Source organism: Melospiza melodia, chromosome 5 (genome assembly GCF_035770615.1).
Source record: "Melospiza melodia melodia isolate bMelMel2 chromosome 5, bMelMel2.pri, whole genome shotgun sequence".
Classification (NCBI taxonomy): domain Eukaryota; kingdom Metazoa; phylum Chordata; class Aves; order Passeriformes; family Passerellidae; genus Melospiza; species Melospiza melodia.
Window position 1 is genome coordinate 51,166,268 of NC_086198.1, and position 71,360 is coordinate 51,237,627.

The following is a 71,360-nucleotide window of genomic DNA, read 5'->3' on the forward strand; positions in this document are numbered from 1 at the left end:
TTTTGTTTGCCAGAGAAAAAGGCTGTTGTTTGTGTTTCGGGGCCTGTGGCTGGCAGTGGACGGCTGGCTCCTGAAAATCCATGATACGCAGCATGGTTCCCAGACCCAAGGTGGCACCAGTGCCAAGTAGGGCTGGTTTCATAGTACCCAGTGGCTCCTGCAATCTGCCATCCAGAAGAGGGGCAGTTGAGTTTTGTTTTCCAGAGAAAAGGGCCGTGGTTTGTGTTTGGGGCCTATGGCTGAGAGTGACCGGCTGACCCCTGAAAATCCACTATACGCCGGATGGTTCCCAGATCCAAGGTGGCACCAGTGCCATGTTGTGCTGGTGTGATAGTCCCAAGTGGCTCCTGCAATCTGCCATCCAGAAGTGGGGCAGCTGAATTTTGTTTGCCAGAGAAAAAGGCTGTGGTTTTTGTTTGGGGGCCTATGGCTGGGAGTGGCCGGCTGGCTCCTGAAAATCCATGATACGCAGCATGGTTCCCAGACCCAAGGTGGCACCAGTGCCAAGTGGGGCTGGTTTCACAGTGTCAAGTGCCTCCTGCAATCTCCCATCCAGAAGCGGGGCAGCTGAGTTTTGTTTGCCTGTGAAACGGGCCGTTGTTTTTGATTGGGGTCTGTGGCCGAGAGTGTTCAGCTGGCTCCTGACAATCCACAATACGCAGGATGGTTCCCAGACCCAAGGTGGCACCAGTGCCAAGTCGTGCTGGTTTGATAGTACCAAGTGGCTCCTGCAATCTGCCATCCAGAAGCGGTGCAGCTGAGTTTTGTTTGCCAGAGGAAAGGGCCGTGGGTTGTGTTCGGGGGCATATGGCTGGGAGTGGCCGGCTGTCTCATTAAAAAGATCGATACGCACGATGGTTCCCAGACCCAAGGTGGCACCAGTGCCAAGTCGGGCTGTTTTTATAGTACCAAGTGCGTCCTGCAATTTGCCATCCAGAAGAGGGGCAGTTGAGTTTTGTTTGCCAGAGAAAAGCGCCGTTGTTTGTGTTTGGGGGCTTGTGGCTGGGAGTGGCCGACTGGCGCCTTAGAATCTGCGATACGCAGCATGGTTCCCAGACCCAAGGTGGCACCAGTTCCAAGTTGGGCTGGTTTGATAGTAGCAAGTGGCTCCTGCAATTTGCCATCCAGAAGCGGGGTAGCTTACTTTTGTTTGCCAGGGAAACGGGCCGAGGTTTGTGACTGGGGGCCTATGGCTGGGAGTGACCGGCTGGCTCCTGGAAAGCTACGATAGGCAGGATGGTGACCAGACCCATGGTGGCACCAGTGCCAAGTTGGGCTGGTTTGATAGTACCAAGAGGCTCCTGCAATCTGCCATCAAAAAGTTGGCAGGCGAGTTTTGTTTTCCAGGGAAAAGCGCCGTTGTTTGTGTCTGGGGGCCTGTGGCTGGAGTGACCGGCTGGCTCCTTAGAATCCACGATACGCAGGATGGTTCCCAGACCAGAGGTGGCACCAGCGCCAAGTCGGGCTGGTTTTATAGTACCAAGTGGTTCCTGCAATCTGCCATCCAGAAGCGGGGCAGCTTACTTTTGTGTGCCAGGGAAACGGGCCGAGGTTTGTGTCTGGGGGCCTATGGCTGGGAGTGACCGGCGAGGTCCTGAAAAGCTACGATAGGCAGGATGGTGACCACATCCATTGTGGCACCAGTGACAAGTTGGGCTGCTTTGATAGTACCAAGTGGCTCCTGCAATCCGCCATCAAAAAGTTGGCAGGCGAGTTTTGTTTTCCAGGGAAAAGCGCCGTTGTTTGTGTTTGGGGGTCTGTGGGTGGGAGTGGCCGGCTGGCTCCTTAGAACACACGATACGCAGGATGGTTCCCAGACCCAAGGTGGCACCAGTGCCACGTCGGGCTGGTTTGATGGTGAAAAGTGGCTCCTGCAATCTGCCATCCTGAAGCGGGGTAGCTTACATTTGTGTACCAGGGAAACGGGCCGAGGTTTATGACTGGGGGCCTAGGGCTAGGAGTGACCGGCTGGCTCCTGAAAAGCAACAATAGGCAGGATGGTTCCCAGACCCAAGGTGGCACCAGTGCCAAGTTGGGCTGGTTTGATGGTACCAACTGGCTCCTGCAATCTGCCATCTAAAAGTTGTCAGGCGAGTTTTGTTTTCCAGGGAAAAGCGCCGTTGATTTTGTTTGGAGGCCGGTGGCTGGCAGTGGCTGCCTGTCGTCTTAGAATCCGGGTTACGCAGCATGGTTCCCAGAGCCAAGGTGGCACCAGTGTCAAGTTGGGCTGGTTTGATAGTACCAAGTGGCTCCTGCAATCTGCCATCCAGAAGCGGGGCAGCTTACTTTTGTTTGCCAGGGAAACGGGCCGAGGTATTTGTCTGGGGACCTATGGCTGGGAGTGACCGGCTGGCTCCTGAAAAGCTACGATAGGCAGGATGGTGTCCAGACCCATGGTGGCACCAGTGCCAAGTTGGGCTGGTTTGATAGTACCAAGTGGCTCCTGCAATCTGCCATCAAAAAGTTGGCAGGCCAGTTTTGTTTTCCAGGGAAAAGCGCCGTTGTTTTTGTTTGGGGGACTGTGGCTGGGAGTGGCCGGCTGGCGCCCTAGAACACACGATACGCAGGATGGTTCCCAGACCCAAGGTGGCACCAGTGCCAAGTCGGGCTGGTTTGATAACACCAAGTGGCTCCTGCAATCTGCCATCCAGAAGCAGGGCAGCTTACTTTTGTTTTCCAGGGAAACGGACCGAGGTTTTTGTCTGGGGGCCTATGGCTGGGAGTGACCGGCTGGCTCCTGAAAAGCTACGATAGGCAGGATGGTGACCAGACCCATGGTGGCACCAGTGCCAAGTTGGGCTGGTTTGATAGTACCAAGTGGCTCCTGCAATCTGCCATCAAAATGTTGGCAGGCGACTTTTGTTTTCCAGGGAAAAGCGCCGTTGTTTGTGTTTGGGGGCCTGTGGCTGGGAGTGGCCGGCTGGCTCCTTAGAATCCACAATACGCAGCATGGTTCCCAGACCAGAGGTGGCACCAGTGCCAAGTCGGGCTGGTTTGATGGTGCAAAGTGGCTCCTGCAATCTGCCATCCAGAAGTGCGGTAGCTTACTTTTGTGTGCCAGGGAAACAGGCCGAGGTTTGTGTCTGGGGGCCTATGGCTGGGAGTGACCGGCTGGCTCCTGAAAAGCTACGATAGGCAGGATGGTGACCAGACCCATGGTGGCACCAGTGCCAAGTTGGGCTGGTTTGATAGTACCAAGTGGCTCCTGCAATCTGCCATCAAAAAGTTGGCAGGCGAGTTTTGTTTTCCAGGGAAAAGCGCCGTTGTGTGTGTTTTTGGGCCTGTGGCTGGGAGTGGCCAGCTGGCTCCTTAGAATCCACGATACGCAGGATGGTTCCCAGACCCAAGGTGGCACCAGTGCCAAGTCGGGCTGGTTTGTTAGTACCAAGTGGTTCCTGCAATCTGCCATCCAGAAGCGGGGCAGCTGAATTTTGTTTGCCAGAGAAAAAGGCTGTTGTTTGTGTTTCGGGGCCTGTGGCTGGCAGTGGACGGCTGGCTCCTGAAAATCCATGATACGCAGCATGGTTCCCAGACCCAAGGTGGCACCAGTGCCAAGTAGGGCTGGTTTCATAGTACCCAGTGGCTCCTGCAATCTCCCATCAGGAAGAGGGGCAGTTGAGTTTTGTTTTCCAGAGAAAAGGGCCGTGGTTTGTGTTTGGGGCCTATGGCTGGGAGTGGCCGGCTGGCTCCTTAGAATCCACGATACGCAGGATGGTTCCCAGACCTGACGTGGCACCAGTGCCAAGTCGGGCTGGTTTTATAGTACCAAGTGGTTCCTGCAATCTGCCATCCAGAAGCGGGGCAGCTTACTTTTGTTTGCCAGGGAAACGGGCCGAGGTTTTTGTCTGGGTGCCTATGGCTGGGAGTGACCTGCTAGGTCCTGAAAAGCTACGATAGGCAGGATGGTGACCATATCCATGGTGGCACCAGTGCCAAGTTGGGCTGGTTTGATAGTACCAAGTGGCTCCTGCAATCTGCCATCAAAAAGTTGGCAGGCGAGTTTGTTATTTAGGGAAAAGCGCCGTTGTTTGTGTTTGGGGGCCTGTGGCTGGGAGTGGCCGGTTGGCTCCTTAGAATCCACGATACGCAGGATGGTTCCCAGACCAGAGGTGGCACCAGTGCCAAGTCAGGCTGGTCTGATAGTACCAATTGCGTCCTGCAATCTGCCATCCAGAAGCTGGGCAGCTTAATTTTGTTTGCCAGGGAAACGGGCCGAGGTTTGTGTTTGGGGGCCTGTGGCTGGGAGTTGCCGACTGGCTCCTTAGAACCCATGATACGCAGGATGGTTCCCAGACCAGAGGTGGCACCAGTGCCAAGTTGGGCTAGTTTGATAGTACCAAGTGGCTTCTGCAATCTGCCATCCAGAAGCGGGGCAGCTTACTTTTGTTTGCCAGGGAAACGGGCCGTTGTTTGTGTTTGGGGGCCTGTGGCTGGGAGTTGCCGACTGGCTCCTTAGAATCCACGATACGCGGGATGGTTCCCAGACCAGAGGTGGCACCAGTGCCTAGTCGGGCTGGTTTGATAGTACCAAGTGGCTCCTGCAATCTGCCATCCAGAAGCGGGGCAGCTTACTTTTGTTTTCCAGGGAAAAGCGCCGTTGTTTGTGTTTGGGGGCCTGTGGGTGGGAGTGGCCGGATGGCTCCTTAGAATCCACGATACGCAGGATGGTTCCCAGACCAGAGGTGGCACCAGTGCCAAGTCGGGCTGGTTTGATAGTACCAAGTGGCTCCTGCAATCTGCCATCCAGAAGCGGGGCAGCTTACTTTTGTTTGCCAGGGAAACGGGCCGAGGTTTGTGTCTCATGGCCTATGGCTGGGAGTGACCGGCTGGCTCCTGAAAAGTTACAATAGGCAGGATGGTGACCAGACCCATGGTGGCACCAGTGCCAAGTCGGGCTGGTTTGATAGTACCAAGTGGCTCCTGCAATCTTCCATGAAAAAGTTGGCAGGCGAGTTTTGTTTTCCAGGGAAAAGCGCCGTTGTTTGTGTTTGGGGGCCTGTGGCTGGGAGTGGCCGGCTGGCTCCTTAGAATCTACGATACGCAGCATGGTATCTAGACCCAAGGTGGCACCAGTGCCAAGTTGGGCTGGTTTGATAATACCAAGTGGTTCCTGCAAACTCCATCAAAAAGTTGGCAGGCGTGTTTTGTTTTCCAGGGAACAGCGCCGTTGATTTTGTTTGGGGGCCTGTGGCTGGGAGTGGCCGGCTGGCTCCTTAGAATCCACGATACGCAGGATGGTTCCCAGACCCAAGGTGGCACCAGTGCCAAGTCGGGCTGGTTTGATTACACCAAGTGGCTCCTGCAATCTGCCATCCAGAAGTGAGGCAGCTAAGTTTTGTTTGCGAGAAAAAAGGCCGTGGTTTTTGTTGGGGGCCTGTGGCTGGGAGTAGCCGGCTGGCTCCTTAAAATCCACGATAGGCAGGATGGTTCCCAGACCCAAGGTGGCACCAGTGCCAAGTTGGGCTGGTTTGATAGTACCAAGTGGCTCCTGCAATCTGCCATCCAGAAGCGGGGCAGCTGAGTTTTGTTTGCCAGAGAAAAAGGCTGTGGTTTTTGTTTGGGGGCCTGTGGCTGGCAGTGGCCGGCTGGCTCCTGAAAATCCACGATACGCAGCATGGTTCCCAGACCCAAGGTGGCACCAGTACAAAGTGGGGCTCGTTTGACAGTGTCAAGTGCCTCCTGCAATCTCCCATCCAGAAGCGGGGCAGCTGAGTTTTTTTTGCCAGGGAAACGGACCTTTGTTTTTGATTGGGGTCTGTGGCCGAGAGTGGTCGGCTGTCTCCTGACAATCCACAATACGCAGGATGGTTCCCAGACCAAAGGTGGCACCAGTGCCAAGTCGGGCTGGTTTGATAGTACCAAGTGCCTCCTGCAATCTGCCATCCAGAAGCGGGGCAGCTGAGTTTTGTTTGCCAGAGAAAAGGGCCATGGGTTGTGTTAGGGGCATATGGCTGGGAGTGGCCACCTGGCTCCTTAAAATGCACGATACGCCGCATGGTAACCAGACGCAAGGTGGCACCAGTGCCAAGTCGGGCTGTTTTTGTAGTACCCAGTGGCTCCTGCAATTTGCCATCCAGAAGCGGGGCAGCTAAATTTTGTTTGCTAGAGAAAAGGGCTGTGGTTTGTGTTTGGGGGCCTATGGCCGAGAGTGGTAGGCTGGCCCCTGAAAATCAAAGATAGGCAGGATGGTTCCCAGATCCAAGGTGGCACCAGTGCCAAGTAAGGCTGGTTGTATGGTTCAAAGTGACTCCTGCAATCTGCCATCCAGAAGCGGGACAGCTGAGTTTTTTTTGCCAGAGAAAAGGTCCGTGGTTTCTTTTTGGGGCATACGGCTGGGAATTGCCGGCTGGCTCCTTAAAATGCTCGATACGCAGGATGGTTCCCAGAGCCAAGGTGGCACCACTGCCAAGTCGGGCTCTTTTTGTAGTACCAAGTGCGTCCTGCAATTTGCCATCCAGAAGAGGGGCAGGCGAGTTTTGTTTTCCAGGGAAAAGCGCCGTTGTTTGTGTTTGGGGGCCTGTGGCTGGGAGTGGCCGGGTGGCTCCTTAGAATCCAAAATACGCAGCATGGTTCCCAGACCAGAGGTGGCACCAGTGCCGAGTCGGGCTAGTTTGATGGTGCAAAGTGGCTCCTGCAATATGCCATCCAGAAGCGGGGCAGCTTGCTTTTGTTTGCCAGGGAAACGGGCCGAGCTTTGTGTTTGGGAGCATATGGCTGGGAATGACCGGCTGGCCCCTGAAAATCCACGATACGCCGGATGGTTCCCAGATCCAAGGTGGTACCATTACCAAGTCGGGCTGGTTTGATAGTCCCAAGTGGCTCCTGCAAACTGCCATCCAGAAGCGGGGCAGCTGAGTTTTGTTTGCCAGGGAAATGGGCCGTTGTTTGTGTTTGGGGGCCTGTGGCTGGGAGTGTTCGGCTGGTTCCTGAATATGTACGATACGCAGGATTGTTCCCAGATCCAAGGTGGCAGCAGTGCCATGTTGTGCTGCTGTGATAGTCCCAAGTGGCTCCTGCAATCTGCCATCCAGAAGTGGGGCAGCTGATTTTTGTTTGCCAGAGAAAAGGTCCGTGGTTTGTGTTTGGGGGCATATGGCTGAGAGTGGCCGGCTGGCCCCTGAAAATCCACGATACACAGGATGGTTCCCAGATCCAAGGTGGCACCTGTGCCAAGTCGGGCTGATTTGATAGTACTAAGTAGCTCCTGCAATCTGTCATCCAGAAGCGGGGCAGCTTACTTTTGTTTGCCAGGGAAACGGGCCGAGGTTTCTGTTTGGGGGCCTATGGCTGGGAGTGACCGGCTGGCTCCTGAAAAGCTACAATAGGCAGGATGGTTCCCAGAGCCAAGGTGGCACCAGTGCCAAGTTGGGCTGGTTTGATAGTACCAAGTGGCTCCTGCAATCTGCCATCCAGAAGCAGGGCAGCTGAGTTTTGTTTGCCAGAGAAAAGGGCTTGGTTTGTGTTTGGGGGCATATGGCTGGGTGTGGCCAGCTGGCTCCTTAAAATGCACGATATGCAACATGGCTCCCAGACCCATAGTGGCACCAGTGCCAAGTCGGGCTGGTTTGATAGTACCAAGTGGCTCCTGCAATCTTCCATGATCACGTGGAGAAATACTTTCTGGTTTCAGCCATATGCTCTTTCTTCTCTCCCTCAACCTCTTTATCACCTCTCATCTGGTTCACATGCGCTGTCTTCAAGGTCCACAGGCTACTTTTCACAGAATCTTCTGGCCTGATGAAGTAAGAATGATGAATAGAACAGAGCTGGGATCTATTTTCCAGTTTGGATAAAATGCATTCTGCACACAAATCCAAGGAGAACGGGCTGCCTCAATGCCCAGAAAATCTTTCACTCCTGCTAGTGTTCTACGTCAACCGCAACTTAGTCTGAAAGAAAAGCTTTTTCTCTGAGAGCATCTGAGAGGTTTGCATGAAGCACTGATATCTGACATATGCAATTTTGAATAGGAGAGGAAAAAGAAAATGGCAAGGAGTTTTTAATTTTAGTGGTTTCAATTTTAATTTCCGTGCACTTTTTCAAAACTTGTCAGCTCAAATGCCCATCAACATCTTTTAGTCATCTGTAAGTCAGTATTCATATAAAATGTGCTTCAAATCCAAAGAATTTCAAATTTGCACTCCAAGCTTCTATGCCTAGATTTATGATTTCCTACACATATTAGATGAAAGGAAGGCCTTTTTTACTGTGGGAGTGCTGGAACACTGGAACAGGTTGCCCAGAGAAGTTGTGGGTGTCCCATCCCTGAAAGTATTCAAGGTCACCTTGGACGGGGCTTGGAGCAGCAACAAAGGAGAAGCTTGATGGTAGAGAAACAAAGTTGGACTATAGAAGAAACTCGGATTGAAGTATAGGATCAAGTTTTCTCTCAGCTCTTGGGGTAAATTCAAAGTTGTACAAAATGACATTTATCTGTGCTATTCACTACTGTAACAGAAAGTTTCATGAAAACTGTACAGAAGATAGTAAATTTTAAAAGAGATAAGAATTACAGCATAAAATCCATGGGATAGGTTACAACATGAGACACTCTCTAAGAGAAAATCTCTGTGTTTCAGCACTTCATCGGGGTAAGATTTCATGAAGTGCCAAAGAAGGCGGCAAAATATCATTCGGGACATTATTTACTGGAATTCAGCCTGGCCATTAGTAGGAACTGCCTTTGAACATATCATGTAGATATACCACACACGCTTTCCCTTCACTGAAAAATTACTGTTTACAACAAATAAGCAATTGACGATCAAAATTGATTGAAAGCATCTTAAACATGTCAAGTATTTCATTGTAGATGATCTGTGATCCAAATGCTTCTTCCACCTTCGAGAGGGACAGAAGAATTCTTCCATATCATGATGGTTTAAAATTGTATCAACCAATGTTTTCTGCTGAAAAGATATCATCTATTTTTTTCTATTTTTGGAAGAAAATATTCCTAGACATACAACAGGTGAGAACTAAGTAATTTTAAAGAAACAAATGAAATGAAAATATTCTGTAAATAGAATGAAATGAAAAGCTGTGTTTTAAATAGGAGCTAAATATTAAACAGAATTTTTGTACCAGGCATTTGAATTACTGCACCAGCTCTTTTGCCCATCAAGAGAGGCATTTAGCATTTCAGTCTTTTCCAAGGTGTTCATGATCTGCTATGCTGATCTCTGTGTGTGCCTAGGTGTGTGTGGAGGGGGGGGCATATGAAGGGGAGTGTGTATGTTTGCTTTACAATTGTTGTGGCAGATTCATGCCTCAGCTCCACATTTTGTTTTAAAAAGGTCACACCGAGTGGATATGAAGTTTACTATCAACAAGAGATCGATTCCCAAATCATCCATTTGACTCTCCCTTATAAATCATGTGCTTTGTTGCATATTTTATCAAATATACTTTCAAGCCAGATGGAGGAAGGAGGATGTGGGAATCCCTCCACCATCTTGCAACTTTTATGTAAGTAGGTTTTCAAGAAAATCATCATTTCTCTTTTAAATATGTCTGGAACAGGCATGATGGTAGTGTCAACCTGTTGGAGTTTTTGTTGCTGGAAGAAGTTGTACAAAAGGATTGGTTTTTACATTGACCAGTTACTGAATCAAGCGCAGGAATACATTGGAAATTTAGCTGGGGGTTCCTTTTCCCAGCAGACTACTTCTAGAACGAGCTTGTACACTGAAGCTGACTCTTTTGCTCTCTTTTTGTTTCTTTCCTATTTTCTTGGCTTCTTTGCCACTATCTAGACAATTTTGGAACTTTGTTCCCAACTAAAATGGTTTCAATAGTCTGATTGTGATCATACATTTTTACAAGGAATTTTTAAAATCTTTCCTCGAGTCCAGAAAGTCAAGGACTTAGATCTTTTTCTTCCCTTATCAATATTGCCATGAAATTGATAAATAAAGACCAACTCTTTATTTTTGTTTTTAACCCACGTAGATAATTCCCATCCATTAATCCATTTTGTGGACCAATAGCTGCCATTCTGATGGAAGCTGTCACTTCTTAACAATAGGCATTCTGTGACTATGTTGACTGCACTTTGGGTGAAGAACCTAACTGGTCTTAGATATACATAGGGAGAAATTTGCTCAGCCAGTGTCAGTCTTAAGCATGCGTATCAGAAGATCTTTCTAGAGCTGGGAATTTTCCCATGAAAGGGATTCAGTTAGGGAAGAGACACTTGTGCCAGAGTTTTACATTCTTCTTGAACACTGCTTAAGGAACTTAGATGCCATGTCCATTTGGATCTCTGTCTGCACAGAACTTTGTCATGCCAGTGCTTTGAAATGCATCTTGAAGAGAATTCACTAGCACAGAATGAAAGAGAGTGGAAGGGGTTGGTGGGGCTAACCAGGCCCAACCCCCCTGCCTAAACCAGGATACCTAGAGCCTCTTGCCCAGGATTCTATCTGGGTGTACTTTTAATGTCTTCAAAGATCCAGGCTCCACAATCTTTCTGGGCAGTCTGTGCCGTGGTTCAGTCACCCTGACAGTAAAGAAACATTTACTGATGTTCAAAGGCAATCTCCTGTATTTCAGTGTGTGCCCACTGCCTCTTGTCTTTTCCCTCAGCATCACTGAAAAGACACTGATTCCCTCCCCTTTGCACTATTGCTTCCATATGTATGTGTGATGCCATGTAGAGGTATGTCAAAAACCTCCCTGAAGCCCAGGCAGATAATATTCCCTTCATCTACCAGTCAAGTTGATTCATCAGAGGAGTTTAAAGTGATGTTCAGCATGAAATTCCCCTGAAAAATCATGCTAACTACATTATTTGGTCATCTGTCATGTGCCTGGCAAGGATTTCCAGGAAGAGCTGCTTCATCAACTTCCTGGGGATAAAAAAGAGGCTGGCTGGTTTGTACTATGGCGAGTCCTCTTAATTGCCTTTTTTGAAGATGGGTGTCATTTGCTAACATCCACTCTTTAGCCTCTCTTGTCGTCTACATCTTAGCAAAACGCTTTTCCACTATGTCTGGCTAGGAAAAACTGTGCCAGCACAGAAAACATCTCCCATCGTGTTCTAGAAGTTGCACGGATGTCTGCCAAGTGTTTGGCAGGAAGAAAAGAAAAGTTGTCCAAAACAGCTTCCAATCGAATGTTCATGTGATTGGAAAAGTCAGGAGAGTGCAAAGGTACTGTTTTCTATCAGTTGGCAAGGTGCGCACACAATCCCAGTGTTGTACAGCTTGCTTCTTCACCTTCCCGAAGCTGCCGCTCTCGCCGGCTGCCGGAGCCCAAGAAGCGGCTTCTTCGCGCAAAGACGATTGTGCCGCTCACAGGGCTCTCCTTAGCGCGGCTTCTGTCGAAAGACGCCCGGCAGCGGCTCTTACCTCCGGAGAGCATCCTACCTTCGTCTTTAGCTCCTCTTCTCATCTACACCTCGGCAAAACGCTTTTCCACTATGTCTGGCTAGGAAAAACTGTGCCAGCACAGAAAACATCTCCCATCGTGTTCTAGAAGTTGCACGGATGTCTGCCAAGTGTTTGGCAGGAAGAAAAGAAAAGTTGTCCAAAACAGCTTCCAATCGAATGTTCCTGTGATTGGAAAAGTCAGGAGAGTGCAAAGGTACTGTTTTCTATCAGTTGGCAAGGTGCGCACACAATCCCAGTGTTGTACAGCTTGCTTCTTCACCTTCCCGAAGCTGCCGCTCTCGCCGGCTGCCGGAGCCCAAGAAGCGGCTTCTTCGTGCAAAGACGATTGTGCCGCTCACAGGGCTCTCCTTAGCGCGGCTTCTGCCGAAAGACGCCCGGCAGCGGCTCTTACCTCCGGAGAGCATCCTACCTTCGTCTTTAGCTCCTCTTCTCATCTACACCTCGGCAAAACGCTTTTCCACTATGTCTGGCTAGGAAAAACTGTGCCAGCACAGAAAACATCTCCCATCGTGTTCTAGAAGTTGCACGGATGTCTGCCAAGTGTTTGGCAGGAAGAAAAGAAAAGTTGTCCAAAACAGCTTCCAATCGAATGTTCCTGTGATTGGAAAAGTCAGGAGAGTGCAAAGGTACTGTTTTCTATCAGTTGGCAAGGTGCGCACACAATCCCAGTGTTGTACAGCTTGCTTCTTCACCTTCCCGAAGCTGCCGCTCTCGCCGGCTGCCGGAGCCCAAGAAGCGGCTTCTTCGCGCAAAGACGATTGTGCCGCTCACAGTGCTCTCCTTAGCGCGGCTTCTGCCGAAAGACGCCCGGCAGCGGCTCTTACCTCCGGAGAGCATCCTACCTTCGTCTTTCGCGTCTTTTGTAGTCTACATCTTAGCAAAACGCTTTTCCACTATGTCTGGCTAGGAAAAACTGTGCCAGCACAGAAAACATCTCCCATCGTGTTCTAGAAGTTGCACGGATGTCTGCCAAGTGTTTGGCAGGAAGAAAAGAAAAGTTGTCCAAAACAGCTTCCAATCGAATGTTCCTGTGATTGGAAAAGTCAGGAGAGTGCAAAGGTACTGTTTTCTATCAGTTGGCAAGGTGCGCACACAATCCCAGTGTTGTACAGCTTGCTTCTTCACCTTCCCGAAGCTGCCGCTCTCGCCGGCTGCCGGAGCCCAAGAAGCGGCTTCTTCGCGCAAAGACGATTGTGCCGCTCACAGGGCTCTCCTTAGCGCGGCTTCTGCCGAAAGACGCCCGGCAGCGGCTCTTACCTCCGGAGAGCATCCTACCTTCGTCTTTAGCTCCTCTTCTCATCTACACCTCGGCAAAACGCTTTTCCACTATGTCTGGCTAGGAAAAACTGTGCCAGCACAGAAAACATCTCCCATCGTGTTCTAGAAGTTGCACGGATGTCTGCCAAGTGTTTGGCAGGAAGAAAAGAAAAGTTGTCCAAAACAGCTTCCAATCGAATGTTCCTGTGATTGGAAAAGTCAGGAGAGTGCAAAGGTACTGTTTTCTATCAGTTGGCAAGGTGCGCACACAATCCCAGTGTTGTACAGCTTGCTTCTTCACCTTCCCGAAGCTGCCGCTCTCGCCGGCTGCCGGAGCCCAAGAAGCGGCTTCTTCGCGCAAAGACGATTGTGCCGCTCACAGGGCTCTCCTTAGCGCGGCTTCTGCCGAAAGACGCCCGGCAGCGGCTCTTACCTCCGGAGAGCATCCTACCTTCGTCTTTCGCGTCTTTTGTAGTCTACATCTTAGCAAAACGCTTTTCCACTATGTCTGGCTAGGAAAAACTGTGCCAGCACAGAAAACATCTCCCATCGTGTTCTAGAAGTTGCACGGATGTCTGCCAAGTGTTTGGCAGGAAGAAAAGTTGTCCAAAACAGCTTCCAATCGAATGTTCCTGTGATTGGAAAAGTCAGGAGAGTGCAAAGGTACTGTTTTCTATCAGTTGGCAAGGTGCGCACACAATCCCAGTGTTGTACAGCTTGCTTCTTCACCTTCCCGAAGCTGCCGCTCTCGCCGGCTGCCGGAGCCCAAGAAGCGGCTTCTTCGCGCAAAGACGATTGTGCCGCTCACAGTGCTCTCCTTAGCGCGGCTTCTGCCGAAAGACGCCCGGCAGCGGCTCTTACCTCCGGAGAGCATCCTACCTTCGTCTTTCGCGTCTTTTGTAGTCTACATCTTAGCAAAACGCTTTTCCACTATGTCTGGCTAGGAAAAACTGTGCCAGCACAGAAAACATCTCCCATCGTGTTCTAGAAGTTGCACGGATGTCTGCCAAGTGTTTGGCAGGAAGAAAAGAAAAGTTGTCCAAAACGCTTCCAATCGAATGTTCCTGTGATTGGAAAATTCAGGAGAGTGCAAAGGTACTGTTTTCTATCAGTTGGCAAGGTGCGCACACAATCCCAGTGTTGTACAGCTTGCTTCTTCACCTTCCCGAAGCTGCCGCTCTCGCCGGCTGCCGGAGCCCAAGAAGCGGCTTCTTCGCGCAAAGACGATTGTGCCGCTCACAGTGCTCTCCTTAGCGCGGCTTCTGCCGAAAGACGCCCGGCAGCGGCTCTTACCTCCTGAGAGTGGCAGCTTCGGGAATGTGAAGAAGCAAGCTGTACAACACTGGGATTGTGTGCGCACCTTGCCAACTGATAGAAAACAGTACCTTTGCACTCTCCTGACTTTTCCAATCACATGAACATTCGATTGGAAGCTGTTTTGGACAACTTTTCTTTTCTTCCTGCCAAACACTTGGCAGACATCCGTGCAACTTCTAGAACACGATGGGAGATGTTTTCTGTGCTGGCACAGTTTTTCCTAGCCAGACATAGTGGAAAAGCGTTTTGCTAAGATGTAGACTACATAAGACGCGAAAGACGAAGGTAGGATGCTCTCCGGAGGTAAGAGCCGCTGCCGGGCGTCTTTCGGCAGAAGCCGCGCTAAGGAGAGCACTGTGAGCGGCACAATCGTCTTTGCGCGAAGAAGCCGCTTCTTGGGCTCCGGCAGCCGGCGAGAGCGGCAGCTTCGGGAAGGTGAAGAAGCAAGCTGTACAACACTGGGATTGTGTGCGCACCTTGCCAACTGATAGAAAACAGTACCTTTGCACTCTCCTGACTTTTCCAATCACAGGAACATTCGATTGGAAGCTGTTTTGGACAACTTTTCTTTTCTTCCTGCCAAACACTTGGCAGACATCCGTGCAACTTCTAGAACACGATGGGAGATGTTTTCTGTGCTGGCACAGTTTTTCCTAGCCAGACATAGTGGAAAAGCTTTTTGCCGAGGTGTAGATGAGAAGAGGAGCTAAAGACGAAGGTAGGATGCTCTCCGGAGGTAAGAGCCGCTGCCGGGCGTCTTTCGGCAGAAGCCGCGCTAAGGAGAGCCCTGTGAGCGGCACAATCGTCTTTGCGCGAAGAAGCCGCTTCTTGAGCTCCGGCAGCCGGCGAGAGCGGCAGCTTCGGGAAGGTGAAGAAGCAAGCTGTACAACACTGGGATTGTGTGCGCACCTTGCCAACTGATAGAAAACAGTACCTTTGCACTCTCCTGACTTTTCCAATCACAGGAACATTCGATTGGAAGCTGTTTTGGACAACTTTTCTTTTCTTCCTGCCAAACACTTGGCAGACATCCGTGCAACTTCTAGAACACGATGGGAGATGTTTTCTGTGCTGGCACAGTTTTTCCTAGCCAGACATAGTGGAAAAGCGTTTTGCCGAGGTGTAGATGAGAAGAGGAGCTAAAGACGAAGGTAGGATGCTCTCCGGAGGTAAGAGCCGCTGCCGGGCGTCTTTCGGCAGAAGCCGCGCTAAGGAGAGCACTGTGAGCGGCACAATCGTCTTTGCGCGAAGAAGCCGCTTCTTGGGCTCTGGCAGCCGGCGAGAGCGGCAGCTTCGGGAAGGTGAAGAAGCAAGCTGTACAACACTGGGATTGTGTGCGCACCTTGCCAACTGATAGAAAACAGTACCTTTGCACTCTCCTGACTTTTCCAATCACATGAACATTCGATTGGAAGCTGTTTTGGACAACTTTTCTTTTCTTCCTGCCAAACACTTGGCAGACATCCGTGCAACTTCTAGAACACGATGGGAGATGTTTTCTGTGCTGGCACAGTTTTTCCTAGCCAGACATAGTGGAAAAGCGTTTTGCCGAGGTGTAGATGAGAAGAGGAGCTAAAGACGAAGGTAGGATGCTCTCCGGAGGTAAGAGCCGCTGCCGGGCGTCTTTCGGCAGAAGCCGCGCTAAGGAGAGCACTGTGAGCGGCACAATCGTCTTTGCGCGAAGAAGCCGCTTCTTGGGCTCCGGCAGCCGGCGAGAGCGGCAGCTTCGGGAAGGTGAAGAAGCAAGCTGTACAACACTGGGATTGTGTGCGCACCTTGCCAACTGATAGAAAACAGTACCTTTGCACTCTCCTGACTTTTTCAATCACAGGAACATTCGATTGGAAGCTGTTTTGGACAACTTTTCTTTTCTTCCTGCCAAACACTTGGCAGACATCCGTGCAACTTCTAGAACACGATGGGAGATGTTTTCTGTGCTGGCACAGTTTTTCCTAGCCAGACATAGTGGAAAAGCTTTTTGCCGAGGTGTAGATGAGAAGAGGAGCTAAAGAGTGGATGTTAGCAAATGACACCCATCTTCAAAAAAGGCAATTAAGAGGACTCGCCATAGTACAAACCAGCCAGCCTCTTTTTTATCCCCAGGAAGTTGATGAAGCAGCTCTTCCTGGAAATCCTTGCCAGGCACATGACAGATGACCAAATAATGTAGTTAGCATGATTTTTCATGGGAATTTCATGCTGAACATCACTTTAAACTCCTCTGATGAATCAACTTGACTGGTAGATGAAGGGAATATTATCTGCCTGGGCTTCAGGGAGGTTTTTGACATACCTCTACATGGCATCACACATACATATGGAAGCAATAGTGCAAAGGGGAGGGAATCAGTGTCTTTTCAGTGATGCTGAGGGAAAAGACAAGAGGCAGTGGGCACACACTGAAATACAGGAGATTGCCTTTGAACATCAGTAAATGTTTCTTTACTGTCAGGGTGACTGAACCACGGCACAGACTGCCCAGAAAGATTGTGGAGCCTGGATCTTTGAAGACATTAAAAGTACACCCAGATAGAATCCTGGGCAAGAGGCTCTAGGTATCCTGGTTTAGGCAGGGGGGTTGGGCCTGGTTAGCCCCACCAACCCCTTCCACTCTCTTTCATTCTGTGCTAGTGAATTCTCTTCAAGATGCATTTCAAAGCGCTGGCATGACAAAGTTCTGTGCAGACAGAGATCCAAATGGACATGGCATCTAAGTTCCTTAAGCAGTGTTCAAGAAGAATGTAAAACTCTGGCACAAGTGTCTCTTCCCTAACTGAATCCCTTTCATGGGAAAATTCCCAGCTCTAGAAAGATCTTCTGATACGCATGCTTAAGACTGACACTGGCTGAGCAAATTTCTCCCTATGTATATCTAAGACCAGTTAGGATCTTCACCCAAAGTGCAGTCAACATAGTCACAGAATGCCTATTGTTAAGAAGTGACAGCTTCCATCAGAATGGCAGCTATTGGTCCACAAAATGGATTAATGGATGGGAATTATCTACGTGGGTTAAAAACAAAAATAAAGAGTTGGTCTTTATTTATCAATTTCATGGCAATATTGATAAGGGAAGAAAAAGATCTAAGTCCTTGACTTTCTGGACTCGAGGAAAGATTTTAAAAATTCCTTGTAAAAATGTATGATCACAATCAGACTATTGAAACCATTTTAGTTGGGAACAAAGTTCCAAAATTGTCTAGATAGTGGCAAAGAAGCCAAGAAAATAGGAAAGAAACAAAAAGAGAGCAAAAGAGTCAGCTTCAGTGTACAAGCTCGTTCTAGAAGTAGTCTGCTGGGAAAAGGAACCCCCAGCTAAATTTCCAATGTATTCCTGCGCTTGATTCAGTAACTGGTCAATGTAAAAACCAATCCTTTTGTACAACTTCTTCCAGCAACAAAAACTCCAACAGGTTGACACTACCATCATGCCTGTTCCAGACATATTTAAAAGAGAAATGATGATTTTCTTGAAAACCTACTTACATAAAAGTTGCAAGATGGTGGAGGGATTCCCACATCCTCCTTCCTCCATCTGGCTTGAAAGTATATTTGATAAAATATGCAACAAAGCACATGATTTATAAGGGAGAGTCAAATGGATGATTTGGGAATCGATCTCTTGTTGATAGTAAACTTCATATCCACTCGGTGTGACCTTTTTAAAACAAAATGTGGAGCTGAGGCATGAATCTGCCACAACAATTGTAAAGCAAACATACACACTCCCCTTCATATGCCCCCCCCTCCACACACACCTAGGCACACACAGAGATCAGCATAGCAGATCATGAACACCTTGGAAAAGACTGAAATGCTAAATGCCTCTCTTGATGGGCAAAAGAGCTGGTGCAGTAATTCAAATGCCTGGTACAAAAATTCTGTTTAATATTTAGCTCCTATTTAAAACACAGCTTTTCATTTCATTCTATTTACAGAATATTTTCATTTCATTTGTTTCTTTAAAATTACTTAGTTCTCACCTGTTGTATGTCTAGGAATATTTTCTTCCAAAAATAGAAAAAAATAGATGATATCTTTTCAGCAGAAAACATTGGTTGATACAATTTTAAACCATCATGATATGGAAGAATTCTTCTGTCCCTCTCGAAGGTGGAAGAAGCATTTGGATCACAGATCATCTACAATGAAATACTTGACATGTTTAAGATGCTTTCAATCAATTTTGATCGTCAATTGCTTATTTGTTGTAAACAGTAATTTTTCAGTGAAGGGAAAGCGTGTGTGGTATATCTACATGATATGTTCAAAGGCAGTTCCTACTAATGGCCAGGCTGAATTCCAGTAAATAATGTCCCGAATGATATTTTGCCGCCTTCTTTGGCACTTCATGAAATCTTACCCCGATGAAGTGCTGAAACACAGAGATTTTCTCTTAGAGAGTGTCTCATGTTGTAACCTATCCCATGGATTTTATGCTGTAATTCTTATCTCTTTTAAAATTTACTATCTTCTGTACAGTTTTCATGAAACTTTCTGTTACAGTAGTGAATAGCACAGATAAATGTCATTTTGTACAACTTTGAATTTACCCCAAGAGCTGAGAGAAAACTTGATCCTATACTTCAATCCGAGTTTCTTCTATAGTCCAACTTTGTTTCTCTACCATCAAGCTTCTCCTTTGTTGCTGCTCCAAGCCCCGTCCAAGGTGACCTTGAATACTTTCAGGGATGGGACACCCACAACTTCTCTGGGCAACCTGTTCCAGTGTTCCAGCACTCCCACAGTAAAAAAGGCCTTCCTTTCATCTAATATGTGTAGGAAATCATAAATCTAGGCATAGAAGCTTGGAGTGCAAATTTGAAATTCTTTGGATTTGAAGCACATTTTATATGAATACTGACTTACAGATGACTAAAAGATGTTGATGGGCATTTGAGCTGACAAGTTTTGAAAAAGTGCACGGAAATTAAAATTGAAACCACTAAAATTAAAAACTCCTTGCCATTTTCTTTTTCCTCTCCTATTCAAAATTGCATATGTCAGATATCAGTGCTTCATGCAAACCTCTCAGATGCTCTCAGAGAAAAAGCTTTTCTTTCAGACTAAGTTGCGGTTGACGTAGAACACTAGCAGGAGTGAAAGATTTTCTGGGCATTGGGGCAGCACGTTCTCCTTGGATTTGTGTGCAGAATGCATTTTATCCAAACTGGAAAATAGATCCCAGCTCTGTTCTATTCATCATTCTTACTTCATCAGGCCAGAAGATTCTGTGAAAAGTAGCCTGTGGACCTTGAAGACAGCGCATGTGAACCAGATGAGAGGTGATAGAGAAGTTGAGGGAGAGAAGAAAGAGCATATGGCTGAAACCAGAAAGTATTTCTCCACGTGATCATGGAAGATTGCAGGAGCCACTTGGTACTATCAAACCAGCCCGACTTGGCACTGGTGCCACTATGGGTCTGGGAGCCATGTTGCATATCGTGCATTTTAAGGAGCCAGCTGGCCACACCCAGCCATATGCCCCCAAACACAAACCAAGCCCTTTTCTCTGGCAAACAAAACTCAGCTGCCCTGCTTCTGGATGGCAGATTGCAGGAGCCACTTGGTACTATCAAACCAGCCCAACTTCGCACTGGTGCCACCTTGGCTCTGGGAACCATGCTGCCTATTGTAGCTTTTCAGGAGCCAGCCGGTCACTCCCAGCCATAGGCCCCCAAACAGAAACCTCGGCCCGTTTCCCTGGCAAACAAAAGTAAGCTGCCCCGCTTCTGGATGGCAGATTGCAGGAGCTACTTAGTACTATCAAATCAGCCCGACTTGGCACAGGTGCCACCTTGGATCTGGGAACCATCCTGTGTATCGTGGATTTTCAGGGGCCAGCCGGCCACTCTCAGCCATATGCCCCCAAACACAAACCACGGACCTTTTCTCTGGCAAACAAAACTCAGCTGCCCCACTTCTGGATGGCAGATTGCAGGAGCCACTTGGGACTATCACACCAGCACAACATGGCACTGCTGCCACCTTGGATCTGGGAACAATCCTGCGTATCGTACATATTCAGGAACCAGCCGAACACTCCCAGCCACAGGCCCCCAAACACAAACAACGGCCCATTTCCCTGGCAAACAAAACTCAGCTGCCCCGCTTCTGGATGGCAGTTTGCAGGAGCCACTTGGGACTATCAAACCAGCCCGACTTGGTAATGGTACCACCTTGGATCTGGGAACCATCCGGCGTATCGTGGATTTTCAGGGGCCAGCCGGTCATTCCCAGCCATATGCTCCCAAACACAAACCTCGGCCCTTTTCTCTGGCAAACAAAACTCAACTGCCCCTCTTCTGGATGGCAAATTGCAGGACGCACTTGGTACTACAAAAAGAGCCCGACTTGGCAGTGGTGCCACCTTGGCTCTGGGAACCGTCCTGCGTATCGAGCATTTTAAGGAGCCAGCCGGCAATTCCCAGCCGTATGCCCCAAAAAGAAACCACGGACCTTTTCTCTGGCAAAAAAAACTCAGCTGTCCCGCTTCTGGATGGCAGATTGCAGGAGTCACTTTGAACCATACAACCAGCCTTACTTGGCACTGGTGCCACCTTGGATCTGGGAACCATCCTGCCTATCGTTGATTTTCAGGGGCCAGCCTACCACTCTCGGCCATAGGCCCCCAAACACAAACCACAGCCCTTTTCTCTAGCAAACAAAATTTAGCTGCCCCGCTTCTGGATGGCAAATTGCAGGAGCCACTGGGTACTACAAAAACAGCCCGACTTGGCACTGGTGCCACCTTGCGTCTGGTTACCATGCGGCGTATCGTGCATTTTAAGGAGCCAGGTGGCCACTCCCAGCCATATGCCCCCAAACACAACCCACGGCCCTTTTCTCTGGCAAACAAAACTCAGCTGCCCCGCTTCTGGATGGCAGATTGCAGGAGGCACTTGGTACTATCAAACCAGCCCGACTTGGCACTGGTGCCACCTTTGGTCTGGGAACCATCCTGCGTATTGTGGATTGTCAGGAGACAGCCGACCACTCTCGGCCACAGACCCCAATCAAAAACAAAGGTCCGTTTCCCTGGCAAAAAAAACTCAGCTGCCCCGCTTCTGGATGGGAGATTGCAGGAGGCACTTGCACTGTCAAACGAGCCCCACTTTGTACTGGTGCCACCTTGGGTCTGGGAACCATGCTGCGTATCGTGGATTTTCAGGAGCCAGCCGGCCACTGCCAGCCACAGGCCCCCAAACAAAAACCACAGCCTTTTTCTCTGGCAAACAAAACTCAGCTGCCCCGCTTCTGGATGGCAGATTGCAGGAGCCACTTGGTACTATCAAACCAGCCCGACTTGGCACTGGTGCCACCTCTGGTCTGGGAACCATCCTGCGTATCGTGGATTCTAAGGAACCAGCCGGTCACTCCCAGCCACAGGCCCCCAAACACAAACAACGGCGCTTTTCCCTGGAAAACAAAACTCGCCTGCCAACTTTTTGATGGCAGATTGCAGGAGCCACTTGCTACTATCAAATCAGCCCAACTTGGCACTGGTGCCACCATGGGTCTGGTCACCATCCTGCCTATCGTAGCTTTTCAGGAGCCAGCCGGTCACTCCCAGCCATAGGCCCCAGACAAAAACCTCGGCCATTTTCCCTGGAAAACAAAAGTATGCTACCCCGCTTCTGCATGGCAGATTGCAGGAGCCACTTTGCAGCATCAAACTAGCCCGACTTGGCACTGGTGCCACGTCAGGTCTGGGAACCATCCTGCGTATCGTGGATTCCAATTAGCAAGCCGGCCACTCCCAGCCACAGGTCCCCAAACACAAACAACGGCGCTTTTCCCTGGAAATCAAAACTCGCCTGCCAAATTTTTGATGGCAGATTGCAGGAGCCACTTGGTACTATCAAACCAGCCCAACTTGGCACTGGTGCCACCATGGGTCTGGTCACCATCCTGCCTATCGTTGCTTTTCAGGAGCCAGCCGGTCACTCGCAGCCATAGGCCCCCAGACACAAAGCTCGGCCCGTTTCCCTGGCAAACAAAAGTAAGCTGCCCCGCTTCTGGATGGCAGATTGCAGGAGCCACTTGGTACTATCAAACCAGACAACTTGGCACTGGTGCCACCTTGGGTCTGGGAACCATCCTGCGTATCGTGGATTCTAAGCAGCCAGCCGGCCACTCCCATCCACAGGCCCCATATACAACAACGGCGCTTTTCCCTGGAAAACAAAACTCGCCTGCCAACATTTTGATGGCAGATTGCAGGAGCCACTTGGTACTATCAAATCAGCCCAACATGGCACTGGTGCCACCATGGGTCTGGGAACCATCCTGCCTATCGTAGCTGTTCACGCGCCAGCCGGTCACTCCCAGCCATAGGCCCCCAGAGAAAAACCTCGGCCCTTTTCCCTGGAAAACAAAAGTAAGCTGCCCCGCTTCTGGATGGCAGATTGCAGGAGCCACTTTGCACCATCAAACTGGCCCGACTTGTCACTGGTGCCACCTCTGGTCTGGGAACCATGCTGCGTATCGTGGATTCTAAGGAGCCAGCCGGCCACTCCCAGCCACAGGCCCCCAAACACAAACAACGGCGCTTTTCCCTGGAAAACAAAACTCGCCTGCCAACTTTTTGATGGCAAATTGCAGGAGCCACTTGGTACTATCAAACCAGCCCAACTTGGCACTGGTGCCACCATGGGTCTGGTCACCATCCTGCCTATCGTAGCTTTTCAGGAGCCAGCCGGTCACTCCCAGCCATAGGCCCCCAGACACAAAGCTCGGCCCGTTTCCCTGGCAAACAAAAGTAAGCTGCCCCGCATCTGGACGGCAGATTGCAGGAATCACTTGGTACTATCAAACCAGCCCAACTTGGCAGTGGTTCCACCTTGGGTCTGGGAACCATCCTGCGTATCGTGGATTCTAAGGAGCCAGCCGGTCACTCCCAGCCACAGGCCCCCAAACACAAACAACGGCGCTTTTCCCTGGAAAACAAAACTCGCCTGCCAACATTTTGATGGCAGATTGCAGGAGCCACTTGGTACTATCAAATCAGCCCAACTTGGCACTGGTGCCACCATGGGTCTGGTCACCATCCTGCCTATCGTAGCTTTTCAGGAGCCAGCCGGTCCCTCCCTGCCATAGGCCCCCAGAGAAAAACCTCGGCCCGTTTCCCTGGCAAACAAAAGTAAGCTGCCCTGCTTCTGGATGGCAGATTGCAGGAACGACTTGGTACTATCAAACCAGCAAAACTTGGCACTGGTGCCACCTTGGGTCTGGATACCATGCTGCGTATCGTGGATTCTAAGGAGCCAGCCGGCCACTCCCAGCCACAGGCCCCCAAACACAAACAACGGCGCTTTTCCCTGGAAAACAAAACTCTCCTGCCAAATTTTTGATGGCAGATTGCAGGAGCCACTTGGTTTTATCAAATCAGCCCAACCTGGCACTGGTGCCACCATGGGTCTGGTCACCATCCTGCCTATCGTAGCTTTTCAGGAGCCAGCCGGTCACTCCCAGCCATACGCCCCCAGACAAAAAGCTCGGCCCGTTTCCCTGGCAAACAAAAGTAAGCTGCCCCGCTTCTGGATGGCAGATTGCAGGAGCCACTTTGCACCATCAAACTAGCCCGTCTTGGCACTGGTCCCACCTTGGGTCTGGGAACCATCCTGCGTATCGTGGATTCTAATTAGCCAGCCGGCCACTCCCTACCACAGGCCCCCAAACACAAACAACGGCGCTTTTCCCTGGAAAACAAAACTCGCCTACCAACTATTTGATGGCAGATTACAGGAGCCACTTGGTACTATCAAACCAGCCCAACTTGGCACTGGTACCACCATGGGTCTGGTCACCATCCTGCCTATCGTAACTTTTCAGGAGCCAGCCGGTCACTCCCAGCCATAGGTCCCCAGTCACAAACCTCGGCCCGTTTCCCTGGCAAACAAAAGTAAGCTGCCCCGCTTCTGGATGGCAGATTGCAGGAGCCACTTGGTACTATCAAACCAGCCTGACTTGGCACTGGTGCCACCTCTGGTCTGGGAACCATGCTGCGTATCGTGGATTTTAAGGAGCCAGTCGGCCACTCCCAGCCATACGCCTCCAAACACAAACAACGGTCCGTTTCCCTGGCAAACAAAAGTAAGCTGCCCCGCTTCTGGATGTCAGATTGCAGGAACCACTTGTTGCCAAGTTGGGGTGGTTTGATAGTACCAAGTGGCTCCTGCAATCTGCCATCAAAATGTTGGCAGGCGAGTTTTGTTTTCCAGGGAAAAGCGCCGTTGATTTTGTTTGGGGGCCTGTGGCTGGGAGTGACCGGCTGGCTCCTTAGAATCCACGATACGCAGGATGGTTCCCAGACCAGAGGTGGCACCAGTGCCAAGTCGGGCTGGTTTGATGGTACAAAGTGGCTCCTGCAATCTGCCATCCAGAAGCGGGGTAGCTTACTTTTGTTTGCCAGGGAAACGGGCCGAGGTTTTTCTCTGGGGGCCTATGGCTGGGAGTGACCGGCTGGCGCCTGAAAAGCTACGATAGGCAGGATGGTGACCAGACCCATGGTGGCACCAGTGCCAAGTTGGGCTGGTTTGATAGTACCAAGTGGCTCCTGCAATCTGCCATCAAAAAGTTGGCAGGCCAGTTTTGTTTTCCAGGGAAAAGCGCCATTGTTTGTGTTTGGAGGCCTGTGGCTGGGAGTGGCCGGCTGTCTCCTTTGAACCCAGGATACGCAGGATGGTTCCCAGAGCCAAGGTGGCGTCAGTGCCAAGTTGGGCTGGTTTGATAGTACCAAGTGGCTCCTGCAATCTGCCATCCAGAAGCGGGACAGCTTAATTTTGTTTCCCAGGGAAACGGGCCGAGGTATTTGTCTGGTGGCCTATGGCTGGGAGTGACTGGCTGGCTACTGAAAAGCTACGATAGGCAGGATGTTTACCAGACTCATGGTGGCACCAGTGCCAAGTCGGGCTGGTTTGATAATACTAAATAGCTCCTGCAATCTGCCATCCAGACGGGGGGCAGCGGATTTTTGTTTGCTGGAGAAAAGTTCCGTGGTTTTTTTTTGGGGGTATATGGCTGGACGTGGCGGGCTGGCTCCTTAACAAGCTTGATACGCAGGATTGTTCCCTGACCCAAGGTGGCATCAGTGCCAAGTCGGGCTGTTTTCGTAGTACCAAGTGCGTCCTGCAATTTGCCATCCAGAAGAGGGGCAGTTGAAGTTTTGTTTGCCAGAGAAAAGGGCCGTGGTATATGTTTGGGGGCATATGGTTGAGAGTGGCCGGCTGGCCCCTGAAAATCCACGATAGGCAGGATGGTTCCCAGAACCAAGGTGGCACCAGTGCCATGTTGGCCTGGTTTGATAGTACCATGTGGCTCCTGCAATCTGCCATCCAGAAGCGGGGCTGCTTACTTTTGTTTGCCAGGGAAACGGGCCGAGATATTTGTCTGGGGGCCTATGGCTGGGAGTGAGCGGCTGGCTCCTGAAAAGCTACGATAGGCAGGATGGTGACCAGACCCATGGTGGCACCAGTGCCAAGTTGGGCTGGTTTGATAGTAACAAGTGGCTCCTGCAATCTGCCATCAAAAAGTTGTCAGGCGAGTTTTGTTTTCCAGAGAAAAGCGCCGTTGTTCTTGTTTAGAGGCCTGTGGCTGGGAGTGGCCGGCTGCCTCCTTTGAACCCAGGATACGCAGGATGGTTCCCAGAGCCAAGGTGGCACCAGTGCCAAGTTTTGCTGGTTTGATAGTACCAAGTGGCTCCTGCAATCTGCCATCCAGAAGCGGGACAGCTTACTTTTGTTTCCCAGGGAAACGGGCCGAGGTATTTTTCTGGGGGCCTATGGCTGGGAGTGACCGGCTGGCTACTGAAAAGCTACGATAGGCAGGATGGTTACCAGACTCATGGTGGCACCAGTGCCAAGTCGGGCTGGTTTGATAATACTAAATAGCTCCTGAAATCTGCCATTCAGACGCGGGGCAGCGGATTTTTGTTTGCTGGACAAAAGTTCCGTGGTTTTTTTTTGGGGGTATATGGCTGGACGTGGCCGGCTGGCTCCTTAAAAAGCTCGATATGCAGGATTGTTCCCTGACCCAAGGTGGCATCAGTGCCAAGTCGGGCTGTTTTCGTAGTACCAAGTGCGTCCTGCAATTTGCCATCCAGAATAGGGGCAGTTGAGTTTTGTTTGCCAGAGAAAAGGGCCGTGGTATGTGTTTGGGGGCATATGGCTGAGAGTGGCCGGCTGGCCCCTGAAAATCCACGATAGGCAGGATGGTTCCCAGAGCCAAGGTGGCACCAGTGCCATGTTGGCCTGGTTTGATAGTACCATGTGGCTCCTGCAATCTGCCATCCAGAAGTGGGGCAGCTTACTTTTGTTTGCCAGGGAAACGGGCCGAGATATTTGTCTGGGGGCCTATGGCTGGGAGTGACCGGCTGGCTCCTGAAAAGCTACGATAGGCAGGATGGTGACCAGACCCAAAGTGGAACCAGTACCAAGTTGGGCTGGTTTGATAGTACCAAGTGGCTCCTGCAATCTGCCATCAAAAATTTGGCAGGCGAGTTTTGTTTTCCAGGGAAAAGCGCCGTTGTTTTGTTTAGAGGCCTGTGGCTGGGAGTGGCCGCCTGTCCTCGTAGAATCTACGTTACGCAGCATGGTTCCCAGAGCCAAGGTGGCACCAGGGCCAAGTCGGGCAGGTTTGATAGTACCAAATGCATCCTGCAATCTGCCATCCAAAAGCGGGGCAATTTACTTTTGTTTGCCAGGGAAACGGGCCGAGGTTTGTGTCTGGGGGCCTATGGCAGGGAGTGACCGTCTGGCTCCTGAAAAGCTACGATAGGCAGGATGTTTACCAGACCCATGGTGGCACCAGTGCCAAGTTGGGCTGATTTGATAGTACCAAGTGGCTCCTGCAATCTGCCATCCAGAATCGGGGCAGCTTACTTTTGTTTTCCAGGGAAACGGGCCGAGGTTTGTGTCTGGGGGTCTATGGCTGGGAGTGACCGGCTGGCTCCTGAAAAGCTACGATAGGCAGGATGGTGACCAGACCCATGGTGGCACCAGTGCCAAGTTGGGCTGGTTTGATAGCACCAAGTGGCTCCTGCAATCTGCCATCAAAATGTTGGCAGGCGATTTTTGTTTTCCAGGGAAAAGCGCCGTTGTTTGTGTTTGGGCGCCTGTGGCTGGGAGTGGCCGGGTCGCTGCTTAGAATCCACGATACGCCGGATGGTTCCCAGACCCAAGGTGGCACCAGTGCCAAGTCGGGCTGGTTTGACACTACCAAGTGGCTCCTGCAATCTGCCATCCAGAATCGGGGCAGCTTAATTTGGTTTGCCAGGGAAACGGTCCGAGGTTTGTGTCTGGGGGCCTATGGCTGGGAGTGACCGGCTGGCTCCTGAAATGCTACAATAGGCAGGATGGTTCCCAGACCCATAGTGGCACCAGTGCCAAGTTGGGATGATTTGATAGTACCAAGTGGCTCCTGCAATCTGCCATCAAAAAGCTGGCAGGCGAGTTTTGTTTTCCAGGGAAAAGCGCCGTTGTTTGTGTTTGGGGGCCTGTGGCTGGGAGTGGCCGGCTGGCTCCTTAGAATCCACGATATGCAGGATTGTTCCCAGACCCAAGGTGGCACCAGTGCCAAGTCGGGCTGGTTTGATGGTGCAAAGTGGCTCCTGCAATCTGCCATCCAGACGCGGGGCAGCGGATTTTTGTTTCCATGAGAAATGGTCCGTGGTTTGTTTTTGGGGGTATATGGCTGGGCGTGGCCGGCTGGCTCCTTAAAAAGCTCGATATGCAGGATGGTTCCCTGACACAAGGTGGCACCTGTGCCACGTCGGGCGGTTTTCGTAGTACAAAGTGCGTCCTAAAATTTGCCATCCAGAAGAGGGGCAGTTGAGTTTTGTTTGCCAGAGAAAAGGTCCGTGGTTTGTTTTTGGGGGCATATGGCTGATAGTGGCCGGCTGGCCCCTGAAAATCCACGATAGGCAGGATGGTTCCCAGACCAGAGGTGTCACCAGTGACAAGTCGGGCTGGTTTGATAGTACTAAATAGCTCCTGCAATCTGCCATGCAGAAGCGGGGCAGCTTACTTTTGGTTGCCAGGGAAACGGGCCGAGGTTTGTGGCTGGGGGCCTATGGCTGCGAGTGACCGGCTGGCTCCTGAAAAGCTACGATAGGCAGGATGGTGACCAGACCCATGGTGGCACCAGTGCCAAGTTGGGCTGGTTTGATAGTACCAAGTGGCTCGGGCAATCTGCCATCAAAAAGTTGGCAGGCGAGTTTTGTTTTCCTGGGAAAAGCGCCGTTGTTTGTGTTTGGGGGCCTGTGGCTGGGAGTGGCCAGCTGGCTCCTTAGAACCCACGATACGCAGGATGGTTCCCAGACCAGAGGTGGCACCAGTGCCAAGTTGGGCTGGTTTGATAGTACCAAGTGGCTCCTGCAATCTGCCATCCAGAAGCGGGGCAGCTTACTTTTGTTTGCCAGGTAAACGGGCCGAGGTTTGTGACTGGGGACCTATGGCTGGGAGTGACCGGCTGGCTCCTGGAAAGCTACAATAGGCAGGATGGTGACCAGACCCATGGTGGCACCAGTGCCAAGTTGGGCTGGTTTGATAGTACCAAGTGGCTCCTGCAATCTGCCATCAAAAAGTTGGCAGGCGAGTTTTGTTTTCCAGGGAAAAGCGCCGTTGTTTGTATTTGGGGGCCTGTGGCTGGGAGTGGCCAGCTGGCTCCTTTGAACCCACGATACGCAGGATGGTTCCCAGACCCAAGGTGGCACCAGTGCCAAGTCGGGCTGGTTTGATACTACCAAGTGCGTCCTGCAATCTGCCATCCAGAAGCGGGGCAGCTTAATTTTGTTTGCCAGGGAAACGGGCCGTGGGTTTTGTATGGGGGCCTATAGCTGAGAGTGGCCGGCTGGCTCCTGAAAATCCACGCTAGGCAGCATGGTTCCCAGATGCAAGGTGGCACCAGTGCCAAGTCGGGCTGGTTTGATGGTGCAAAGTGGCTCCTGCAATCTGCCATCCAGAAGCGGGGCAGCTGATTTTTGTTTGCCAGAGAAAAATTCCGTGGATTGTTTTGGGGGGCATATTGCTGGGAGTGGCCGGCTGGCTCCTTAAAATGCTCGATACGCATGATGGTTCCCAGGTCCAAGGTGTCACCACTACCAAGTCGGCCTGCGGTTTTAGTATCAAGTTCATCCTGCAATTTGCCATCCAGAAGAGGGGCAGTTGAGTTTTGTTTGCCAGAGAAACGGGCCGAGGTTTCTGTTTGGGGACATATGGCTGAGAGTGGCCGGGTGGCCCCTGAATATCCACGATACACAGCATGGTTCCCAGATCCAAGGTGGCACCAGTGCCAAGTTGGGCTGGTTTGATAGTACCAAGTGTCTCCTGCAATCTGCCATCCAGAAGCGGGGCAGCTTACTTTTGTTTGCCAGAGAAATAGGCCTAGGTTTTTGTCTGGGGGCCTGTGGCTAGGAGTGGCCGGCTGGCTCCTAAGAATCCACGATACGCAGGATGTTTCCCAGACCCAAGGTGGCACCAGTGCCAAGTCGGGCTGGTTTGATAGTACCAAGTGGCTCCTGCAAACTCCATCAAAATGTTGGCAGACGTGTTTTGTTTTCCAGGGAACAGCGCCGTTGATTTTGTTTGGGGACCTGTGGCTGGGAGTGGCCGGCTGGCTCCTTAGAATCCACGATACGCAGGATGGTTCCCAGACCCAAGGTGGCACCAGTGCCAAGTCGGGCTGGTTTGATTACACCAAGTGGCTCCTGCAATCTGCCATCCAGAAGTGAGGCAGCTAAGTTTTGTTTGCCAGAAAAAAGGGCCGTGGTTTTTGTTGGGGGCCTGTGGCTGGGAGTAGCCGGCTGGCTCCTTAAAATCCACGATAGGCTGGATGGTTCCCAGACCCAAGGTGGCACCAGTGCCAAGTCGGGCTGGTTTGATAGTACCAAGTGGCTCCTGCAATCTGCCATCCAGAAGCGGTGCAGTTGAGTTTTGTTTGCCAGAGAAAAGGGCCGTGGGTTGTGTTTGGGGGCATATGGCTGGGAGTGGCCGGCTGTCTCATTAAAAAGATCGATACGCAGGATGGTTCCCAGAACCAAGGTGGCACCAGTGCCAAGTCGGGCTGTTTTTATAGTACCAAGTGCGTCCTGCAATTTGCCATCCAGAAGAGGGGCAGTGGAGTTTTGTTTGCCAGAGAATAGCGCCGTTGTTTGTGTTTGGGGGCTTGTGGCTGGGAGTGGCCGACTGGCGCCTTAGAATCTGTGTTACGCAGCATGGTTCCCAGACCAGAGGTGGCACCAGTGCCAAGTTGGGCTGGTTTGATAGTACCAAGTGGCTCCTGCTATCTGCCATCCAGATGCGGGGCAGCTTACTTTTGTTTGCCAGGTAAACGGGCCGAGGTTTGTGACTGGGGACCTATGGCTGGGAGTGACCGGCTGGCTCCTGGAAAGCTACAATAGGCAGGATGGTGACCAGACCCATGGTGGCACCAGTGCCAAGTTGGGCTGGTTTGATAGTACCAAGTGGCTCCTGCAATCTGCCATCAAAAAGTTGGCAGGCGAGTTTTGTTTTCCAGGGAAAAGCGCCGTTGTTTGTATTTGGGGGCCTGTGGCTGGGAGTGGCCAGCTGGCTCCTTTGAACCCACGATACGCAGGATGGTTCCCAGACCCAAGGTGGCACCAGTGCCAAGTCGGGCTGGTTTGATACTACCAAGTGCGTCCTGCAATCTGCCATCCAGAAGCGGGGCAGCTTAATTTTGTTTGCCAGGGAAACGGGCCGTGGGTTTTGTTTGGGGGCCTATGGCTGAGAGTGGCCGGCTGGCTCCTGAAAATCCACGCTAGGCAGCATGGTTCCCAGATGCAAGGTGGCACCAGTGCCAAGTCGGGCTGGTTTGATGGTGCAAAGTGGCTCCTGCAATCTGCCATCCAGAAGCGGGGCAGCTGATTTTTGTTTGCCAGAGAAAAATTCCGTGGATTGTTTTTGGGGGCATATTGCTGGGAGTGGCCGGCTGGCTCCTTAAAATGCTCGATACGCATGATGGTTCCCAGGTCCAAGGTGTCACCACTACCAAGTCGGCCTGCGGTTTTAGTATCAAGTTCATCCTGCAATTTGCCATCCAGAAGAGGGGCAGTTGAGTTTTGTTTGCCAGAGAAACGGGCCGAGGTTTCTGTTTGGGGACATATGGCTGAGAGTGGCCGGGTGGCCCCTGAATATCCACGATACACAGCATGGTTCCCAGATCCAAGGTGGCACCAGTGCCAAGTTGGGCTGGTTTGATAGTACCAAGTGTCTCCTGCAATCTGCCATCCAGAAGCGGGGCAGCTTACTTTTGTTTGCCAGAGAAATAGGCCTAGGTTTTTGTTTGGGGGCCTGTGGCTAGGAGTGGCCGGCTGGCTCCTAAGAATCCACGATACGCAGGATGTTTCCAAGACCCAAGGTGGCACCAGTGCCAAGTCGGGCTGGTTTGATAGTACCAAGTGGCTCCTGCAAACTCCATCAAAAAGTTGGCAGGCGTGTTTTGTTTTCCAGGGAACAGCGCCGTTGATTTTGTTTGGGGGCCTGTGGCTGGGAGTGGCCGGCTGGCTCCTTAGAATCCACGATACGCAGGATGGTTCCCAGACCCAAGGTGGCACCAGTGCCAAGTCGGGCTGGTTTGATTACACCAAGTGGCTCCTGCAATCTGCCATCCAGAAGTGAGGCAGCTAAGTTTTGTTTGCCAGAAAAAAGGGCCGTGGTTTTTGTTGGGGGCCTGTGGCTGGGAGTGACCGGCTGGCTCCTGAAAATCCACGATAGGCTGGATGGTTCCCAGACCCAAGGTGGCACCAGTGCCAAGTCGGGCTGGTTTGATAGTACCAAGTGGCTCCTGCAATCTGCCATCCAGAAGCGGTGCAGTTGAGTTTTGTTTGCCAGAGAAAAGGGCCGTGGGTTGTGTTTGGGGGCATATGGCTGGGAGTGGCCGGCTGTCTCATTAAAAAGATCGATACGCAGGATGGTTCCCAGAACCAAGGTGGCACCAGTGCCAAGTCGGGCTGTTTTTATAGTACCAAGTGCGTCCTGCAATTTGCCATCCAGAAGAGGGGCAGTGGAGTTTTGTTTGCCAGAGAATAGCGCCGTTGTTTGTGTTTGGGGGCTTGTGGCTGGGAGTGGCCGACTGGCGCCTTAGAATCTGTGTTACGCAGCATGGTTCCCAGACCAGAGGTGGCACCAGTGCCAAGTTGGGCTGGTTTGATAGTACCAAGTGGCTCCTGCTATCTGCCATCCAGATGCGGGGCAGCTTACTTTTGTTTGCCAGGTAAACGGGCCGAGGTTTGTGACTGGGGACCTATGGCTGGGAGTGACCGGCTGGCTCCTGGAAAGCTACAATAGGCAGGATGGTGACCAGACCCATGGTGGCACCAGTGCCAAGTTGGGCTGGTTTGATAGTACCAAGTGGCTCCTGCAATCTGCCATCAAAAAGTTGGCAGGCGAGTTTTGTTTTCCAGGGAAAAGCGCCGTTGTTTGTATTTGGGGGCCTGTGGCTGGGAGTGGCCAGCTGGCTCCTTTGAACCCACGATACGCAGGATGGTTCCCAGACCCAAGGTGGCACCAGTGCCAAGTCGGGCTGGTTTGATACTACCAAGTGCGTCCTGCAATCTGCCATCCAGAAGCGGGGCAGCTTAATTTTGTTTGCCAGGGAAACGGGCCGTGGGTTTTGTTTGGGGGCCTATGGCTGAGAGTGGCCGGCTGGCTCCTGAAAATCCACGCTAGGCAGCATGGTTCCCAGATGCAAGGTGGCACCAGTGCCAAGTCGGGCTGGTTTGATGGTGCAAAGTGGCTCCTGCAATCTGCCATCCAGAAGCGGGGCAGCTTACTTTTGTTTGCCAGAGAAATAGGCCTAGGTTTTTGTTTGGGGGCCTGTGGCTAGGAGTGGCCGGCTGGCTCCTAAGAATCCACGATACGCAGGATGTTTCCCAGACCCAAGGTGGCACCAGTGCCAAGTCGGGCTGGTTTGATAGTACGAAGTGGTTCCTGCAAACTCCATCAAAAAGTTGGCAGGCGTGTTTTGTTTTCCAGGGAACAGCGCCGTTGATTTTGTTTGGGGGCCTGTGGCTGGGAGTGGCCGGCTGGCTCCTTAGAATCCACGATACGCAGGATGGTTCCCAGACCCAAGGTGGCACCAGTGCCAAGTCGGGCTGGTTTGATTACACCAAGTGGCTCCTGCAATCTGCCATCCAGAAGTGAGGCAGCTAAGTTTTGTTTGCCAGAAAGAAGGGCCGTGGTTTTTGTTGGGGGCGTGTGGCTGGGAGTGGCCGGCTGGCTCCTTGGAATCAACCATACGCAGGATGGTTCCCAGACCCAAGGTGGCACCAGTGCCAAGTCGGGCTGGTTTGATAGTCCCAAGTGACTCCTGCAAACTGCCATCCAGAAGCGGGGCAGCTGACTTTTGTTTGCCAGGGAAATGGGCCGTTGTTTGTGTTTGGGGGCCTGTGGCTGGGAGTGTTCGGCTGGGTCCTCAATATGTACGATACGCAGGATTGTTCCCAGACCCAAGGTGGCACCAGTGCCAAGTCGGGCTGGTTTGATGGTGCAAAGTGGCTCCTGCAATCTGCCATCCAGACGCGGGGCAGCGGATTTTTGTTTCCATGAGAAATGGTCCGTGGTTTGTTTTTGGGGGTATATGGCTGGGCCTGGCCGGCTGGCTCCTTAAAAAGCTCGATATGCAGGATGGTTCCCTGACACAAGGTGGCACCAGTGCCACGTCGGGCGGTTTTCGTAGTACAAAGTGCGTCCTAAAATTTGCCATCCAGAAGAGGGGCAGTTGAGTTTTGTTTGCCAGAGAAAAGGTCCGTGGTTTGTTTTTGGGGGCATATGGCTGAGAGTGGCTGGCTGGCCCCTGAAAATCCACGATAGGCAGGATGGTTCCCAGATCCAAGGTGGCACCTGTGCCAAGTCGGGCTGATTTGATAGTACTAAGTAGCTCCTGCAATCTGCCATCCAGAAGCGGGGCAGCTTACTTTTGTTTGCCAGGGAAACGGGCCGAGGTTTGTGTTTGGGGGCCTATGGCTGGGAGTGACCGGCTGGCTCCTGAAAAGCTACAATAGGCAGGATGGTGACCAGACCCATGGTGGCACCAGTGCCAAGTTGGGCTGGTTTGATAGTACCAAGTGGTTCCTGCAATCTGCCATCCAGAAGCAGGGCAGCTGAGTTTTGTTTGCCAGAGAAAAGGGCCTTGGTTTGTGTTTGGGGGCATATGGCTGGGTGTGGCCAGCTGGCTCCTTAAAATGCACGATATGCAACATGGCTCCCAGACCCAAGGTGGCACCAGTGCCAAGTTGGGCTGGTTTGATAGTACCAAGTGGCTCCTGCAATCTTCCATGATCACGTGGAGAAATACTTTCTGGTTTCAGCCTCATGCTCTTTCTTCTCTCCCTCAACTTCTCTATCACCTCTCATCTGGTTCACATGCGCTGTCTTCAAGGTCCACAGGCTACTTTTCACAGAATCTTCTGGCCTGATGAAGTAAGAATGATGAATAGAACAGAGCTGGGATCTATTTTCCAGTTTGGATAAAATGCATTCTGCACACAAATCCAAGGAGAACGGGCTGCCCCAATGCCCAGAAAATCTTTCACTCCTGCTAGTGTTCTACGTCAACCGCAACTTAGTCTGAAAGAAAAGCTTTTTCTCTGAGAGCATCTGAGAGGATTGCATGAAGCACTGATATCTGACATATGCAATTTTGAATAGGAGAGGAAAAAGAAAATGGCAAGGAGTTTTTAATTTTAGTGGTTTCAATTTTAATTTCCGTGCACTTTTTCAAAACTTGTCAGCTCAAATGCCCATCAACATCTTTTAGTCATCTGTAAGTCAGTATTCATATAAAATGTGCTTCAAATCCAAAGAATTTCAAATTTGCACTCCAAGCTTCTATGCCTAGATTTATGATTTCCTACACATATTAGATGAAAGGAAGGCCTTTTTTACTGTGGGAGTGCTGGAACACTGGAACAGGTTGCCCAGAGAAGTTGTGGGTGTCCCATCCCTGAAAGTATTCAAGGTCACCTTGGACGGGGCTTGGAGCAGCAACAAAGGAGAAGCTTGATGGTAGAGAAACAAAGTTGGACTATAGAAGAAACTCGGATTGAAGTATAGGATCAAGTTTTCTCTCAGCTCTTGGGGTAAATTCAAAGTTGTACAAAATGACATTTATCTGTGCTATTCACTACTGTAACAGAAAGTTTCATGAAAACTGTACAGAAGATAGTAAATTTTAAAAGAGATAAGAATTACAGCATAAAATCCATGGGATAGGTTACAACATGAGACACTCTCTAAGAGAAAATCTCTTTGTTTCAGCACTTCATCGGGGTAAGATTTCATGAAGTGCCAAAGAAGGCGGCAAAATATCATTCGGGACATTATTTACTGGAATTCAGCCTGGCCATTAGTAGGAACTGCCTTTGAACATATCATGTAGATATACCACACACACTTTCCCTTCACTGAAAAATTACTGTTTACAACAAATAAGCAATTGACGATCAAAATTGATTGAAAGCATCTTAAACATGTCAAGTATTTCATTGTAGATGATCTGTGATCCAAATGCTTCTTCCACCTTCGAGAGGGACAGAAGAATTCTTCCATATCATGATGGTTTAAAATTGTATCAACCAATGTTTTCTGCTGAAAAGATATCATCTATTTTTTTCTATTTTTGGAAGAAAATATTCCTAGACATACAACAGGTGAGAACTAAGTAATTTTAAAGAAACAAATGAAATGAAAATATTCTGTAAATAGAATGAAATGAAAAGCTGTGTTTTAAATAGGAGCTAAATATTAAACAGAATTTTTGTACCAGGCATTTGAATTACTGCACCAGCTCTTTTGCCCATCAAGAGAGGCATTTAGCATTTCAGTCTTTTCCAAGTTGTTCATGATCTGCTATGCTGATCTCTGTGTGTGCCTAGGTGTGTGTGGAGGGGGGGGCATATGAAGGGGAGTGTGTATGTTTGCTTTACAATTGTTGTGGCAGATTCATGCCTCAGCTCCACATTTTGTTTTAAAAAGGTCACACCGAGTGGATATGAAGTTTACTATCAACAAGAGATCGATTCCCAAATCATCCATTTGACTCTCCCTTATAAATCATGTGCTTTGTTGCATATTTTATCAAATATACTTTCAAGCCAGATGGAGGAAGGAGGATGTGGGAATCCCTCCACCATCTTGCAACTTTTATGTAAGTAGGTTTTCAAGAAAATCATCATTTCTCTTTTAAATATGTCTGGAACAGGCATGATGGTAGTGTCAACCTGTTGGAGTTTTTGTTGCTGGAAGAAGTTGTACAAAAGGATTGGTTTTTACATTGACCAGTTACTGAATCAAGCGCAGGAATACATTGGAAATTTAGCTGGGGGTTCCTTTTCCCAGCAGACTACTTCTAGAACGAGCTTGTACACTGAAGCTGACTCTTTTGCTCTCTTTTTGTTTCTTTCCTATTTTCTTGGCTTCTTTGCCACTATCTAGACAATTTTGGAACTTTGTTCCCAACTAAAATGGTTTCAATAGTCTGATTGTGATCATACATTTTTACAAGGAATTTTTAAAATCTTTCCTCGAGTCCAGAAAGTCAAGGACTTAGATCTTTTTCTTCCCTTATCAATATTGCCATGAAATTGATAAATAAAGACCAACTCTTTATTTTTGTTTTTAACCCACGTAGATAATTCCCATCCATTAATCCATTTTGTGGACCAATAGCTGCCATTCTGATGGAAGCTGTCACTTCTTAACAATAGGCATTCTGTGACTATGTTGACTGCACTTTGGGTGAAGATCCTAACTGGTCTTAGATATACATAGGGAGAAATTTGCTCAGCCAGTGTCAGTCTTAAGCATGCGTATCAGAAGATCTTTCTAGAGCTGGGAATTTTCCCATGAAAGGGATTCAGTTAGGGAAGAGACACTTGTGCCAGAGTTTTACATTCTTCTTGAACACTGCTTAAGGAACTTAGATGCCATGTCCATTTGGATCTCTGTCTGCACAGAACTTTGTCATGCCAGTGCTTTGAAATGCATCTTGAAGAGAATTCACTAGCACAGAATGAAAGAGAGTGGAAGGGGTTGGTGGGGCTAACCAGGCCCAACCCCCCTGCCTAAACCAGGATACCTAGAGCCTCTTGCCCAGGATTCTATCTGGGTGTACTTTTAATGTCTTCAAAGATCCAGGCTCCACAATCTTTCTGGGCAGTCTGTGCCGTGGTTCAGTCACCCTGACAGTAAAGAAACATTTACTGATGTTCAAAGGCAATCTCCTGTATTTCAGTGTGTGCCCACTGCCTCTTGTCTTTTCCCTCAGCATCACTGAAAAGACACTGATTCCCTCCCCTTTGCACTATTGCTTCCATATGTATGTGTGATGCCATGTAGAGGTATGTCAAACACCTCCCTGAAGCCCAGGCAGATAATATTCCCTTCATCTACCAGTCAAGTTGATTCATCAGAGGAGTTTAAAGTGATGTTCAGCATGAAATTCCCCTGAAAAATCATGCTAACTACATTATTTGGTCATCTGTCATGTGCCTGGCAAGGATTTCCAGGAAGAGCTGCTTCATCAACTTCCTGGGGATAAAAAAGAGGCTGGCTGGTTTGTACTATGGCGAGTCCTCTTAATTGCCTTTTTTGAAGATGGGTGTCATTTGCTAACATCCACTCTTTAGCTCCTCTTCTCATCTACACCTCGGCAAAAAGCTTTTCCACTATGTCTGGCTAGGAAAAACTGTGCCAGCACAGAAAACATCTCCCATCGTGTTCTAGAAGTTGCACGGATGTCTGCCAAGTGTTTGGCAGGAAGAAAAGAAAAGTTGTCCAAAACAGCTTCCAATCGAATGTTCCTGTGATTGAAAAAGTCAGGAGAGTGCAAAGGTACTGTTTTCTATCAGTTGGCAAGGTGCGCACACAATCCCAGTGTTGTACAGCTTGCTTCTTCACCTTCCCGAAGCTGCCGCTCTCGCCGGCTGCCGGAGCCCAAGAAGCGGCTTCTTCGCGCAAAGACGATTGTGCCGCTCACAGTGCTCTCCTTAGCGCGGCTTCTGCCGAAAGACGCCCGGCAGCGGCTCTTACCTCCGGAGAGCATCCTACCTTCGTCGTTAGCTCCTCTTCTCATCTACACCTCGGCAAAACGCTTTTCCACTATGTCTGGCTAGGAAAAACTGTGCCAGCACAGAAAACATCTCCCATCGTGTTCTAGAAGTTGCACGGATGTCTGCCAAGTGTTTGGCAGGAAGAAAAGAAAAGTTGTCCAAAACAGCTTCCAATCGAATGTTCCTGTGATTGGAAAAGTCAGGAGAGTGCAAAGGTACTGTTTTCTATCAGTTGGCAAGGTGCGCACACAATCCCAGTGTTGTACAGCTTGCTTCTTCACCTTCCCGAAGCTGCCGCTCTCGCCGGCTGCCGGAGCCCAAGAAGCGGCTTCTTCGCGCAAAGACGATTGTGCCGCTCACAGGGCTCTCCTTAGCGCGGCTTCTGCCGAAAGACGCCCGGCAGCGGCTCTTACCTCCGGAGAGCATCCTACCTTCGTCTTTCGCGTCTTTTGTAGTCTACATCTTAGCAAAACGCTTTTCCACTATGTCTGGCTAGGAAAAACTGTGCCAGCACAGAAAACATCTCCCATCGTGTTCTAGAAGTTGCACGGATGTCTGCCAAGTGTTTGGCAGGAAGAAAAGAAAAGTTGTCCAAAACAGCTTCCAATCGAATGTTCCTGTGATTGGAAAAGTCAGGAGAGTGCAAAGGTACTGTTTTCTATCAGTTGGCAAGGTGCGCACACAATCCCAGTGTTGTACAGCTTGCTTCTTCACCTTCCCGAAGCTGCCGCTCTCGCCGGCTGCCGGAGCCCAAGAAGCGGCTTCTTCGCGCAAAGACGATTGTGCCGCTCACAGTGCTCTCCTTAGCGCGGCTTCTGCCGAAAGACGCCCGGCAGCGGCTCTTACCTCCGGAGAGCATCCTACCTTCGTCTTTCGCGTCTTTTGTAGTCTACATCTTAGCAAAACGCTTTTCCACTATGTCTGGCTAGGAAAAACTGTGCCAGCACAGAAAACATCTCCCATCGTGTTCTAGAAGTTGCACGGATGTCTGCCAAGTGTTTGGCAGGAAGAAAAGAAAAGTTGTCCAAAACAGCTTCCAATCGAATGTTCCTGTGATTGGAAAAGTCAGGAGAGTGCAAAGGTACTGTTTTCTATCAGTTGGCAAGGTGCGCACACAATCCCAGTGTTGTACAGCTTGCTTCTTCACCTTCCCGAAGCTGCCGCTCTCGCCGGCTGCCGGAGCCCAAGAAGCGGCTTCTTCGCGCAAAGACGATTGTGCCGCTCACAGTGCTCTCCTTAGCGCGGCTTCTGCCGAAAGACGCCCGGCAGCGGCTCTTACCTCCGGAGAGCATCCTACCTTCGTCTTTCGCGTCTTTTGTAGTCTACATCTTAGCAAAACGCTTTTCCACTATGTCTGGCTAGGAAAAACTGTGCCAGCACAGAAAACATCTCCCATCGTGTTCTAGAAGTTGCACGGATGTCTGCCAAGTGTTTGGCAGGAAGAAAAGAAAAGTTGTCCAAAACAGCTTCCAATCGAATGTTCCTGTGATTGGAAAAGTCAGGAGAGTGCAAAGGTACTGTTTTCTATCAGTTGGCAAGGTGCGCACACAATCCCAGTGTTGTACAGCTTGCTTCTTCACCTTCCCGAAGCTGCCGCTCTCGCCGGCTCCCGGAACCGAAGAATCGGCTTCTTCGCGCAAAGACGATTGTGCCGCTCACAGGGCTCTCCTTAGCGCGGCTTCTGCCGAAAGACGCCCGGCAGCGGCTCTTACCTCCGGAGAGCATCCTACCTTCGTCTTTCGCGTCTTTTGTAGTCTACATCTTAGCAAAACGCTTTTCCACTATGTCTGGCTAGGAAAAACTGTGCCAGCACAGAAAACATCTCCCATCGTGTTCTAGAAGTTGCACGGATGTCTGCCAAGTGTTTGGCAGGAAGAAAAGAAAAGTTGTCCAAAACAGCTTCCAATCGAATGTTCCTGTGATTGGAAAAGTCAGGAGAGTGCAAAGGTACTGTTTTCTATCAGTTGGCAAGGTGCGCACACAATCCCAGTGTTGTACAGCTTGCTTCTTCACCTTCCCGAAGCTGCCGCTCTCGCCGGCTCCCGGAACCGAAGAAGCGGCTTCTTCGCGCAAAGACGATTGTGCCGCTCACAGGGCTCTCCTTAGCGCGGCTTCTGCCGAAAGACGCCCGGCAGCGGCTCTTACCTCCGGAGAGCATCCTACCTTCATCTTTCGCGTCTTTTGTAGTCTACATCTTAGCAAAACGCTTTTCCACTATGTCTGGCTAGGAAAAACTGTGCCAGCACAGAAAACATCTCCCATCGTGTTCTAGAAGTTGCACGGATGTCTGCCAAGTGTTTGGCAGGAAGAAAAGAAAAGTTGTCCAAAACAGCTTCCAATCGAATGTTCCTGTGATTGGAAAAGTCAGGAGAGTGCAAAGGTACTGTTTTCTATCAGTTGGCAAGGTGCGCACACAATCCCAGTGTTGTACAGCTTGCTTCTTCACCTTCCCGAAGCTGCCGCTCTCGCCGGCTGCCGGAGCCCAAGAAGCGGCTTCTTCGCGCAAAGACGATTGTGCCGCTCACAGTGCTCTCCTTAGCGCGGCTTCTGCCGAAAGACGCCCGGCAGCGGCTCTTACCTCCGGAGAGCATCCTACCTTCGTCTTTCGCGTCTTTTGTAGTCTACATCTTAGCAAAACGCTTTTCCACTATGTCTGGCTAGGAAAAACTGTGCCAGCACAGAAAACATCTCCCATCGTGTTCTAGAAGTTGCACGGATGTCTGCCAAGTGTTTGGCAGGAAGAAAAGAAAAGTTGTCCAAAACAGCTTCCAATCGAATGTTCCTGTGATTGGAAAAGTCAGGAGAGTGCAAAGGTACTGTTTTCTATGAGTTGGCAAGGTGCGCACACAATCCCAGTGTTGTACAGCTTGCTTCTTCACCTTCCCGAAGCTGCCACTCTCAGGAGGTAAGAGCCGCTGCCGGGCGTCTTTCGGCAGAAGCCGCGCTAAGGAGAGCACTGTGAACGGCACAATCGTCTTTGCGCGAAGAAGCCGCTTCTTGGGCTCCGGCAGCCGGCAAGAACGGCAGCTTCGGGAAGATGAAGAAGCAAGCTGTACAACACTGGGATTGTGTGCGCACCTTGCCAACTGATAGAAAACAGTACCTTTGCACTCTCCTGACTTTTCCAATCACAGGAACATTCGATTGGAAGCTGTTTTGGACATCTTTTCTTTTCTTCCTGCCAAACACTTGGCAGACATCCGTGCAACTTCTAGAACACGATGGGAGATGTTTTCTGTGCTGGCACAGTTTTTCCTAGCCAGACATAGTGGAAAAGCGTTTTGCTAAGATGTAGACTACAAAAGACGCGAAAGACGAAGGTAGGATGCTCTCCGGAGGTAAGAGCCGCTGCCGGGCGTCTTTCGGCAGAAGCCGCGCTAAGGAGAGCCCTGTGAGCGGCACAATCGTCTTTGCGCGAAGAAGCCGCTTCTTGGGCTCCGGCAGCCGGCGAGAGCGGCAGCTTCGGGAAGGTGAAGAAGCAAGCTGTACAACACTGGGATTGTGTGCGCACCTTGCCAACTGATAGAAAACAGTACCTTTGCACTCTCCTGACTTTTCCAATCACAGGAACATTCGATTGGAAGCTGTTTTGGACAACTTTTCTTTTCTTCCTGCCAAACACTTGGCAGACATCCGTGCAACTTCTAGAACACGATGGGAGATGTTTTCTGTGCTGGCACAGTTTTTCCTAGCCAGACATAGTGGAAAAGCGTTTTGCTAAGATGTAGACTACAAAAGACGCGAAAGACGAAGGTAGGATGCTCTCCGGAGGTAAGAGCCGCTGCCGGGCGTCTTTCGGCAGAAGCCGCGCTAAGGAGAGCACTGTGAGCGGCACAATCGTCTTTGCGCGAAGAAGCCGCTTCTTGGGCTCCGGCAGCCGGCGAGAGCGGCAGCTTCGGGAAGGTGAAGAAGCAAGCTGTACAACACTGGGATTGTGTGCGCACCTTGCCAACTGATAGAAAACAGTACCTTTGCACTCTCCTGACTTTTCCAATCACATGAACATTCGATTGGAAGCTGTTTTGGACAACTTTTCTTTTCTTCCTGCCAAACACTTGGCAGACATCCGTGCAACTTCTAGAACACGATGGGAGATGTTTTCTGTGCTGGCACAGTTTTTCCTAGCCAGACATAGTGGAAAAGCGTTTTGCTAAGATGTAGACTACAAAAGACGCGAAAGACGAAGGTAGGATGCTCTCCGGAGGTAAGAGCCGCTGCCGGGCGTCTTTCGGCAGAAGCCGCGCTAAGGAGAGCACTGTGAGCGGCACAATCGTCTTTGCGCGAAGAAGCCGCTTCTTGGGCTCCGGCAGCCGGCGAGAGCGGCAGCTTCGGGAAGGTGAAGAAGCAAGCTGTACAACACTGGGATTGTGTGCGCACCTTGCCAACTGATAGAAAACAGTACCTTTGCACTCTCCTGACTTTTCCAATCACAGGAACATTCGATTGGAAGCTGTTTTGGACAACTTTTCTTTTCTTCCTGCCAAACACTTGGCAGACATCCGTGCAACTTCTAGAACACGATGGGAGATGTTTTCTGTGCTGGCACAGTTTTTCCTAGCCAGACATAGTGGAAAAGCGTTTTGCTAAGATGTAGACTACATAAGACGCGAAAGACGAAGGTAGGATGCTCTCCGGAGGTAAGAGCCGCTGCCGGGCGTCTTTCGGCAGAAGCCGCGCTAAGGAGAGCACTGTGAGCGGCACAATCGTCTTTGCGCGAAGAAGCCGCTTCTTCGGTTCCGGGAGCCGGCGAGAGCGGCAGCTTCGGGAAGGTGAAGAAGCAAGCTGTACAACACTGGGATTGTGTGCGCACCTTGCCAACTGATAGAAAACAGTACCTTTGCACTCTCCTGACTTTTCCAATCACAGGAACATTCGATTGGAAGCTGTTTTGGACAACTTTTCTTTTCTTCCTGCCAAACACTTGGCAGACATCCGTGCAACTTCTAGAACACGATGGGAGATGTTTTCTGTGCTGGCACAGTTTTTCCTAGCCAGACATAGTGGAAAAGCGTTTTGCTAAGATGTAGACTACAAAAGACGCGAAAGACGAAGGTAGGATGCTCTCCGGAGGTAAGAGCCGCTGCCGGGCGTCTTTCGGCAGAAGCCGCGCTAAGGAGAGCACTGTGAGCGGCACAATCGTCTTTGCGCGAAGAAGCCGCTTCTTGGGCTCCGGCAGCCGGCGAGAGCGGCAGCTTCGGGAAGGTGAAGAAGCAAGCTGTACAACACTGGGATTGTGTGCGCACCTTGCCAACTGATAGAAAACAGTACCTTTGCACTCTCCTGACTTTTCCAATCACATGAACATTCGATTGGAAGCTGTTTTGGACAACTTTTCTTTTCTTCCTGCCAAACACTTGGCAGACATCCGTGCAACTTCTAGAACACGATGGGAGATGTTTTCTGTGCTGGCACAGTTTTTCCTAGCCAGACATAGTGGAAAAGCGTTTTGCTAAGATGTAGACTACAAAAGACGCGAAAGACGAAGGTAGGATGCTCTCCGGAGGTAAGAGCCGCTGCCGGGCGTCTTTCGGCAGAAGCCGCGCTAAGGAGAGCACTGTGAGCGGCACAATCGTCTTTGCGCGAAGAAGCCGCTTCTTGGGCTCCGGCAGCCGGCGAGAGCGGCAGCTTCGGGAAGGTGAAGAAGCAAGCTGTACAACACTGGGATTGTGTGCGCACCTTGCCAACTGATAGAAAACAGTACCTTTGCACTCTCCTGACTTTTCCAATCACAGGAACATTCGATTGGAAGCTGTTTTGGACAACTTTTCTTTTCTTCCTGCCAAACACTTGGCAGACATCCGTGCAACTTCTAGAACACGATGGGAGATGTTTTCTGTGCTGGCACAGTTTTTCCTAGCCAGACATAGTGGAAAAGCGTTTTGCTAAGATGTAGACTACATAAGACGCGAAAGACGAAGGTAGGATGCTCTCCGGAGGTAAGAGCCGCTGCCGGGCGTCTTTCGGCAGAAGCCGCGCTAAGGAGAGCACTGTGAGCGGCACAATCGTCTTTGCGCGAAGAAGCCGCTTCTTCGGTTCCGGGAGCCGGCGAGAGCGGCAGCTTCGGGAAGGTGAAGAAGCAAGCTGTACAACACTGGGATTGTGTGCGCACCTTGCCAACTGATAGAAAACAGTACCTTTGCACTCTCCTGACTTTTCCAATCACAGGAACATTCGATTGGAAGCTGTTTTGGACAACTTTTCTTTTCTTCCTGCCAAACACTTGGCAGACATCCGTGCAACTTCTAGAACACGATGGGAGATGTTTTCTGTGCTGGCACAGTTTTTCCTAGCCAGACATAGTGGAAAAGCGTTTTGCCGAGGTGTAGATGAGAAGAGGAGCTAAAGACGAAGGTAGGATGCTCTCCGGAGGTAAGAGCCGCTGCCGGGCGTCTTTCGGCAGAAGCCGCGCTAAGGAGAGCACTGTGAGCGGCACAATCGTCTTTGCGCGAAGAAGCCGCTTCTTGGGCTCCGGCAGCCGGCGAGAGCGGCAGCTTCGGGAAGGTGAAGAAGCAAGCTGTACAACACTGGGATTGTGTGCGCACCTTGCCAACTGATAGAAAACAGTACCTTTGCACTCTCCTGACTTTTCCAATCACAGGAACATTCGATTGGAAGCTGTTTTGGACAACTTTTCTTTTCTTCCTGCCAAACACTTGGCAGACATCCGTGCAACTTCTAGAACACGATGGGAGATGTTTTCTGTGCTGGCACAGTTTTTCCTAGCCAGACATAGTGGAAAAGCTTTTTGCCGAGGTGTAGATGAGAAGAGGAGCTAAAGAGTGGATGTTAGCAAATGACACCCATCTTCAAAAAAGGCAATTAAGAGGACTCGCCATAGTACAAACCAGCCAGCCTCTTTTTTATCCCCAGGAAGTTGATGAAGCAGCTCTTCCTGGAAATCCTTGCCAGGCACATGACAGATGACCAAATAATGTAGTTAGCATGATTTTTCAGGGGAATTTCATGCTGAACATCACTTTAAACTCCTCTGATGAATCAACTTGACTGGTAGATGAAGGGAATATTATCTGCCTGGGCTTCAGGGAGGTGTTTGACATACCTCTACATGGCATCACACATACATATGGAAGCAATAGTGCAAAGGGGAGGGAATCAGTGTCTTTTCAGTGATGCTGAGGGAAAAGACAAGAGGCAGTGGGCACACACTGAAATACAGGAGATTGCCTTTGAACATCAGTAAATGTTTCTTTACTGTCAGGGTGACTGAACCACGGCACAGACTGCCCAGAAAGATTGTGGAGCCTGGATCTTTGAAGACATTAAAAGTACACCCAGATAGAATCCTGGGCAAGAGGCTCTAGGTATCCTGGTTTAGGCAGGGGGGTTGGGCCTGGTTAGCCCCACCAACCCCTTCCACTCTCTTTCATTCTGTGCTAGTGAATTCTCTTCAAGATGCATTTCAAAGCGCTGGCATGACAAAGTTCTGTGCAGACAGAGATCCAAATGGACATGGCATCTAAGTTCCTTAAGCAGTGTTCAAGAAGAATGTAAAACTCTGGCACAAGTGTCTCTTCCCTAACTGAATCCCTTTCATGGGAAAATTCCCAGCTCTAGAAAGATCTTCTGATACGCATGCTTAAGACTGACACTGGCTGAGCAAATTTCTCCCTATGTATATCTAAGACCAGTTAGGATCTTCACCCAAAGTGCAGTCAACATAGTCACAGAATGCCTATTGTTAAGAAGTGACAGCTTCCATCAGAATGGCAGCTATTGGTCCACAAAATGGATTAATGGATGGGAATTATCTACGTGGGTTAAAAACAAAAATAAAGAGTTGGTCTTTATTTATCAATTTCATGGCAATATTGATAAGGGAAGAAAAAGATCTAAGTCCTTGACTTTCTGGACTCGAGGAAAGATTTTAAAAATTCCTTGTAAAAATGTATGATCACAATCAGACTATTGAAACCATTTTAGTTGGGAACAAAGTTCCAAAATTGTCTAGATAGTGGCAAAGAAGCCAAGAAAATAGGAAAGAAACAAAAAGAGAGCAAAAGAGTCAGCTTCAGTGTACAAGCTCGTTCTAGAAGTAGTCTGCTGGGAAAAGGAACCCCCAGCTAAATTTCCAATGTATTCCTGCGCTTGATTCAGTAACTGGTCAATGTAAAAACCAATCCTTTTGTACAACTTCTTCCAGCAACAAAAACTCCAACAGGTTGACACTACCATCATGCCTGTTCCAGACATATTTAAAAGAGAAATGATGATTTTCTTGAAAACCTACTTACATAAAAGTTGCAAGATGGTGGAGGGATTCCCACATCCTCCTTCCTCCATCTGGCTTGAAAGTATATTTGATAAAATATGCAACAAAGCACATGATTTATAAGGGAGAGTCAAATGGATGATTTGGGAATCGATCTCTTGTTGATAGTAAACTTCATATCCACTCGGTGTGACCTTTTTAAAACAAAATGTGGAGCTGAGGCATGAATCTGCCACAACAATTGTAAAGCAAACATACACACTCCCCTTCATATGCCCCCCCCTCCACACACACCTAGGCACACACAGAGATCAGCATAGCAGATCATGAACACCTTGGAAAAGACTGAAATGCTAAATGCCTCTCTTGATGGGCAAAAGAGCTGGTGCAGTAATTCAAATGCCTGGTACAAAAATTCTGTTTAATATTTAGCTCCTATTTAAAACACAGCTTTTCATTTCATTCTATTTACAGAATATTTTCATTTCATTTGTTTCTTTAAAATTACTTAGTTCTCACCTGTTGTATGTCTAGGAATATTTTCTTCCAAAAATAGAAAAAAATAGATGATATCTTTTCAGCAGAAAACATTGGTTGATACAATTTTAAACCATCATGATATGGAAGAATTCTTCTGTCCCTCTCGAAGGTGGAAGAAGCATTTGGATCACAGATCATCTACAATGAAATACTTGACATGTTTAAGATGCTTTCAATCAATTTTGATCGTCAATTGCTTATTTGTTGTAAACAGTAATTTTTCAGTGAAGGGAAAGTGTGTGTGGTATATCTACATGATATGTTCAAAGGCAGTTCCTACTAATGGCCAGGCTGAATTCCAGTAAATAATGTCCCGAATGATATTTTGCCGCCTTCTTTGGCACTTCATGAAATCTTACCCCGATGAAGTGCTGAAACAAAGAGATTTTCTCTTAGAGAGTGTCTCATGTTGTAACCTATCCCATGGATTTTATGCTGTAATTCTTATCTCTTTTAAAATTTACTATCTTCTGTACAGTTTTCATGAAACTTTCTGTTACAGTAGTGAATAGCACAGATAAATGTCATTTTGTACAACTTTGAATTTACCCCAAGAGCTGAGAGAAAACTTGATCCTATACTTCAATCCGAGTTTCTTCTATAGTCCAACTTTGTTTCTCTACCATCAAGCTTCTCCTTTGTTGCTGCTCCAAGCCCCGTCCAAGGTGACCTTGAATACTTTCAGGGATGGGACACCCACAACTTCTCTGGGCAACCTGTTCCAGTGTTCCAGCACTCCCACAGTAAAAAAGGCCTTCCTTTCATCTAATATGTGTAGGAAATCATAAATCTAGGCATAGAAGCTTGGAGTGCAAATTTGAAATTCTTTGGATTTGAAGCACATTTTATATGAATACTGACTTACAGATGACTAAAAGATGTTGATGGGCATTTGAGCTGACAAGTTTTGAAAAAGTGCACGGAAATTAAAATTGAAACCACTAAAATTAAAAACTCCTTGCCATTTTCTTTTTCCTCTCCTATTCAAAATTGCATATGTCAGATATCAGTGCTTCATGCAATCCTCTCAGATGCTCTCAGAGAAAAAGCTTTTCTTTCAGACTAAGTTGCGGTTGACGTAGAACACTAGCAGGAGTGAAAGATTTTCTGGGCATCGGGGCAGCCCGTTCTCCTTGGATTTGTGTGCAGAATGCATTTTATCCAAACTGGAAAATAGATCCCAGCTCTGTTCTATTCATCATTCTTACTTCATCAGGCCAGAAGATTCTGTGAAAAGTAGCCTGTGGACCTTGAAGACAGCGCATGTGAACCAGATGAGAGGTGATAGAGAAGTTGAGGGAGAGAAGAAAGAGCATGAGGCTGAAACCAGAAAGTATTTCTCCACGTGATCATGGAAGATTGCAGGAGCCACTTGGTACTATCAAACCAGCCCAACTTGGCACTGGTGCCACCTTGGGTCTGGGAGCCATGTTGCATATCGTGCATTTTAAGGAGCCAGCTGGCCACACCCAGCCATATGCCCCCAAACACAAACCAAGGCCCTTTTCTCTGGCAAACAAAACTCAGCTGCCCTGCTTCTGGATGGCAGATTGCAGGAGCCACTTGGTACTATCAAACCAGCCCAACTTGGCACTGGTGCCACCATGGGTCTGGTCACCATCCTGCCTATTGTAGCTTTTCAGGAGCCAGCCGGTCACTCTCAGCCATAGGCCCCCAAACACAAACCTCGGCCCGTTTCCCTGGCAAACAAAAGTAAGCTGCCCCGCTTCTGGATGGCAGATTGCAGGAGCTACTTAGTACTATCAAATCAGCCCGACTTGGCACTGGTGCCACCTTGGATCTGGGAACCATCCTGTGTATCGTGGATTTTCAGGGGCCAGCCAGCCACTCTCAGCCATATGCCCCCAAAAACAAACCACGGACCTTTTCTCTGGCAAACAAAACTCAACTGCCCCTCTTCTGGATGGCAAATTTTAGGACGCACTTTGTACTACGAAAACCGCCCGACGTGGCACTGGTGCCACCTTGTGTCAGGGAACCATCCTGCATATCGAGCTTTTTAAGGAGCCAGCCGGCCAGGCCCAGCCATATACCCCCAAAAACAAACCACGGACCATTTCTCATGGAAACAAAAATCCGCTGCCCCGCGTCTGGATGGCAGATTGCAGGAGCCACTTTGCACCATCAAACCAGCCCGACTTGGCACTGGTGCCACCTTGGGTCTGGGAACAATCCTGCGTATCGTACATATTCAGGAACCAGCCGAACACTCCCAGCCACAGGCCCCCAAACACAAACAACGGCCCATTTCCCTGGCAAACAAAAGTCAGCTGCCCCGCTTCTGGATGGCAGTTTGCAGGAGTCACTTGGGACTATCAAACCAGCCCGACTTGGCACTGGTGCCACCTTGGGTCTGGGAACCATCCTGCGTATGGTGGATTCTAAGGAGCCAGCCGGCCACTCCCAGCCACAGGCCCCCAACAAAAACCACGGCCCTTTTTTCTGGCAAACAAAACTTAGCTGCCTCACTTCTGGATGGCAGATTGCAGGAGCCACTTGGTGTAATCAAACCAGCCCGACTTGGCACTGGTGCCACCTTGGGTCTGGGAACCATCCTGCGTATCGTGGATTCTAAGGAGCCAGCCGGCCACTCCCAGCCACAGGCCCCCAAACAAAATCAACGGCGCTGTTCCCTGGAAAACAAAACACGCCTGCCAACATTTTGATGGAGTTTGCAGGAGCCACTTGGTACTATCAAACCAGCCCGACTTGGCACTGGTGCCACCTTGGGTCTGGGAAACATCCTGCGTATCGTGGATTCTTAGGAGCCAGCCGGCCACTCCTAGCCACAGGCCCCCAGACAAAAACCTAGGCCTATTTCTCTGGCAAACAAAAGTAAGCTGCCCCGCTTCTGGATGGCAGATTGCAGGAGCCACTTGGTACTATCAAACCAGCCCAACTTGGCACTGGTGCCACCTTGGATCTGGGAAACATGCTGTGTATCGTGGATATTCAGGGGCCACCCGGCCACTCTCAGCCATATGTCCCCAAACAGAAACCTCGGCCCGTTTCTCTGGCAAACAAAACTCAACTGCCCCTCTTCTGGATGGCAAATTGCAGGATGAACTTGATACTAAAACCGCAGGCCGACTTGGTAGTGGTGACACCTTGGGCCTGGGAACCATCATGCGTATCGAGCATTTTAAGGAGCCAGCCGGCCACTCCCAGCAATATGCCCCCAAAAACAATCCACGGAATTTTTCTCTGGCAAACAAAAATCGGCTGCCCCGCTTCTGGATGGCAGATTGCAGGAGCCACTTTGCACCATCAAACCAGCCCGACTTGGCACTGGTGCCACCTTGCATCTGGGAACCATGCTGCCTAGCGTGGATTTTCAGGAGCCAGCCGGCCACTCTCAGCTATAGGCCCCCATACAAAACCCACGGCCCGTTTCCCTGGCAAACAAAATTAAGCTGCCCCGCTTCTGGATGGCAGATTGCAGGACGCACTTGGTAGTATCAAACCAGCCCGACTTGGCACTGGTGCCACCTTGGGTCTGGGAACCATCCTGCGTATCGTGGGTTCAAAGGAGCGAGCCGGCCACTCCCAGCCACAGGCCCCCAAATACAAACAACGGCGCTTTTCCCTGGAAAACAAAACTCGCCTGCCAACTTTTTGATGGCAGATTGCAGGAGCCACTTGGTACTATCAAACCAGCCCAACGTGGCACTGGTGCCACCTCTGGTCTGGGACCCATCCTGCGTATCGTGGATTCTAAGGAGCCAGTCGGCCACTCCCAGCCATAGGTCCCAAGTCACAAACCTCGGCCCGTTTCACTGGCAAACAAAAGTAAGCTGCCCCGCTTCTGGATGGCAGATTGCAGGAGCCACTTGGTACTATCAAACCAGCCCAACTTGGCACTGGTGGCACCTCTGGTCTGGGAACCATGCTGCGTAACACAGATTCTAAGGCGCCAGTCGGCCACTCCCAGCCACAAGCCCCCAAACACAAACAACGGCGCTATACTCTGGCAAACAAAACTCAACTGCCCCTCTTCTGGATGGCAAATTGCAGGACGCACTTGGTACTATAAAAACAGCCCAACTTGGCACTGGTGCCACCTTGGGTCTGGGAACCATCCTGCGTATCGATCTTTTTAATGAGACAGCCGGCCACTCCCAGCCATATGCCCCCAAACACAACCCACGGCCCTGTTCTCTGGCAAACAAAACTCAACTGCACCGCTTCTGGATGGCAGATTGCAGGAGCCACTTGGTACTATCAAACCAGCCCGACTTGGCACTGGTGCCACCTTGGGTCTGGGAACCATCCTGCGTATTGTGGGTTGTCAGGAGCCAGCCGAACACTCTAGGCCACAGACCCCAATCAAAAACAACGGCCCGTTTCACAGGCAAACAAAACTCAGCTGCCCCGCTTCTGGATGGGAGATTGCAGGAGGCACTTGACACTGTGAAACCAGCCCCACTTGGCACTGGTGCCACCTTGGGTCTGGGAACCATGCTGCGTATCATGGATTTTCAGGAGCCAGCCGGCCACTGCCAGCCACAGGCCCCCAAACACAAACCACAGCCTTTTTCTCTGGCAAACAAAATTCAGCTGCCCCGCTTCTGGATGGCAGATTGCAGGAGCCACTTGGGACTATCACACCAGCACAACATGGCACTGCTGCCACCTTGGATCTGGGAACCATCCTTCCTATCGTGGATTTTCAGGGGCCAGCCGGCCACTCTCAGCCATAGGCCCCAAACACAAACCACGGCCCTTTTCTCTGGAAAACAAAACTCAACTGCCCCTCTTCCTGATGGGAGATTGCAGGAGCCACTGGGTACTATGAAACCAGCCCTACTTGGCACTGGTGCCACCTTGGGTCTGGGAACCATGCTGCGTATCATGGATTTTCAGGAGCCAGCCGGCCACTGCCAGCCACAGGCCCCGAAACACAAACAACAGCCTTTTTCTCTGGCAAACAAAATTCAGCTGCCCCGCTTCTGGATGGCAGATTGCAGGAACCACTTGGTACTAACAAACCACCCCGACTTGGCACTGGTGCCACCTTGGGTCTGGGAACCATCCTGCGTATCGTGGATTCTAAGGAGCCAGCTGGCCACTCCCAGCCACAGGCCCCAAAACACACACAACGGTGCTTTTCCCTGGAAAACAAAACTCGCCTTCCAAACATTTGATGTCAGATTGCAGGAGCCACTTGGTTTTATCAAATCAGCCCAACTTGGCACTGGTGCCACCATGGGTCTGGTCACCATCCTGCCTATCGTAGCTTTTCAGGTGCCAGCCAGCCACCCCCAGCCAGAGGCCCCTAGACAAATATTTCGGCCCGTTTCCCTGGCAAACAAAAGTAAGCTACCCCGCTTCTGGATGGCAGATTGCAGGAGCCACTTTGCACCATCAAACCAGCCCAACTTGGCACTGGTGCCACCTCTGGTCTGGGAACCATCATGCGTATCGTGGGTTCTAAGGAGCCAGCTGGCCATTCCCAGCCACAGGCCCCCAAACAGAAACAACGGCGCTTTTCCCTGGAAAACAAAACTCGCCTGCCAACTTTTTGATGGCAGATTGCCGGAGCCACTTGGTACTATCAAACCAGCCCAACTTGGCACTGGTGCCACCATGGGTCTGGTCACCATCCTGCCTATCGTAGCTTTTCAGGAGCCAGCCGGTCACTCGCAGCCATAGACCCCCAGACACAAACCTCGGCCCGTTTCCCTGGCAAACAAAAGTAAGCTGCCCCGCTTCTGCATGGCAGATTGCAGGAGCTATTTAGTACTATCAAACCAGCCCGACTTGGCACTGGTGACACCTCTGGTCTGGGAACCATCCTGCCTATCGTGGATTTTCAGGGGCCAGCCGGCCACTATCAGCCATATGCCCCCAAAAACAAACCACGGCCCTTTCTCTGGCAAACAAAACTCAACTGCCCCTCTTCTGGATGGCAAATTTTAGGACGCACTTTGTACTACGAAAACCGCCCGACGTGGCACAGGTGCCACCTTGTGTCAGGGAACCATCCTGCATATCGAGCTTTTTAAGGAGCCAGCCGGCCACGCCCAGCCATATACCCCCAAAAACAAACCACGGACCATTTCTCATGGAAACAAAAATCCGCTGCCCCGCGTCTGGATGGCAGATTGCAGGAGCCACTTTGCACCATCAAACCAGCCCGACTTGGCACTGGTGCCACCTTGGGTCTGGGAACAATCCTGCATATCGTGGATTCTAAGGAGCCAGCCGGCCACTCCCAGCCACAGGCCCCCAAACACAAACAACGGCGCTTTTCCCTGGAAAACAAAACTCGCCTGCCAGCTTTTTGATGGCAGATTGCAGGAGCCACTTGGTACTATCAAATCATCCCAACTTGGCACTGGTGCCACTATGGGTCTGGGAACCATCCTGCCTATTGTAGCATTTCAGGAGCCAGCCGGTCACTCCCAGCCATAGGCCCCCAGACACAAACCTCGGACCGTTTCCCTGGCAAACAAAATTAAGCTGCCCCGATTCTGGATGGCAGATTGCAGGAGCCACTTGTTAGTGTCAAACCAGCCCGACTTGGCACTGGTGCAACCTTGGGTCTGGGAACCATCCGGCGTATCGTGGATTCTAAGCAGCCACCCGGCCACTCTGAGCCACAGGCGCCCAAACACAAACAACGGCGCTTTTCCCTGGAAAACAAAAATCGCCTGCCAACATTTTGATGGCAGATTGCAGGAGCCACTTGGTGTTATCAAACCAGCCCAACTTGGCACTGGTGCCACCATGGGTCTGGTCACCATCCTGCCTATCGTAGCTTTTCAGGAGCCAGCCGGTCACTCCCAGCCATAGACCCCCAGACACAAACCTCGGCCCGTTTCCCTGGAAAACAAAAGCAAGCTGCCCCGATTCTGGATGGCAGATTGCAGGAGCCACTTGGTACTATCAAATCAGCCCAACTTGGCACTGGTGCCACCATGGGTCTGGTAAACATCCTGCCTATCGTAGCTTTTTAGGAGCCAGACGGTCACTCCCTGCCATAGGCCCCCAGACACAAACCTCGGCCCGTTTCCCTGGCAAACAAAAGTAAATTGCCCCGCTTTTGGATGGCAGATTGCAGGATGCATTTGGTACTATCAAACCTGCCCGACTTGGCCCTGGTGCCACCTTGGCTCTGGGAACCATGCTGCGTAACGTAGATTCTACGAGGACAGGCGGCCACTCCCAGCCACAGGCCTCTAAACAAAAACAACGGCGCTTTTCCCTGGAAAACAAAACTCGCCTGCCAAATTTTTGATGGCATATTGCAGGAGCCACTTGGTACTATCAAACCAGCCCAACTTGGTACTGGTTCCACTTTGGGTCTGGTCACCATCCTGCCTATCGTAGCTTTTCAGGAGCCAGCCGCTCACTCCCAGCCATAGGCCCCCAGACAAATATCTCGGCCCGTTTCCCTGGCAAACAAAAGTAAGCTGCCCCGCTTCTGGATGGCAGATTGCAGGAGCCACATGGTACTATCAAGCCAGGCCAACATGGCACTGGTGCCACCTTGGCTCTGGGAACCATCCTGCCTATCGTGGATTTTCAGGGGCCAGCCGGCCACTCTCAGCCATATGCCCCCAAACACATACCACGGCCCTTTTCTCTGGCAAACAAAACTCAACTGCCCCTATTCTGGATGGCAAATTGCAGGACGCACTTGGTACTACGAAAACAGCCCGACTTGGCACTGATGCCACCTTGGGTCAGGGAACAATCCTGCGTATCGATCTTTTTAAGGAGCCAGCCGGCCACGTCCAGCCATATACCCCCAAAAAAAAACCACGGAACTTTTCTCCAGCAAACAAAAATCCGCTGCCCCGCGTCTGAATGGCAGATTTCAGGAGCTATTTAGTATTATCAAACCAGCCCGACTTGGCACTGGTGCCACCATGAGTCTGGTAACCATCCTGCCTATCGTAGCTTTTCAGTAGCCAGCCGGTCACTCCCAGCCATAGGCCCCCAGAAAAATACCTCGGCCCGTTTCCCTGGGAAACAAAAGTAAGCTGTCCCGCTTCTGGATGGCAGATTGCAGGAGCCACTTGGTACTATCAAACCAGCCCAACTTGGCCCTGGTGCCACCTTGGCTCTGGGAAACATCCTGCGTATCCTGGGTTCAAAGGAGGCAGCCGGCCACTCCCAGCCACAGGCCTCTAAACAAGAACAACGGCGCTTTTCCCTGGAAAACAAAACTCGCCTGACAACATTTTGATGGCAGATTGCAGGAGCCACTTGGTACTATCAAACCAGCCCAACTTGGCACTGGTGCCACCATGGGTCTGGTCACCATCCTGCCTATCGTAGCTTTTCAGGAGCCAGCCGCTCACTCCCAGCCATAGGCCCCCAGACAAATATCTCGGCCCGTTTCCCTGGCAAACAAAAGTAAGCAGCCCCGCTTCTGGATGGCAGATTGCAGGAGCCACATGGTACTATCAAACCAGGCCAACATGGCACTGGTGCCACCTTGGTTCTGGGAACCATCCTGCCTATCGTGGATTTTCAGGGGCCAGCCGGCCACTCTCAACCATATGCCCCCAAACATATACCACGGCCCTTTTCTCTGGCAAACAAAACTCAACTGCCCCTCTTCTGGATGGCAAATTGCAGGACGCACTTGTTACTACGAAAACAGCCCGACTTGGCACTGATGCCACCTTGGGTCAGGGAACAATCCTGCGTATCGAGCTTTTTAAGGAGCCAGCCGGCCACGTCCAGCCATATACCCCCAAAAAAAAACCACGGAACTTTTCTCCAGCAAACAAAAATCCGCTGCCCCCCGTCTAGATGGCAGATTGCAGGAGCTATTTAGTATTATCAAACCAGCCCGACTTGGCACTGGTGCCACCATGAGTCTGGTAACCATCCTGCCTATCGTAGCTTTTCAGTAGCCAGCCAGTCACTCCCAGCCATAGGCCCCCAGACAAATACCTCGGCCCGTTTCCCTGGGAAACAAAATTAAGCTGTCCCGCTTCTGGATGGCAGATTGCAGTAGCCACTTGGTACTATCAAACCAGCCCAACTTGGCACTGACGCCACCTTGGCTCTGGGAACCATCCTGCGTATCCTGGGTTCAAAGGAGGCAGCCGGCCACTCCCAGCCACAGGCCTCCAAACACAAACAACGGCGCTTTTCCCTGGAAAACAAAACTGGCCTGCCAACTTTTTGATGGCAGATTGCAGGAGCCACTTGGTACTATCAAACCAGCCCAACTTGGCGCTGGTGCCACCATGGGTCTGGTCACCATCCTGCCTATCGTAGCTTTTCAGGCGCCAGCCGGTCACTCCCAGCCATAGGCGCCCAGTCACAAACCTCGGCCCGTTTCCCTGGCAAACAAAAGTAAGCTACCCCGCTTCTGGATGGCAGATTGCAGGAGCCACTTTGTACCATCAAACCAGCCCGACTTGGCACTGGTGCCACCTCTGGTCTGGGAAACATCCTGCGTATCGTGGATTCTAAGGAGCCAGCTGGCCACTCCCAGCCACAGGCCCCCAAACACAAACAACGGCGCTTTTCCCTGGAAAACAAAACTCACCTGCCAACTTTTTGATGGCAGATTGCAGGAGCCACTTGGTACTATCAAACCAGCCCAACTTGGCACTGGTGCCACCATGGGTCTGGTCACCATCCTGCCTATCGTAGCTTTTCAGGAGCCAGCCGGTCACTCCCAGCCATAGGCCCCCAGACACAAAGCTCTGCCCGTTTCCCTGGCAAACAAAAGTAAGCTGCCCCGCTTCTGGATTGCAGATTGCAGGAGTCCCTTTGCACCATCAAACCAGCCCGACTTGGCACTGGTGCCACCTCTGGTCTGGGACCCATCCTGCGTATCGTGGATTCTAAGGAGACAGCTGGCCACTCCCAGCCACAGGCCCCCAAACACAAACAACGGCGCTTTTCCCTGGAAAACAAAACTCGCTTGCCAACTTTTTGATGGCAGATTGCAGGAGCCACTTGGTACTATCAAACCACCCCAACTTGGCAACAAGTGGTTCCTGCAATCTGACATCCAGAAGCGGGGCAGCTTACTTTTGTTTGCCAGGGAAACGGACCGTTGTTTGTGTTTGGAGGCGTATGGCTGGGAGTTGCCGACTGGCTCCTTAGAATCCACGATACGCAGCATGGTTCCAAGACCAGAGGTGGCACCAGTGCCAAGTCGGGCTGGTTTGATAGTACCAAGTGGCTCCTGCAATCTGCCATCCAGAAGCGGGGCAGCTTACTTTTGTTTGCCAGGGAAACGGGCCGATGTTTGTGACTGGGGACCTATGGCTGGGAGTGACCGGCTGGCTCCTGAAAAGTTACGATAGGCAGGATGGTGACCAGACCCATGGTGGCACCAGTGCCAAGTTGGGCTGGTTTGATAGTACCAAGTGGCTCCTGTAATCTGCCATCAAATAGTTGGTAGGCGAGTTTTGTTTTCCAGGGAAAAGCGCCGTTGTTTGTGTTTGGGGGCCTGTGGTAGGGAGTGGCCGGCTGGCTAATTAGAATCCACGATACGCAGGATGGTTCCCAGACCAGAGGTGGGACCAGTGCCAAGACGGGCTAATTGATGGTGCAAAGTGGCTCCTGCAATCTGCCATCCAGAAGCGGGGTAGCTTACTTTTGTTTGCCAGGGAAACGGGCCGAGCTTTTTGTCTGGGGGCGTATGGCTGGGAGTGACCGGCTGGCTCCTGAAAAGCTACCATAGGCAGGATGGTGACCAGACCCATGGTGGCACCAGTGCCAAGTTGGGCTGATTTGATAAAACCAAGTGACTCCTGCAATCTGCCATCAAAAAGTTGGCAGGAGAGTTTTGTTTTCCAGGGAAAAGCGCCGTTGTTTGTGTTTGGGGGCCTGTGGCTGGGAGTGGCCGGCTGGCTCCTTAGAATCCACGATACGCAGCATGGTATCCAGACCCAAGGTGGCACCAGTGCCAAGTTTTGCTGGTTTGATAGTACCAAGTGGTTCCTGCAATCTGCCATCCAGAAGCAGGGCAGCTTACTTTTTTTTGCCAGGGAAACGGGCCGAGGTTTTTCTCTGGGGGCCTATGGCAGGGAGGGACCGGCTGGCTCCTGAAAAGCTACGATAGGCAGGATGGTGACCAGACCCATGGTGGCACCAGTGCCAAGTTGGGCTGATTTGATAGTAGCAAGTGGCTCCTGCAATCTGCCATCAAAAAGTTGGCAGGAGAGTTTTGTTTTCCAGGGAAAAGCGCCGTTGATATTGTTTGGGGGCCTGTGGCTGGGAGTGACCGGCTGGCTCCTTAGAATCCACGATACGCAGCATGGTTCCCAGACCAGAGGTGGCACCAGTGACAAGTCGGGCCAGTTTGATGGTGCAAAGTGGCTCCTGCAATCTGCCATCCAGAAGCGGGGCAGCTTACTTTTGTTTTCCAGGGAAAAGGGCCGAGGTTTTTCTCTGGGGGCCTATGGCTGGGAGTGACCGGCTGGCGCGTGAACAGCTACGATAGGCAGGATGGTTCCCAGACCCATGGTGGCACCAGTGCCATGTTGGGCTGATTTGATAGTACCAAGTGGCTCCTGCAATCTGCCATCAAAATGTTGGCAGGCGAGTTTTGTTTTCCAGGGAAAAGCGCCGTTGTTGTATTTGGGGGCCTGTGGCTGGGAGTGGCCGGCTGGCTGCTTAGAATCCACGATACGCAGGATGGTTCCCAGACCCAAGGTGGCACCAGTGCCAAGTTGTCTGGTTTGATAGTACCAAGTGGTTCCTGCAATCTGCCATCCAGAAGCGGGGCAGCTTACTTTTGTTTGCCAGGGAAACGGGCCGAGCTTTGTGTCTGGGGGCCTATGGCTGCGAGTGACCGGCTGGCTCCTGAAAAGCTACCATAGGCAGGATGGTGACCAGACCCATGGTGGCACCAGTGCCAAGTTGGGCTGGTTTGATAGTACCAAGTGGCTCCTGCAATCTGCCATCAAAAATTTGGCAGGCGAGTTTTGATTTCCAGGGAAAAGCGCCGTTGTTTGTGTTTGGGGGCCTGTGGCTGGGAGTGGCCGGCTTGCTAATTGGAATCCACGATACGCAGGATGGTTCCCAGACCTGACGTGGCACCAGTGCCACGTCGGGCTAGTTTGATGCTGCAAAGTGGCTCCTGCAATCTGCCATGCAGAAGCGGGGTAGCTTACTTTTGTTTGCCAGGGAAAATGGCCGAGGTTTTTGTCTGGGGCCTATGGCTGGGAGTGACCGGCTGGCTCCTGAAAAGCTACGATAGGCAGGATGGTGGCCAGACCCATGGTGGCACCAGTGCCAAGTTGGGCTGATTTGATAGTACCAAGTGGCTCCTGCAATCTGCCATCAAAAAGTTGGCAGGCGAGTTTTGTTTTCCAGGGAAAAGCGCCGTTGATTTTGTTTGGGGGCCTGTGGCTGGGAGTGGCCGGCTGGCTGCTTAGAATCCACGATACGCAGGATGGTTCCCAGACCAGAGGTGGCACCAGTGCCAAGTCGGGCTGGTTTGATAGTACCAAGTGGCTCCTGCAATCTGCCATCCAGAAGCGGGGTAGCTTACTTTTGTATGCCAGGGAAAGGGGCCGAGGTTTATGTCTGGGGGCCTATAGCTGGGAGTGACCGGCTGGCCCCTGAAAAGCTACCATAGGCAGGATGGTGACCAGACCCATGGTGGCACCAGTGCCAAGTTGGGCTGATTTGATAGTACCAAGTGGCTCCTGCAATCTGCCATCAAAATGTTGGCAGGCGAGTTTTGTTTTCCAGGGAAAAGCGCCGTTGATTTTGTTTGGGGGCCTGTGGCTGGGAGTGACCGGCTGGCTCCTTAGAATCCACGATACGCAGCATGGTTCCCAGACCAGAGGTGGCACCAGTGACAAGTCGGGCCAGTTTGATGGTGCAAAGTGGCTCCTGCAATCTGCCATCCAGAAGCGGGGCAGCTTACTTTTGTTTTCCAGGGAAAAAGGCCGAGGTTTTTCTCTGGGGGCCTATGGCTGGGAGTGACCGGCTGGCGCGTGAACAGCTACGATAGGCAGGATGGTTCCCAGACCCATGGTGGCACCAGTGCCATGTTGGGCTGATTTGATAGTACCAAGTGGCTCCTGCAATCTGAAATCAAAATGTTGGCAGGCGAGTTTTTTTTTCCAGGGAAAAGCGCCGTTGTTGTATTTGGGGGCCTGTGGCTGGGAGTGGCCGGCTGGCTGCTTAGAATCCACGATACGCAGGATGGTTCCCAGACCCAAGGTGGCACCAGTGCCAAGTTGTCTGGTTTGATAGTACCAAGTGGTTCCTGCAATCTGCCATCCAGAAGCGGGGCAGCTTACTTTTGTTTGCCAGGGAAACGGGCCGAGCTTTGTGTCTGGGGGCCTATGGCTGCGAGTGACCGGCTGGCTCCTGAAATGCTACGATAGGCAGGATGGTGACCAGACCCATGGTGGCACCAGTGCCAAGTTGGGCTGGTTTGATAGTACCAAGTGGCTCCTGCAATCTGCCATCAAAAATTTGGCAGGCGAGTTTTGATTTCCAGGGAAAAGCGCCGTTGTTTGTGTTTGGGGGCCTGTGGCTGGGAGTGGCCGGCTTGCTAATTGGAATCCACGATACGCAGGATGGTTCCCAGACCTGACGTGGCACCAGTGCCAAGTCGGGCTAGTTTGATGCTGCAAAGTGGCTCCTGCAATCTGCCATGCAGAAGCGGGGTAGCTTACATTTGTTTGCCAGGGAAAATGGCCGAGGTTTTTGTCTGGGGCCTATGGCTGGGAGTGACCGGCTGGCTCCTGAAAAGCTACGATATGCAGGATGGTGGCCAGACCCATGGTGGCACCAGTGCCAAGTTGGGCTGATTTGATAGTACCAAGTGGCTCCTGCAATCTGCCATCAAAAAGTTGGCAGGCGAGTTTTGTTTTCCAGGGAAAAGCGCCGTTGATTTTGTTTGGGGGCCTGTGGCTGGGAGTGACCGGCTGGTTCCTTAGAATCCACGATACGCACGATGGTTCCCAGACCAGAGGTGGCACCAGTGCCAAGTCGGGCTGGTTTGATAGTACCAAGTGGCTCCTGCAATCTGCCATCCAGAAGCGGGGTAGCTTACTTTTGTATGCCAGGGAAAGGGGCCGAGGTTTATGTCTGGGGGCCTATAGCTGGGAGTGACCGGCTGGCCCCTGAAAAGCTACGATAGGCAGGATGGTGACCAGACCCATGGTGGCACCAGTGCCAAGTTGGGCTGATTTGATAGTACCAAGTGGCTCCTGCAATCTGCCATCAAAATGTTGGCAGGCGAGTTTTGTTTTCCAGGGAAAAGCGCCGTTGATTTTGTTTGGGGGCCTGTGGCTGGGAGTGACCGGCTGGCTCCTTAGAATCCACGATACGCAGCATGGTTCCCAGACCAGAGGTGGCACCAGTGACAAGTCGGGCCAGTTTGATGGTGCAAAGTGGCTCCTGCAATCTGCCATCCAGAAGCGGGGCAGCTTACTTTTGTTTTCCAGGGAAAAAGGCCGAGGTTTTTCTCTGGGGGCCTATGGCTGGGAGTGACCGGCTGGCGCGTGAACAGCTACGATAGGCAGGATGGTTCCCAGACCCATGGTGGCACCAGTGCCATGTTGGGCTGATTTGATAGTACCAAGTGGCTCCTGCAATCTGAAATCAAAATGTTGGCAGGCGAGTATTTTTTCCAGGGAAAAGCGCCGTTGTTGTATTTGGGGGCCTGTGGCTGGGAGTGGCCGGCTGGCTGCTTAGAATCCACGATACGCAGGATGGTTCCCAGACCCAAGGTGGCACCAGTGCCAAGTTGTCTGGTTTGATAGTACCAAGTGGTTCCTGCAATCTGCCATCCAGAAGCGGGGCAGCTTACTTTTGTTTGCCAGGGAAACGGGCCGAGCTTTGTGTCTGGGGGCCTATGGCTGCGAGTGACCGGCTGGCTCCTGAAATGCTACGATAGGCAGGATGGTGACCAGACCCATGGTGGCACCAGTGCCAAGTTGGGCTGGTTTGATAGTACCAAGTGGCTCCTGCAATCTGCCATCAAAAATTTGGCGGGCGAGTTTTGATTTCCAGGGAAAAGCGCCGTTGTTTGTGTTTGGGGGCCTGTGGCTGGGAGTGGCCGGCTTGCTAATTGGAATCCACGATACGCAGGATGGTTCCCAGACCTGACGTGGCACCAGTGCCAAGTCGGGCTAGTTTGATGCTGCAAAGTGGCTCCTGCAATCTGCCATGCAGAAGCGGGGTAGCTTACTTTTGTTTGCCAGGGAAAATGGCCGAGGTTTTTGTCTGGGGCCTATGGCTAGGAGTGACCGGCTGGCTCCTGAAAAGCTACGATAGGCAGGATGGTGACCAGACCCATGGTGGCACCAGTGCCAAGTTGGGCTGGTTTGATAGTACCAAGTGGCTCCTGCAATCTGCCATCAAAAAGTTGGCAGGCGAGTTTTGTTTTCCAGGGAAAAGCGCCGTTGATTTTGTTTGGGGGCCTGTGGCTGGGAGTGACCGGCTGGTTCCTTAGAATCCACGATACGCAGGATGGTTCCCAGACCAGAGGTGGCACCAGTGCCAAGTCGGGCTGGTTTGATAGTACCAAGTGGCTCCTGCAATCTGCCATCCAGAAGCGGGGTAGCTTACTTTTGTATGCCAGGGAAAGGGTCCGAGGTTTTGTCTGGGGGCCTATAGCTGGGAGTGACCGGCTGGCCCCTGAAAAGCTACGATAGGCAGGATGGTGACCAGACCCATGGTGGCACCAGTGCCAAGTTGGGCTGATTTGATAGTACCAAGTGGCTCCTGCAATCTGCCATCAAAATGTTGGCAGGCGAGTTTTGTTTTCCAGGGAAAAGCGCCGTTGATTTTGTTTGGGGGCCTGTGGCTGGGAGTGACCGGCTGGCTCCTTAGAATCCACGATACGCAGGATGGTTCCCAGACCCAAGGTGGCACCAGTGCCAAGTTGGGCTGGTTTGATAGTACCAAGTGCGTCCTGCAATCTGCCATCCAGAAGCGGGGCAGCTTACTTTTTTTTGCCAGGGAAACGGGCCGAGGTTTTTGTCTCGGGGCCTATGGCTGAGGGTGACCGGCTGGCTCCTGAAAAGCTACGATAGGCAGGATGGTGACCAGACCCATGGTGGCACCAGTGCCAAGTTGGGCTGGTTTGATAGTACCAAGTGGCTCCTGCAATCTGCCATCAAAAAGTTGGCAGGCGAGTTTTGTTTTCCAGGGAAAAGCGCCGTTGTTTGTGTTTGGGGGCCTGTGGCTGGGAGTGGCCGGCTGGCTCCTTAGAATCCACGATACGCAGCATGGTTCCCAGACCAGAGGTGGCACCAGTGACAAGTCGGGCCAGTTTGATGGTGCAAAGTGGCTCCTGCAATCTGCCATCCAGAAGCGGGGCAGCTTACTTTTGTTTTCCAGGGAAAAGGGCCGAGGTTTTTCTCTGGGGGCCTATGGCTGGGAGTGACCGGCTGGCGCGTGAACAGCTACGATAGGCAGGATGGTTCCCAGACCCATGGTGGCACCAGTGCCATGTTGGGCTGATTTGATAGTACCAAGTGGCTCCTGCAATCTGCCATCAAAATGTTGGCAGGCGAGTTTTGTTTTCCAGGGAAAAGCGCCGTTGTTGTATTTGGGGGCCTGTGGCTGGGAGTGGCCGGCTGGCTGCTTAGAATCCACGATACGCAGGATGGTTCCCAGACCCAAGGTGGCACCAGTGCCAAGTTGTCTGGTTTGATAGTACCAAGTGGTTCCTGCAATCTGCCATCCAGAAGCGGGGCAGCTTACTTTTGTTTGCCAGGGAAACGGGCCGAGCTTTGTGTCTGGGGGCCTATGGCTGCGAGTGACCGGCTGGCTCCTGAAAAGCTACCATAGGCAGGATGGTGACCAGACCCATGGTGGCACCAGTGCCAAGTTGGGCTGGTTTGATAGTACCAAGTGGCTCCTGCAATCTGCCATCAAAAATTTGGCAGGCGAGTTTTGATTTCCAGGGAAAAGCGCCGTTGTTTGTGTTTGGGGGCCTGTGGCTGGGAGTGGCCGGCTTGCTAATTGGAATCCACGATACGCAGGATGGTTCCCAGACCTGACGTGGCACCAGTGCCAAGTCGGGCTAGTTTGATGCTGCAAAGTGGCTCCTGCAATCTGCCATGCAGAAGCGGGGTAGCTTACTTTTGTTTGCCAGGGAAAATGGCCGAGGTTTTTGTCTGGGGCCTATGGCTGCGAGTGACCGGCTGGCTCCTGAAAAGCTACCATAGGCAGGATGGTGACCAGACCCATGGTGGCACCAGTGCCAAGTTGGGCTGGTTTGATAGTACCAAGTGGCTCCTGCAATCTGCCATCAAAAATTTGGCAGGCGAGTTTTGATTTCCAGGGAAAAGCGCCGTTGTTTGTGTTTGGGGGCCTGTGGCTGGGAGTGGCCGGCTTGCTAATTGGAATCCACGATACGCAGGATGGTTCCCAGACCTGACGTGGCACCAGTGCCAAGTCGGGCTAGTTTGATGCTGCAAAGTGGCTCCTGCAATCTGCCATGCAGAAGCGGGGTAGCTTACTTTTGTTTGCCAGGGAAAATGGCCGAGGTTTTTGTCTGGGGCCTATGGCTGGGAGTGACCGGCTGGCTCCTGAAAAGCTACGATAGGCAGGATGGTGGCCAGACCCATGGTGGCACCAGTGCCAAGTTGGGCTGATTTGATAGTACCAAGTGGCTCCTGCAATCTGCCATCAAAAAGTTGGCAGGCGAGTTTTGTTTTCCAGGGAAAAGCGCCGTTGATTTTGTTTGGGGGCCTGTGGCTGGGAGTGACCGGCTGGTTCCTTAGAATCCACGATACGCAGGATGGTTCCCAGACCAGAGGTGGCACCAGTGCCAAGTCGGGCTGGTTTGATAGTACCAAGTGGCTCCTGCAATCTGCCATCCAGAAGCGGGGTAGCTTACTTTTGTATGCCAGGGAAAGGGGCCGAGGTTTATGTCTGGGGGCCTATAGCTGGGAGTGACCGGCTGGCCCCTGAAAAGCTACGATAGGCAGGATGGTGACCAGACCCATGGTGGCACCAGTGCCAAGTTGGGCTGGTTTGATAGTACCAAGTGGCTCCTGCAATCTGCCATCAAAATGTTGGCAGGCGAGTTTTGTTTTCCAGGGAAAAGCGCCGTTGATTTTGTTTGGGGGCCTGTGGCTGGGAGTGACCGGCTGGCTCCTTAGAATCCACGATACGCAGCATGGTTCCCAGACCAGAGGTGGCACCAGTGACAAGTCGGGCCAGTTTGATGGTGCAAAGTGGCTCCTGCAATCTGCCATCCAGAAGCGGGGCAGCTTACTTTTGTTTTCCAGGGAAAAAGGCCGAGGTTTTTCTCTGGGGGCCTATGGCTGGGAGTGACCGGCTGGCGCGTGAACAGCTACGATAGTCAGGATGGTTCCCAGACCCATGGTGGCACCAGTGCCATGTTGGGCTGATTTGATAGTACCAAGTGGCTCCTGCAATCTGAAATCAAAATGTTGGCAGGCGAGTTTTTTTTTCCAGGGAAAAGCGCCGTTGTTGTATTTGGGGGCCTGTGGCTGGGAGTGGCCGGCTGGCTGCTTAGAATCCACGATACGCAGGATGGTTCCCAGACCCAAGGTGGCACCAGTGCCAAGTTGTCTGGTTTGATAGTACCAAGTGGTTCCTGCAATCTGCCATCCAGAAGCGGGGCAGCTTACTTTTGTTTGCCAGGGAAACGGGCCGAGCTTTGTGTCTGGGGGCCTATGGCTGCGAGTGACCGGCTGGCTCCTGAAATGCTACGATAGGCAGGATGGTGACCAGACCCATGGTGGCACCAGTGCCAAGTTGGGCTGGTTTGATAGTACCAAGTGGCTCCTGCAATCTGCCATCAAAAATTTGGCAGGCGAGTTTTGATTTCCAGGGAAAAGCGCCGTTGTTTGTGTTTGGGGGCCTGTGGCTGGGAGTGGCCGGCTTGCTAATTGGAATCCACGATACGCAGGATGGTTCCCAGACCTGACGTGGCACCAGTGCCAAGTCGGGCTAGTTTGATGCTGCAAAGTGGCTCCTGCAATCTGCCATGCAGAAGCGGGGTAGCTTACTTTTGTTTGCCAGGGAAAATGGCCGAGGTTTTTGTCTGGGGCCTATGGCTAGGAGTGACCGGCTGGCTCCTGAAAAGCTACGATAGGCAGGATGGTGACCAGACCCATGGTGGCACCAGTGCCAAGTTGGGCTGATTTGATAGTACCAAGTGGCTCCTGCAATCTGCCATCAAAAAGTTGGCAGGCGAGTTTTGTTTTCCAGGGAAAAGCGCCGTTGTTTGTGTTTGGGTGCCTGTGGCAGGGAGTGGCCGGCTGGCTGCTTAGAATCCACTATACGCAGGATGCTTCCCAGACCCAAGGTGGCACCAGTGCCATCCCGGGCTGGTTTGATAGTACCAAGTGCGTCCTGCAATCTGCCATCCAGAAGCGGGGCAGCTTACTTTTGTTTGCCAGGGAAACGGGCCGTTGTTTGTGTTTGGGGGCCTGTGGCTGGGAGTTGCCGACTGGCTCATTAGAATCCACGATACGCGGGATGGTTCCCAGACCAGAGGTGGCACCAGTGCCTAGTCGGGCTGGTTTGATAGTACCAAGTGGCTCCTGCAATCTGCCATCCAGAAGCGGGGCAGCTTACTTTTGTTTTCCAGGGAAAAGCGCCGTTGTTTGTGTTTGGGGGCCTGTGGCTGGGAGTGGCCGGCTGTCTCCTTAGAATCCACGATACGCAGCATGGTATCCAGACCCAAGGTGGCACCAGTGCCAAGTTGGGCTGGTTTGATAATACCAAGTGGTTCCTGCAAACTCCATCAAAAAGTTGGCAGGCGTGTTTTGTTTTCCAGGGAACAGCGCCGTTGATTTTTTTTGGGGGCCTGTGGCTGGGAGTGGCCGGCTGGCTCCTTAGAATCCACGATACGCAGGATGGTTCCCAGACCCAAGGTGGCACCAGTGCCAAGTCGGGCTGGTTTGATTACACCAAGTGGCTCCTGCAATCTGCCATCCAGAAGTGAGGCAGCTAAGTTTTGTTTGCGAGAAAAAAGGGCCGTGGTTTTTGTTGGGGGCCTGTGGCTGGGAGTAGCCGGCTGGCTCCTTAAAATCCACGATAGGCAGGATGGTTCCCAGACCCAAGGTGGCACCAGTGCCAAGTCGGGCTGGTTTGATAGTACCAAGTGGCTCCTGCAATCTGCCATCCAGAAGCGGGGCAGCTGAGTTTTGTTTGCCAGAGAAAAAGGCTGTGGTTTTTGTTTGGGGGCCTGTGGCTGGCAGTGGCCGGCTGGCTCCTGAAAATCCACGATACGCAGCATGGTTCCGAGACCCAAGGTGGCACCAGTACAAAGTGGGGCTCGTTTGACAGTGTCAAGTGCCTCCTGCAATCTCCCATCCAGAAGCGGGGCAGCTGAGTTTTTTTTGCCAGGGAAACGGACCTTTGTTTTTGATTGGGGTCTGTGGCCGAGAGTGGTCGGCTGTCTCCTGACAATCCACAATACGCAGGATGGTTCCCAGACCAAAGGTGGCACCAGTGCTAAGTCGGGCTGGTTTGATAGTACCAAGTGCCTCCTGCAATCTGCCATCCAGAAGCGGGGCAGCTGAGTTTTGTTTGCCAGAGAAAAGGGCCGTGGGTTGTGTTTGGGGGCATATGGCTGGGAGTGGCCACCTGGCTCCTTAAAATGCACGATACGCCGCATGGTAACCAGACGCAAGGTGGCACCAGTGCCAAGTCGGGCTGTTTTTGTAGTACCCAGTGGCTCCTGCAATTTGCCATCCAGAAGCGGGGCAGCTAAATTTTGTTTGCTAGAGAAAAGGGCTGTGGTTTGTGTTTGGGGGCCTATGGCCGAGAGTGGTAGGCTGGCCCCTGAAAATCAACGATAGGCAGGATGGTTCCCAGATCCAAGGTGGCACCAGTGCCAAGTAAGGCTGGTTGTATGGTTCAAAGTGACTCCTGCAATCTGCCATCCAGAAGCGGGACAGCTGAGTTTTTTTTGCCAGAGAAAAGGTCCGTGGTTTCTTTTTGGGGCATACGGCTGGGAATTGCCGCCTGGCTCCTTAAAATGCTCGATACGCAGGATGGTTCCCAGAGCCAAGGTGGCACCACTGCCAAGTCGGGCTCTTTTTGTAGTACCAAGTGCGTCCTGCAATTTGCCATCCAGAAGAGGGGCAGTTGAATTTTGTTTGCCAGAGAAAAGGGCCGAGGTTTGTGTTTGGGAGCATATGGCTGGGAATGACCGGCTGGCCCCTGAAAATCCACGATACGCCGGATGGTTCCCAGATCCAAGGTGGTACCATTACCAAGTCGGGCTGGTTTGATAGTCCCAAGTGGCTCCTGCAATCTGCCATCCAGAAGTGGGGCAGCTGAATTTTGTTTGCCAGAGAAAAGGTCCGTGGTTTGTGTTTGGGGGCATATGGCTGAGAGTGGCCGGCTGGCCCCTGAAAATCCACGATACACAGGATGGTTCCCAGATCCAAGGTGGCACCTGTGCCAAGTTGGGCTGGTTTGATAGTACCAAGTGGCTCCTGCAATCTGCCATCCAGAAGCAGGGCAGCTGAGTTTTGTTTGCCAGAGAAAAGGGCTTGGTTTGTGTTTGGGGGCATATGGCTGGGTGTGTCCAGCTGGCTCCTTAAAATGCACGATATGCAACATGGCTCCCAGACCCATAGTGGCACCAGTGCCAAGTCGGGCTGGTTTGATAGTACCAAGTGGCTCCTGCAATCTTCCATGATCACGTGGAGAAATACTTTCTGGTTTCAGCCATATGCTCTTTCTTCTCTCCCTCAACTTCTCTATCACCTCTCATCTGGTTCACATGCGCTGTCTTCAAGGTCCACAGGCTACTTTTCACAGAATCTTCTGGCCTGATGAAGTAAGAATGATGAATAGAACAGAGCTGGGATCTATTTTCCAGTTTGGATAAAATGCATTCTGCACACAAATCCAAGGAGAACGTGCTGCCCCAATGCCCAGAAAATCTTTCACTCCTGCTAGTGTTCTACGTCAACCGCAACTTAGTCTGAAAGAAAAGCTTTTTCTCTGAGAGCATCTGAGAGGTTTGCATGAAGCCCTGATATCTGACATATGCAATTTTGAATAGGAGAGGAAAAAGAAAATGGCAAGGAGTTTTTAATTTTAGTGGTTTCAATTTTAATTTCCGTGCACTTTTTCAAAACTTGTCAGCTCAAATGCCCATCAACATCTTTTAGTCATCTGTAAGTCAGTATTCATATAAAATGTGCTTCAAATCCAAAGAATTTCAAATTTGCACTCCAAGCTTCTATGCCTAGATTTATGATTTCCTACACATATTAGATGAAAGGAAGGCCTTTTTTACTGTGGGAGTGCTGGAACACTGGAACAGGTTGCCCAGAGAAGTTGTGGGTGTCCCATCCCTGAAAGTATTCAAGGTCACCTTGGACGGGGCTTGGAGCAGCAACAAAGGAGAAGCTTGATGGTAGAGAAACAAAGTTGGACTATAGAAGAAACTCGGATTGAAGTATAGGATCAAGTTTTCTCTCAGCTCTTGGGGTAAATTCAAAGTTGTACAAAATGACATTTATCTGTGCTATTCACTACTGTAACAGAAAGTTTCATGAAAACTGTACAGAAGATAGTAAATTTTAAAAGAGATAAGAATTACAGCATAAAATCCATGGGATAGGTTACAACATGAGACACTCTCTAAGAGAAAATCTCTTTGTTTCAGCACTTCATCGGGGTAAGATTTCATGAAGTGCCAAAGAAGGCGGCAAAATATCATTCGGGACATTATTTACTGGAATTCAGCCTGGCCATTAGTAGGAACTGCCTTTGAACATATCATGTAGATATACCACACACACTTTCCCTTCACTGAAAAATTACTGTTTACAACAAATAAGCAATTGACGATCAAAATTGATTGAAAGCATCTTAAACATGTCAAGTATTTCATTGTAGATGATCTGTGATCCAAATGCTTCTTCCACCTTCGAGAGGGACAGAAGAATTCTTCCATATCATGATGGTTTAAAATTGTATCAACCAATGTTTTCTGCTGAAAAGATATCATCTATTTTTTTCTATTTTTGGAAGAAAATATTCCTAGACATACAACAGGTGAGAACTAAGTAATTTTAAAGAAACAAATGAAATGAAAATATTCTGTAAATAGAATGAAATGAAAAGCTGTGTTTTAAATAGGAGCTAAATATTAAACAGAATTTTTGTACCAGGCATTTGAATTACTGCACCAGCTCTTTTGCCCATCAAGAGAGGCATTTAGCATTTCAGTCTTTTCCAAGGTGTTCATGATCTGCTATGCTGATCTCTGTGTGTGCCTAGGTGTGTGTGGAGGGGGGGGCATATGAAGGGGAGTGTGTATGTTTGCTTTACAATTGTTGTGGCAGATTCATGCCTCAGCTCCACATTTTGTTTTAAAAAGGTCACACCGAGTGGATATGAAGTTTACTATCAACAAGAGATCGATTCCCAAATCATCCATTTGACTCTCCCTTATAAATCATGTGCTTTGTTGCATATTTTATCAAATATACTTTCAAGCCAGATGGAGGAAGGAGGATGTGGGAATCCCTCCACCATCTTGCAACTTTTATGTAAGTAGGTTTTCAAGAAAATCATCATTTCTCTTTTAAATATGTCTGGAACAGGCATGATGGTAGTGTCAACCTGTTGGAGTTTTTGTTGCTGGAAGAAGTTGTACAAAAGGATTGGTTTTTACATTGACCAGTTACTGAATCAAGCGCAGGAATACATTGGAAATTTAGCTGGGGGTTCCTTTTCCCAGCAGACTACTTCTAGAACGAGCTTGTACACTGAAGCTGACTCTTTTGCTCTCTTTTTGTTTCTTTCCTATTTTCTTGGCTTCTTTGCCACTATCTAGACAATTTTGGAACTTTGTTCCCAACTAAAATGGTTTCAATAGTCTGATTGTGATCATACATTTTTACAAGGAATTTTTAAAATCTTTCCTCGAGTCCAGAAAGTCAAGGACTTAGATCTTTTTCTTCCCTTATCAATATTGCCATGAAATTGATAAAGAAAGACCAACTCTTTATTTTTGTTTTTAACCCACGTAGATAATTCCCATCCATTAATCCATTTTGTGGACCAATAGCTGCCATTCTGATGGAAGCTGTCACTTCTTAACAATAGGCATTCTGTGACTATGTTGACTGCACTTTGGGTGAAGAACCTAACTGGTCTTAGATATACATAGGGAGAAATTTGCTCAGCCAGTGTCAGTCTTAAGCATGCGTATCAGAAGATCTTTCTAGAGCTGGGAATTTTCCCATGAAAGGGATTCAGTTAGGGAAGAGACACTTGTGCCAGAGTTTTACATTCTTCTTGAACACTGCTTAAGGAACTTAGATGCCATGTCCATTTGGATCTCTGTCTGCACAGAACTTTGTCATGCCAGCGCTTTGAAATGCATCTTGAAGAGAATTCACTAGCACAGAATGAAAGAGAGTGGAAGGGGTTGGTGGGGCTAACCAGGCCCAACCCCCCTGCCTAAACCAGGATACCTAGAGCCTCTTGCCCAGGATTCTATCTGGGTGTACTTTTAATGTCTTCAAAGATCCAGGCTCCACAATCTTTCTGGGCAGTCTGTGCCGTGGTTCAGTCACCCTGACAGTAAAGAAACATTTACTGATGTTCAAAGGCAATCTCCTGTA